Source organism: Hibiscus syriacus, unplaced genomic scaffold, assembly GCF_006381635.1.
Source record: "Hibiscus syriacus cultivar Baekdansim isolate YM2019G1 unplaced genomic scaffold, ASM638163v2 tig00110303_pilon, whole genome shotgun sequence".
NCBI lineage: Eukaryota > Viridiplantae > Streptophyta > Magnoliopsida > Malvales > Malvaceae > Hibiscus > Hibiscus syriacus.
In genome coordinates this window covers 2297365-2369453 of record NW_024062672.1, presented here as the reverse complement: position 1 = coordinate 2369453, position 72089 = coordinate 2297365, and the positions used below count along the sequence as shown (strand labels likewise).

Below are 72089 nucleotides of genomic sequence, written 5' to 3'. Positions count from 1 at the left end.
CCAGAATGAATGGCAAACAGGGTGCAACCATAAAGTGTCGATCCATATATAAAAAGTGTCGATCCATAAACATCGAAACCCAAAAGTATAATGTAATATGTAATTTTTCAATCTAACCGGTACAAGTATACCGGTTTTATGAGAGAATAGGTCTAAATAATGTGTCGACACTTTTGTAGTTTGTGTCGATATTTTTGGTACAGAATGAATGGCAAACAGGGTGCAACAATAAAGTGTCGATCCATATATAAAAAGTGTTGATCCCATAAACATCGAAACCCATAACTATAATGTAATAGGTAATTTTTCAATCTAACCGGTACAAGTATACCGGTTTTATGAGAGAATAGGTCTAAATAATGTGTCGACACTTTTTTTAGTTTGTGTCGATATTTTTGGTCCAGAATGAATGGCAAACAGGGTGCAACAATAAAGTGTCGATCCATATATAAAAAGTGTCGATCCCATAAACATCGAAACCCATAAGTATAATGTAATAGGTAATTTTTCAATCTAACCGGTACAAGTATACCGGTTTTATGAGAGAATTGGTATATAATATGTATCGACACTGTTTAATGTTTTGTAGATACTAATTTAAATATCAAGTGTTTTTCCACCGTTCATTATATATAGTACTCTAAATCGAAAAACCCTAAACATAAAGGCAAGCAGGCAGAAGATAACTCTTCCTCTCCGAAGAATACTAGCGTTATCATAACAGTGACGATCAGATATTAAGGTAAATTTATCGATATTTTATGGGTTTGATTGATTTCTATATTGGAGTTTTTTTCATGAATGTGTTTGTGTTCCATTGTAATAGCATCCAACCAAAATGGCTCCAAAACGTCAGCGTCAGAAGCGCGGTCTTTCTCAAAGCTCTTCTCAACCCAGTTCTTCTCAACCACAACCTCCTTCTGAAATAAACGATTCTTCTGAGGAAATCATGTCCTTCGAAAATCTGAACTTTAGATCCGATATGGAGAAACAAAGATGGCAGACGAGTTTTAAAGTAAGGAAGATTTGTCCCGAACGTGTCATTGACCTGGGTTTCTTGTTTGATGATAAATATGTATTTAGTTTTAAATCCACATTTACATCTTGGGGTTGGCTTGAATTCCTTGGTGTAGAACCAAGATATTATCCCAACCTAGTTAGAGTCTTCTACAACAATGATTCCTTACAGCACGAGCCTAATAAGACTAATATAATAGGAATTAATGCACATGTCATGGGGAAGGATATATATATATCTCCGGAAACTATTGCGGAGGGTTTAGGTGTAGCGAATAAAGGGGATTCAGATGAAAATGGTGTAGATTGGTCTACAATTAAACGGGTTACTAGAAATAGCCCAATTCACCTCGATGTAGAGTCGAGAGTGTTTCACAAAATGCTCACATGGTATATCCGGCCTAGTGGGGGAAAACATTCAACGCTTCAAGACAGCGATTATTGGTGGATAACAAAGTATAAATACAAATCCAAAACGGCTCCAAACATTGCAAAACTCATATTTAATACAATTGTATATATGGTCACAAAGGGAGCAACAATTTCAACTACACTACCATATGGATGTGTCATCACTCATCTGTTGAAGAAGAAGGAAGTTGATTTTTCGCATGACGCCCCTGTTCGATTAACCCGCAAGATTGACATGGTATTTATTAAAAAAGCAGGATATGATTTTGTTGAAAAACTCGGTTGAAAGCGTGTCAAGGAGGTCGGATTAGATCAAGAGAAGGAGGAAATGGACCCCGTTGGCCATGAAGAAGAGCAACCAAGTGGAGACGCAATGATGGAAGAAGCTCCAGTTGCAGAGGATGTCACAATTAAGACCGTGATGGAATACATGGTCAATTTTCGGGAGCATATTGATTCCCTTGTGAGTGGAATGCGATCCGATATTTCATCATTGCAACATGAAGTCTCCATATTGCGTGACGAATTACGTCAACGACATCAAACGAGTTAGGTAATTCATTATTTATGTTTCTAAACATTTACACGTTCTGAACTGTATTTTATTTTCTTTTAACAGATGTGGACAACCAAGCGGTCAATGAAGATGAAGCTGACGATGAAGATGACAATGATGATGACGATGATGATGATGATCCAAACAAGTATATCGTGTCTGCAACGCCGCCTTCAAGAAAACTTTTAATTTTTGATCTCAATGGTGTCTTTTCCTACATCCCAAGACTGCCTGCAGGTTTTAATTCTATTCTTTTGTATCCATTATTTTAACATATAAGCGTAGAACTTTAATCTCATTTTCTTCATGTTGTAGATGTTGTCCTCAGAACAGGATTATTTGAATTTATGCAATTTTGTGTCGACAATTTTGTTGTTGCCCTTTGGTCTTCAAAGATGAGGTTAGAACATGTTTGGAGCAATTGAATTACTGTAGTCAAAATCGTTAATATGCATTTGAATGTTAACATTCAAACTTGATTACAATCTCAGGCATAACGTCGACCGTGTACTTGAGAAACTACCTTTATTTTCTGAGCATTTTCTATTCGTGTGGGTAAGATGAATGTCATTACAGTTTGCTGACTTTTCATTGTCTATGATTCCTACATATTTATGTTCGACTGTTTGTGAACAGGATCAAGAAAAATGCAAAACATACAATACTGTTACCTACTGTAAAGATCTCAATGATGTTTGGAACGCGTGTCCAGATTTTAACGAGCTAAATACACTTTTCGTCGATGATTCAGTGGAAAAATGATTTATAATCCGGCAAGTTGCATTTATGCAATATGTTTTTCCAGTTGAACAGGTGTTCAGACATTGATTATTTTAACAACTTATGTGTTTATATAGAAATACAATTACATATGTCCACATACCTTTGACACTGCTTCCCATTCGAACGACAATGCTCTAGGTATGACACAAATTTATTCATGCTTATGCGAATTTAGTTTATTGTTAGTAAAATTGCACCTCATTAGTTTGATAATTGAAATTATTTATGTATGTCCTCAGAAAAAGGTGGAAACATACGAGAGTATTTGGAAAATTTGTTGAAGGCCTCTAATGTTCCGGACTTCGTTAGAAATAACCCTTTTTCATCGGATTAATTTCGTTTGCCGGTACATTAGTTGAACATTCTTGTGTATGTATATTTTGGAGTGATTATATTGTGTGTATATTTTCATTAATTATTCCATATTTGCTTCTCTGTATACATATACATTTGAGGATTGTTATCAATACTAGTTATTAATGTATTTTACATCTGCTTGCAAATGTATCGAAACACATTACTATATCATTGTTTTCCATGATATCCACAACAAAGTTTTTACACTTTTTAATATTGTATCGGTACTTTATGTCCAGAATGGAAGAAAAATGTGTCGATACCTTGTCAAAAAGTGTCGACATTTACACATCGGAACCCAGAATTATAATATAATAGATAATTTTGTAATATAACCGGTATAAATATACCGGTTTTATGATCGAATAGGTCTATAACATATATCAACACTTTTTAATATTGTGTCGGTACTTTATGTCCAGATTGGAAGAAAAATGTGTCGATACCTTGTCAAAAAGTGTTGACATTTACACATCGGAACCTAGAATTATAATGTAATAGATAATTTTGTAATATAACCGGTATAAATATACCGGTTTTATGAGCGAATAGGTCTACAACCTATATCGACACTTTTTAATATTGTGTCGGTACTTTATGTCTAGATTGGAAGAAAAATGTGTCGATACCTTGTCAAAAAGTGTCGACATTTACACATCGGAAGCCAGAATTATAATGTAATAGATAATTTTGTAATATAACCGGTATAAATATATCGATTTTATGAGCGAATAGGTCTACAACCTATATCGACACTTTTTTAATATTGTGTGGCTACTTTATGTCCAGATTGGAAGAAAAATATGTCGATACATTGTCAAAAAGTGTTGACATTTACACATCGGAACCTAGAATTATAATGTAATAGATAATTTTGTAATATAACCGGTATAAATATACCGATTTTATGAGCGAATAGGTCTACAACCTATATCGACACTTTTTAATATTGTGTCGGTACTTTATGTCCAGATTGGAAGAAAAATGTGTCGATACCTTGTCAAAAAGTGTCGACATTTACACATCGGAACCCAGAATTATAATGTAATAGATAATTTTATAATATAACAGGTGTAAATATAACGGTTTTATGAGCGAATAAGTCTACAACCTATATCGACACTTTTTAATATTGTGTCGGTACTTTATGTCCATATTGGAAGAAAAATGTGTCGATACCTTGTCAAAAAGTGTCGACATTTACACATCGGAACCCAAAATTATAATGTAATAGATAATTTTGTAATATAACCGGTATAAATATACCGGTTTTATGAGCGAATAGGTCTACAACCTATATCGACACTTTTTAATATTGTGTCGGTACTTTATGTCCAGATTGGAAGAAAAATGTGTCGATACCTTGTCAAAAAGTGTCGAAATTTACACATCGGAACCCATAATTATAATGTAATAGATAATTTTGTAATATAACCGGTATAAATATACCGGTTTTATGAGCGAATAGGTCTACAACCTATATCGACACTTTTTAATATTGTGTCGGTACTTTATGTCCAGATTAGAAGAAAAATGTGTCTATACCTTGTCAAAAAGTGTCGACATTTACACATCGGAACCCAGAATTATAATGTAATAGATAATTTTGTAATATAACCGGTATAAATATACCGGTTTTATGAGCGAATAGGTCTACAACCTATATCGACACTTTTTAATATTGTGTCGGTAATTTTAAGTAACGCGGGTTTTCTTCCTTCATTCAAAATATTTATATGTACATACAATAGGAGTCATGTATATACTTACGATATATGGAGATCGTTGTCATTCCATTCCGTCTTCGAAAAAATCAGTTGATGTAGGTTGTGTGCTTGTACTCAAACTGAGCTTGACTTGAGGACATGTTAGTTTGTTATGTCCCTCACCGTTGCAGTACCCACATCGCCTAATTTTCTTCTCGACCTTGTTCTTCGGCACTTCTTTTCGCTTGTGTTGTTTTCGTTGAGGGTCACAAACGTTGTTTACTACAATGCTCTGGTTGACTGAATCATTCAAACCAAACGAGTTTTCTAATTCTTCTATTAGTTTTTTCATCTCATCTCTTACGGTTTTGAAAGACTCGTCTGTCTTTGATGCAATGTAGCATAACCTACTTGACATTGAACGTAGAGCAGCGAACCTTGCCATTTGCATCACTTCTGGAGACACATTCAAATCAACATAACTGGGTGCAGAAGCCTTCGCATCATTAGTCCACCTACTTTGAATCAAAGTCCCGGGCAAATATGTGTAGTCCAAGTGCTTCAAAATGTGAAGTTGATAGCGACACGGAAGTCCAACGGTCACGAATTTTTTGCAGGAGCAAATTAGAGTTTTCGTACGAGAATCAAAACTAATTTCAAATTTCCTATTTTTTTCTGCGTACTTTGAAAAAAATATAATGTTGAAATTCATATGATAAGGACTTAATCTCTGCCTCAATCCGGTACAATGTCTCCCGTATAAGTTCATCTTGGAACACACGAAAAGATTCGCGGGTAAAAATCGCAGCGGCATGACTTTCAAGGTCGACCAGTTTTTTGATCTGGAAGGGCTTCGTATGGGAACTTAAGTAATCCGCTTTCAACTCGTTCATACGCATTCTACTAATTCCATCTTCAATTGCACGAACAACATCTAAATATGTCTTCTTGTGTTTCAGTGCAATAGCTAGTGAAGCATTCATAGACTCGCACCTTTGTGTTGAGCGAATATTGGAAAAGAAATGACCGGTTAGATATGCTTGTGCCCATAAGTGTCGTGTATTTCCCTTCTCAATCATCCATGGGTGCTTTTGGACGTTGAATTCTGAAACAACCGAACGTCATTGAATATCAAATTCCTTGGTTGTCCACCAGGAAGCCATGTATTTTGAGAATGCTGCTGTAAACTTTGGGTCACCAATGTTAGCTTGTGCATTGCGAGAAAGATGCCAAGAACATAATCTGTGCTTAGCATAAGGGATAACAGATTTGATAGCCCTCTGCCCTATCCCCATCGGTGACAACTGAAATAGGTGATTTATTCATCATGGCTTCTAAAAAATTATGTAGCACGCACTCTAAAGATTGAGACGTCTCGTCAGCGATTATGGCAGTGGCAAACACAATTGTGTTATGGTGATGATTGACACCAACAATAGGCATAATTGGTCGACCATACAAATTATCTTTGTACGTTGTGTCGACCGCAATTACATCACCGAAGCATGTGTAATCCGATCTCGATGTAGAATCCGACCAAATAAGATTATACAATGCCCCCGATTCGTCTACCGAGTATGTCATAAAAAACCCGGGATCATCATGTTTCTTATAATCAAAGTAGGCAATAAGCGCATTCACATCCCCATCGATGATTTCATTTGCTTTACCTATTTGAAGTGCATTGTAGAGGTCTTTATGTGTAAATCCAACATTATGATAGCCCCCTGCCTGCTGCGTTAAATAGTTCATTACTTGTGACGTTCCAACACCGACCTCTTTCAATGTTGTTGCCTCATCGATATCAGCCTTACTTACAGCTCTATTAGAACGCATAAATGGTGTCATAGCAGGTGTGCACAATGCATGATTATGTTTCTGATCAGAGTTACTTATAACCCACTGATCGTTTGTATTTGTTGCTGTAACTACGACTCTAGCCTTACATCCTATTCTTGTGACTGGCATATGAGCACGTTGACGATCAACAGTATTGACTTTTGATACTCGAAACCCTTCTTTGGAACAATAAAATTCTTGTGTCTTCACATTCCCTTCCACGTCAAGCCGTGTTGTTCCCTTACGTGCACTAAACCCATGTTCCCGTGCGAATCCCTTGTAAAAGTACCAAGCTTGATCACGTGAACAGAAGAGCTGACCAACCAATCTGTCAGATTCATCAACATTACGTACTTCATGGCATTCCTCGGTTGGCTTAACATTGTCTACATCAGTATTATCCATGGAAAAAATTTTGTTGTGCAAGTTCAGTGGTCCAGGAGTTGATGGAGATGTAAGCAAAGGTTCATTTTGAACATGTTTCAGTCGTGCTGCTTTCAATAGGATGTGGTATTGGTGGTGGTAGTTAAAGGGTGGATACAACATTAAATTCGCAGTACATATTTAGGTATGTACAATAACTACAAGTATATATTATCATTAAATTTAGGTATGTACAATAATTACATATTTAGGTATGTACAATAACTACATATTTAGGTATGTACATCTTTTGAGTGAGTTTTAAGATATTAATTTAGTAATTATAGGCGTCTAATGATTTATTTTTTACGTTACGGTATATATTATTATTAAATTAAAAATAATAAACATATATATTACATATTTATTATTATCTTTGGTTAATATTGTTAAATTTAAATACTAAATAATATTTTATAAAATATCAAAACAATCAAATAATTTTTTGTGTAAATGAAATTATTAAATTAATATTGTAGGTGGAAAACATGAAACACTATTAAAAAAATTGAAACATAAATTACATAACTTTAAAAAAAGTATCGATCCTTTTTATAAAAAGTATGAACACTTTCAATATAATAGGTAAAAATATGATGTAATAGGTAACGCTTATATAATGTAATAGGTTGTGTTTATATAATGTAATAGGTAGTGCTTATATTGTAAAGTATCTATCCTTTTTATAAAAGTGTCCATACTTTTTTCACTGTGGAAAACATTAATTTAAGGTTATCTTTTGAGTGAGTTTTAAGATATCAATTTAGTAATTATATGTATCTAATGATTTGTTTTTTACGTTACGATATATATTATTATTAAATTAAAAACAATAAACATATATATTACATATTTATTATTATCTTTGGTTAATATTGTTAAATTTAAATTCTAAATATTATTTTATAAAATATCAAAACAATCAAATAATTTTTTGTGCAAATGAAATTATTAAATTAATATTGTAGGTGGAAAACATGAAACACTATTAAAAAAATTGAAACATAAATTACATAACTTTAAAAAAAGTATCGATCCTTTTTATAAAAAGTATGTACACTTTCAATATAATAGGTAAAAATATGATGTAATAGGTAGCGCTTATATAATGTAATAGGTAGCGTTTATATAATGTAATAGGTAGTGCTTATATTGTAAAGTATCTATCTTTTTTATAAAAGTGTCCATACTATTTTCACTGTGGAAAACATTAATTTAAGGTTATCTTTTGAGTGAGTTTTAAGATATTAATTTAGTAATTATAGGCGTCTAATGATTTGTTTTTTACGTTACGATATATATTATTATTAAATTAAAAACAATAAACATATATATTACATATTTATTATTATCTTTGGTTAATATTGTTAAATTTAAATTCTAAATATTATTTTATAAAATATCAAAACAATCAAATAATTTTTTGTGCAAATGAAATTATTAAATTAATATTGAAAGTGGAAAACATGAAACACTATTAAAAAAAATTGAAACATAAATTACATAACTTTAAAAAAAGTATCGATCTTTTTTATAAAAAGTATGAACACTTTCAATATAATAGGTAAAAATATGATGTAATAGGTAGCGCTTATATAATGTAATAGATAGCGTTTATATAATGTAATAGGTAGTGCTTATATCGTAAAATATCTATCCTTTTTATAAAAGTGTCCATACTTATTTCACTGTGGAAAACATTAATTTAAGGTTATCTTTTGAGTGAGTTTTAAGATATCAATTTAGTAATTATATGTATCTAATGATTTATTTTTTATGTTACGGTATATATTATCATTAAATTAAAAACAATAAACATATTTATTACATATTTATTATTATCTTTGGTTAATATTATTAAATTTAAATTCTAAATATTATTTTATAAAATATCAAAACAATCAAATAATTTTTTGTGCAAATGAAATTATTAAATTAATATTGTAGGTGGAAAACATGAAACAATATTAAAAAATTGAAACATAAATTACATAACTTTAAAAAAAGTATCGATCTTTTTTATAAAAAAGTATAGACACTTTCAACATATTATAATGTAATAGGTAAATTTGCAATGCTATCGGTATAAATATACCAGTTTACTTATAAAATAGGTCAATATAAGCGCTACCTATTACATTATATAAGCGCTACCTAGTATGTTATTGTACTTTATAATATTTCCGGTTAAATAATATAACATAACCGGTCTAAATTTTAACCGGTCACTTGTTTAACCGGTCACGCCGTATATTAGCCGTTTTTTAGGCGTCGCACCGCAGAACTACCCCATTTTTCATCTTCTTTAATTTTCTTTCTATCTGACACATGGCATGATATGATTCAATTATTAAATTTATTTTAATTTATTAAAATTGAGATTAAATTAATAAAATATGTAAGTAATAGTGATCAAATGTGTAATTATACTAATTTTATTAACTATCATTTCACCTCTCCCATTAAATGTTAACGTCATGTGGCCTGATTGAATGCATTTAAATAGTTGGGTGACTTTATTTAAAAAATTCAAAAATAATAATCAAAATGAAAATGATCTATAATTAGGTGGTCAATGCTATAGTTTACCCTAAAATAAATTGCTATAAAGGAGATGGTAAATGTTGAGCGTCACAGACAGGCGACATATGCAAAACTCAATCCCCACCGACACCCTATAGCGTGCCACGTTTCATCACATGATTCATACATGAACATTTACACCCACCTTTCATTTTGATTTTGATTTTTAACAGTTGAAGTCATTGGCCCCAACCCCAAATGCACATGTAGCATTTTAATAATAAAAAAAACATATTTACATGCTGATTAGTTTCAATAAGATTTTGTAAAGTATTTAAATGGTTAAGATAAAAATTAATTTTAAATTTTAAAATCTTATACCCATCATAAGGATCAATATGTATTTAGATGTGTTATTATTGAACTTGTCGAATTAAAGTATTTAATTTAAATTTAAAATTTAGATTAATTTTATAAATAATATATTGGTTAAAATAAAGATATAAACATATACCAAGATGTACACATCATGAATTATTGAGGAAAGAAAATGAAGAAAATTCAAGGTGTTTTTACCCGAAAATTACCTAAATATTATAATATTACTTGTCAAGAATCATTTTTTCAAATTTTATCGATCTAGCACCTTTATAATAAGGCGCATTACATGAAATACACCTTTACTTAGGTGGACCAAAGAATTATTTAAAACACATATTCTAAGAGAAATGTTGACATGACACTAATAGAAAAGAAGGGCGCGCCTTCTAAGATTTTATTGCCACATTGATCCCTTAAAAACATTTTAAAAAAAATATGCTTTAAAAATTGAAAAATAAAATTATAGAAACTAACATCATAATTTAATACATATCAGTTACACGAGTTAAATAGCTTAATAGGGTTAGTTAATATATACATATTGGAGTGTTTAGGTTATGTTTCTTGACAATGTGAGATAAAAACTAAAATGCGTATTCCTTAACTTTTTTATCTCTATATCTAATAAATCTACTTATACACTATTGTTAAATCACATTAGGTTAATATTTATTATTAAAGTTTATATTAATTAATATTATATATTTTTTATATGTATTAAATACTATTGTCAATCCATATAATTTAAAAATATCAATTTTGCTTTTAAAATTACAAACAAATTATATCACACTTACATAATCTCAGTATGAGTCTATAAAATTACATAATTATATTAGTCTTGTGTAGGATCAAATCATAGATGAATTTTCATTTCTCTTACATCTTAAATTATATAAACCTCACGTCTTACATGTTCATGGCACCAAACAATATTTTTTTAATATTTTTATATTAGATTCAACTTAAATTATAGATCTAATTAATTATATTCAATAAATAATACATTTATATGTCAATGAAATATTTTTAATTTGTGTTACATAAAATTTTTGAAATCATAATTAAAAATAAATATTTAAATATATTAACATATAAAAATATATAATCTTAATTATTAATAATAAATATTAACATATTTAACAATAGTGTATAAGTAGATTCATTACATATAGAGATAAAAAAGTTAGGAATACACCTTTTAGCTTTTATCTCACATTGTCAATAAACATAATCTAAACACTCTAATATGCCTATATAAACTAACCTCGTTATGCTTTTCAACTCATGGAACTAATATGTATTAAATTACGATGTTAGTTCTTGTAGTTTTATTTTTTAATTTTTTTAAAACATATTTTTTTAATATGCTTTTAGTGAATCTTACGTAGCAAAAAAAGATTGGAAGGTGAATCCCTTGAAATGTGTCTTTTCATGTGATGCATGTTAACATTTTCAATGTATCTTTTCATGTGATGCATGTTAACATTTTCAATAAAAGGCGTGCTTCGTGATTTCGGTCTAAGTAAAAGCGTGTTTTACATAATATGCCTTATTATAAAGGGGCTAAATTGATAAAATTTAAGAAAACAGTGTGTAACAATAAATATTATAATATTTGGGTAAAATCGCCCAAATTCAATAAGGCCTTATTTTTCTTTTATTTGACAGTGACATTTTAAGATACAGTGTGCAAATGCTAGCTGTAAAATTTGTTCATTGGTCCCCAAATATTATAGAATATAAAAAGAAGGGATATCTTTCTTTGAAATTCTGGCACAAACTTTTACACTATTAAAATGGTAAGTTAACCTTGGATCTTTGATCAAGGAGTAATAAGGATCAGCAAGAAAACCATATGTTATTAAATGATTAATTCAATCAAGTGATTAACCAAAAAGATGGGATGAGATATATTGTAAACCAAAGAATGTTATTGGCCTGCAAAACATTACAATACATGATCATGGTAATCCATGTCACATCGGAATCGATCTTAATACTAATCGGAACGGGAAAAACGGAGCAAAAGTGGTAATCCAGGCATCCTATAACAACGAAATGATTTTCAGGCAGAGTTGAAGAGGGATTGCTAGGAAGAATGCATTGAGAAGAACTTAAATCACTTGTTTTAAGTGCATGATGCTCTAGAACAAATCAACTTCCTTCTTCTTAGAGTCTTGCTTCCACTTTGGCAATTTGTAAAATGCTTCTCTTGTCATCCCGAATATCGTCTCGAACTCCTCGTCCGCCAAATAAATCTGATGAATCAAAGATAAAGGAGTAAGAACACTGATATGATTTGAAAAAGGATAAGAGTGAGCTTAAAAACATCGATGGTGGGACGAACCTCTCGACGTTTGAGGTCAATTCCAGGAGCAGGATTTTCGGACTTGGACTTCAGTTGATCGTAACTATATGTACGCTTTTCACCCCCATCCCCAGCATCACCTGTCTCTTGGTTGTTTTCGCCTGTCTCGGCTTCGGCTGTCTCCTGAGAATCATGTGCTTCGGAAGGATCCAGTTCTCCCTTTGCATCAGCTGCACAATCTCATCAAATACAGTTTGAGAATAATACAGAAAAACGTACATTGATTTTACGTATCGGAAATTGCACCGAGATCAGACGTATTGGTCTTATGCAAAGAGTACGAGGATACCTACAAGGAGGGCTGCTAGTGGATTTTCTAGGGGATCCATCAGGTGATTTCTTCTTTTCAGCAGTAAGAACCCCGGAGAGAGCAGCTACAGCGGCTTTTCGCTGCGATCCCTGACCAGCGGCGGAAGGCTTCGGAGCTGAGGTTTTGGTGTCTGATGATGGATTAAATGCAGATGTCAAGGCAGCTAAAGCTTCAGCTCTTTGCCTAGGTCCTTGACCTCCATCAGATTTATCCTGCTGCTGTAATAAGCAATCTAACTGAATGTTTTGAATTCTCAAAATACACAACACTTCGGTAATGATCATTATACACGAAAACAAAGCTGAACTAATCTTCGAAACAATCAAAATGAAGGGAAACAAATGCATTATCAGGCTGAAGCTAACTGAAAGCAGATGGGGAAAACAAATAATTTTCCGAAATGAAAGCCCCTGTTTCTCATTGAACTTTCGATTCGACTTTTACGATCTAAATGTCTCTGTATACTAGACAGAAACTTAATATACTGTAAAGAAATTACCTCTGCATGGGTAACCCCAAAGAGCAACGCCACCTTCTTCTGGAACGAGTTTCCGAGCACCTGTGTTCGACAGATAACTTCAAAAGCATAAATATCAAACAGATGCAGTGGAAGCAATACATATGAAAGCAAGGATGAACCATGCCATACAAAGAGCTGTAAGGCTTAGAGAAAACAACAGGGCATTTCATAAAATTTTCGGAGCATGCGTACTATTAACAGGGTAATGGATGTCTCATACAAGATACAAGATGCCCTCAATAAGATAGTCCTCAGAGTCTAATTTTTGGAAGAATTAAACAGTACTTTCTTTAAAACAAGTGTGCTATGCTAATCAATTCTCTGAGCCATATAACATTACTATACTACTTTTGACCCTTTTAGGTGCAGACAAGAAATTGGTGAAACCGAAGTTACAGGTATAGTTATCTCATAGAGACTCTCTATGCATGCAACCATTTCTATATCTAGAAAACAATGACATTCATTAAAAGCGTTTCAATTGCATTTTATCAATTTTCACCCCAGTTTATGTTGATAAACCGAGAGTATAACTTCAATTTGTTGCTGATGAAAACGAAAGCGATATAACATTAATCTAGTCAAGGAAACACATACAATAGCTCGATGAGAATCCCATGAAAAGAATGCAGTGAAGAAGCAGGGCTCGTTTCCTTCAATAACTTTGAAAAGTGCAACCTTTGGAGACAAACCCTCTAGATATACAGCCCTGTCTATGAATTTCTGCATGGAATTTTCTAAAATGAATGACGGCCAAACGAAAAGGATATTACTATGGAAAAACTTCAAATTTTTGTATTACCTGACCGATTTCGAAAGCACTTTGTTTTTCTTTGGTGTCTACACACTGACCAACCCAAACAAACACTTCAGCATGCGTGTCGAGTACCAAAATATCTTCAGTCAAGAGATCGTCTTGTGAGAAATTGTAAACTTCCTCAACCTGCACAATGGAATGTAAACTTACATATAGGACTTTGGATATGTATCTTGCATATATTAAGAACAAGTTTTAAATTACAGAAGGAAAAAATCACCTCAAACTTTCCTGAGGCATCCATGTCCGAAAAGATAAAACCATGGAAAAACAGTTAGAATGGTAATAAGCTTCTTCATTAATAACTGAGGCAAAGCAAATCACGTTTTTGGTTGAGAAATACACCTTTATTAAGAGAGATACTGAACAAATGGGGATCCCTGACAGTCTCATCAGGTTCTTTTTTGGTGTAGGAATAACTGTCTTTCCCACCAAGTGGAGACCAGAAGGCAGAAACCTCTGCTCCTTCTTTACAATGTTTCCGAGTAACTCCCGGCTGAATGCAAAAGATTATTAGATGATCGATCGACATGGGGGGAGACAATTTTAAACTGTAACTATATCAAGTTATTACCAGGCTTCTCAATAAAACCTATGTGCTTTGTCCGTTTGGCGTGGCTTTCTAAAAGTATTTTTAGTAAAAATTCTGCTTTGATAGTAAATTTAATGATAAACGTGGTAAAAATAAAAAAAGAAAATTACGGTAAAAACGATGGTTTCAAATCAACCGTAAAAGTTAAGATTTATAGTTTTTTCATTTTCAGTTTTGCATTTGGAAGAAAATTAAAATTGTATCCTTACTAATTTAAATTCTATATTTTTAATTTACAATATAATGTCTATAATGAACATTTTATCTTTTCAAACTCACTTTTTAATAACAATACAAACAATTAAATTTTAAACTACACTTTTAAATAACACTTTTTTTAAAAAAAAATCTACGGTATTTTTAGAATTCACTTTTAAAAAACCCTGACCAAATTGACCCTTAATCTTGTGTCACAAGAAGAGCCAAAAAGTAAATAACTTTTTGTAGAGTATACCTTAAAAAATTCAACAACTTTCGTAGCCAAATCCTGCTGTTCTTTGGAGCTTTGATTACCAAACCAAGTGAAACTTGTCGAAGGTCCAGTTTGCAGGACGAAACACTCAGTCGAGTTCAATGATTTTGCCACCTAAACAATGATTAGAAATCCAAGAATAGGGATATCCAGCATTATACATGTTAGGTTACAAGAGGAATAGGCAGTCGTACAACACACATCATAAAAAAAAACCCATCAGGAATACAGCCATCACAACACATTTGATGTCCAATAAAAGTAGCTCGTACCTCACTACCACTAAAATAATGAAGAGATTATGAAAATAGCAAATCGGATAAGGTGTTAAATCAAATAAGATTGTACAGTCAACGGCGGCAACAGAAAATGTTAGGGTCTTAAACTACTGGGATGCAATACAAAATTAAACTACTTGTTTGCATGATGTTTTTTGGAAAAACCAAACCAACCAAATAAAATTTAAAAAGGAAAAGGTGACAAGAGAAAACCAACTAACGCATACCGCAGCAACTTGCAGTACTTTACTATCGAGTGGAGAAGTTCCTGCAATCTGAAACAGAGCAACGGAATCTGCTGTGTATGTTCCATCAGTCAAGCCTTTGTCTTGTATACTCTTTTTGTAACCAGCGCTTAGGCCACCCTAAATGGGAATCGGTCATGCTAAAATTGCTAACTTTCGATTTCAAGCCAAAAAAATCCCCACGCAATGGTACATTGAAAGTAAGATTCTAAAAGTAAGGTCAAAATGAATACCATGAGGAGTACCATAGGTTGAAAAAGTGCAATGAATTGGGGTGGCTCTTTACCTTCAAATATACGACCCTGCAAGAAGCATCTATTAGAAACACAAGCATTATATTAACAGTACTCAGCCAAAGGTAATATAGTACCTGAACAGGCCTCCCCTTAAGTGAGTTAAATGTTGAATTAGCCAACTTGACCGCCGTCTTTTGGTCCTCCTGAATTAAGAAACATGTATACTTTTAGAAAATGAACTTTATCCTATAACACATTAAGGTGGAAGCTATGAACGCGAAAATAATGAAAAGAAGGGATTTAGATTCAATGCAGCGAACAAGTCGTATGAAGTAGATACAGTGTCGCCAGTAAACGAGCTAGAAAGCAATTCTTAAAAATCAACATTGACGACTAAAGTGCAGCTTAAAAATAAAAAATGGCAGTCCAAGTTGACGTGCACAAATTGTAGAAGGCAACTTATTGCAGACACTTAAAAATCAACAAGAATTATATATATTGGGCATATTATTTAAATTATTCAATACTAACTATGAGCAATGCAAATTACCTCAACGCTATCCTTTCCAATCCACCAGCACAGAAGGAAATCTTCTTTCCTCTCACCTGAGTGGTATGTGTAAAGCACAATATAGCAGTCTCCACTATAGAATTTACCAATATCCTCTTTTTCCAACGGCGTCTTCGCACCCTCATTGATGCACCATACCTGAAAAACAAGCAACGCCATAGTCATATAAATATTTTGTGTCTATCAGTCAAATATCAATAACTAACTAAAACTGTTAACTTGACCTCCAACTTTCCGCCTCCTTCAAGCAAAGCAACTTCTTGTACAGCAGCAGGAGCAGGTTTGGTCACCCCCTTGACAGCAACTTTTTGTTGCTTCAACAAAGCTGGCAGTAAAATAGTGGTATTCAAATAATGTTAACCACACAATATAATAGTATCAATTGTAGACTCTTAAGTGATCCGTACCGGCTACTTTTCCCTTTCCATCATCACCCCCAGTAGCTGTAGATTGAGCCGCCAAGAGTCGAAGTGGGACTTGAATGAACTGGTTTCATAACCTTGGGTGAGACGGGTTAGGCGTGTTGATTTTGGTCTATTGTTGCTAGCAATAAAGGCCTGGAGATAAAAGGTAGGGAATGAGAATTCATATTCTTGATGTACATAAAGAAACCAGTACCACGCCTCTATCGCTACCTCAGTGGCTTGATTGGCGGCTTTTCTCTCCTCTAATTGTGTCACCTTTCCAACCCAAACAAAAACCTCGAAACCACAGTCTAGTAGATAACATTTGTTGTTTTCCAAGAGGCTTTTCAATAGTTTGCCTTCGATGGGTGTCACCTTGCCATCAGTTATGCTATAGGAATCAGTGATTCCAAATCATTAGTTAACAAAAAACATTTTCTCCTTTCATTTCTTTACAAGGAAAAAGAAGCAATTGATGTCGGGTACATTTAAATGATTTCAGGCCTTAATCTATAATTTCTGCCTCATGATAACACATTAAAGAATTCGATTTCCGATTTCTAGCTCGTAAAGATAATCGATTTATCTTTGTGACCTCTAAATGATTTCTAAGCACATTTGCTTAATTTATATGGTGATTTCCTTAGAAGTTGAGCCTACAGGCCTCTAGTAACCTGGTTACAATCACAACAAAACTGAAGAATCATCACCAACATACAAATAGGATGCATGGTAATAGTGTTTAGCAAAGTTTTAGAAGATACAATTACCTATAAAGTTTAGCCGGGGTAGACTCGGGAATAACGTCATCTTCATGGCTAACCTTCTTGCCTATTGGAGCAAAACCACCAAACAGGACCCAGAACTCGCCAGAGTCAGATTCGGTGTCCAATTTTCCATCATCTGTCAGGACGATTACCGTTAAAAAAGTTGCGGCTTTAGATAGAGTAAGATAAAGTAAACCTTGTACAGAATTCAATTAATACTTGCAGAGGAAGTAGAAAATCTGGAAAAACATCATCATCAATCGATACTGTAAATGCATCATCCTTACCAACAATTGCAACGCCGCACACTCCATCATGATACTTTTCCTTTAAAAACTGGATAACTTCTAATGCCTTAGCCCTTTCTTGAATATTAGAGTTTGCACCATTGAACTGATAAATCTTTTTCTCAGAGTCCAGGATGAATACATCATCGTGATTCAGCGAAGACCGAGCAAAAGGAACCTGCAAGAGCATAATCCAAAATGGTATTTCAGGTAACTCTTTTTTATCTTTCTTTCTTCTTTGTATCCATGCTCATCAAGCTTATGTAAAGATCATCGGATACCTGCTTCAATTTGACAACTCGTTTTCCTCTGCAGACATACAACCGTGTTTCAAACACTTCTTCCTCTGGTTTTTTGAATCCGGAAGCAATACCACCCTCCAATGGTACAATGCAAGGCTTAAAGTATGACAAAAATTTGTCAGATTCATGGCCTTGAAGTTCCCTGTGCTGCACAGCTCGGCCTCCTAGTGCTGCATCTAGCTCAACGGTTTTGATGGCAGCGGTTCCAGATTCATCCTGCATACGGAAACATTATCTCAAAATGTTTTTTTAGTTCATTTGAAGGAACATTTAAATCCTTAACAAAATAAGATAAGAAGATGTAGGAAAAGCACACCTGAGTGGTATCTTTCCCAATCCAGAAGTGTATGTCATACATATAGGAACCAAACTTGCCCTGTGCCGTCTACGAAAATACATGCAAAAAAATCGAAAGGAAATGGTTCACATAGAAATGTATGTCATATGGATGGTAAACGAGAGACAAGTAGATTATATACATGTAAAACAATGTAAGAATCCCCCATGTAGAATTTTCCATAGTCAGACTTTGGCAACGGAACCGGCTGAAAATTCTCAATACGCCAGATTTCAATCCCACTACAAGATGTTAAGTCCAACAGCCTTTATGCAAACAAAATATCAGGAGACATACTGAACATTAGCACAAACCTCAACAAGAAGAAAAAAGAATGTCATTTTTGTTTACTTTTTTTCACGTTGGTAATTGGGAAAAAACTAGAATTTGATTTCAGTTCTCTTATGATTAAAAGACCAAAAAATACCCATATAATCGTATAAAAGAATGAAAGACATATATACATATATAAATCCTTTGTTTTAAGGATACGGTTTCTGACCAACTCCCTGAAATGCAGGATCCACAACTTTTGCAGCGCTAGCCATTTCTAGGAATTCTTCTGTATCACTGAGATTAAGAATCCAACCTTTAGCTGTCTGTAAGTTACAAAAAACTTACTGGGGAAAATACAGGAATCAAATGATGCAAGGAAAATTAAGTTACATTCAAAATAATAACAATATAACTCGGGGAAAAAGCTCAAATCAGTTTAGCTTTCTATAACAGCGCGGTTTTTCAGTCTTTAGCAATAAGCCATTGTAAGCAACAGTTACATTCCATCCTGCTCTATCAATAAAGGGATCAATAAGCAAAATGTAATTGAATTGGATTGTTGGGAAATAAACAGAGTACAACTAATTTCCCTATAACCAGATTAGTTAGAATGCGAAATAAAAGCGAAAAAATAATACCCGAAATTGATAACGGAGTTCAGCCAATTATGCCTATGTCTCCGGACTGCTGCAGATCTTTTACTAAGAGAGAAAATTTACTGGTGTTTACAAAACACTCACTACTCACAAGAAAGTTCTCTAGTATTGGGAGAAAGAAAATGATTTGGGATTTTGGGATGATTTTGAAGCTAAATGGGCTAGGGTATTTATAGTTGAAGCATAGGGACTAATCTTGTAAATACCCTAAAAATTGCAATGACTAAAGTTGCAATTACCCCAAAAAAATTCAACACATTTATTGCACCGAATTCGGTGGCCTCCCTTAGTTGAAAATGCATCTCCCTTTGTTTAATTCTTTAGCCCCTTTGTTTGACTTTTCCAACAATCTCCCACTTGATTTTAATCTGTCTTCACACCTCGATCAATGCAGCAACATTTCTGGTCTTGTTACTCTAGTATGCCAACTGAAGTTGAACACAACTTCAGTTTGTTTGTGGTCACCATCTTTGTCAACATGTCTGCCGGATTTTGAGCTCCACTAATATTTTCAAGTTTCAAAATATCATCTTCCAGAAGAGACCGGATAAAATGATATCTCAATTGTATATGCATCGTATCTCCTTGTTGCCTATCACAATACAAGACATTGTTTTCTTGTTTCTTGCCTAACTCTTCCAAGAAACTTTGGAGCCAAACCATCTCCTTGTTGGCTTCCGTAACAGCGACATATTCTGCTTCAGTTGTGGAGAGAGCAACTATCTTCTGTAGTTGAGAAACCCAACTCACTGCAGTACCTCCTAGAGTATAGACATACCCTGTAGTGCTCTTTCTGATGTCAACATTTCCGGCTAAGTCAACATCTACATAGCCTATCAGTATCGTATCTCCACCTTTGAAACAAAGTGTTTTGTTTGTAGTACCCCGCAGATATCTGAGGATCTATTTGACAGCTTCCCAGTGTACCTTGCCTTGATTATTCATGTACCTGCTAACAGCTCCTACTGCATGAGCAATATATGGTCTGGTATAAACCATGACATACATCAGACTTCCAATTGCTGAGGCATATAGTACATTCACCATGCGTGCACGTTCTTCCTCCGTCTTTGGTGATTGTTCTTTGGAGAGTCTAAAATGAACACTTAAAGGTGTACTTACTGGTTTAGCATCTTGCATGTTGAACCTGGAGAGTACTTTGTTGATGTACTCAGCCTGTGATAACATCAAAGCCCCCGACTTTGTGTCTCTTTTGATCCTCATCCAAGAATCTGCTTTGCAGCGCCCAGATCCTTCATAGCAAATTGCTTCGACAATTCTTGCTTCAAGTGTAAAATCTCTTGCATGTCTGAGCCTGCAACGAGCATGTCATCAACGTACAACAATAAAATAATGAAGCTGTTGTCGAACCTCTTGATGTAGCAACAATGATCTGCTTGGCATCTGGTAAAACCACTGTCTAGGAGCTTGTTTTAAACCATACAAGCTCTTCTTCAACCTGCATACCTGGTTTTTCTTGCCTGCCTCTATAAAGCCTTCTGGCTGCCTCATATAGATTTCTTCCTCCAAATCCCCATGAAGGAAAGCTGTCTTTACATCTAACTGCTCAAGATGTAAATTCTATGCAGCTACAATTTTCAACACCAGTTTGATTGTAGATAGTTTTACGACTGGAGAGAAAATTTCATTGTAGTCAATACCTTCTTTTTGCTGAAAACCTTTAACAACCAATCTTACTTTGTAGTGTTTACTTTCATCGTGCTCTTCTTTGATCTTGTAAATCCACTTGTTATGGAGCGCTTTCTTGCCTGATGGTAATTCAGCTAATTCCCACGTCTGATTTGACATAAGCGAGTCCATCTCATCTTTCATGAAAGACTCCCACTTGACTGAATCCTCCACTTGCTTTGCTTCATCATAGTACTCTGGTTCACCATTCTCAGTTAGCAACAAGTAGTGCAAAGAAGGAGAATATCGTTGGGTTGGTTTAAGAATTCTGGAGGAGCGTCTCAGTTTTGGTGTGCCTGGTTCTTCTTGAACTGCTTCATAATTGATCTGAACATCATTTTTAGAAATCTCCTCGAACTCAGCAAATTCCTTTGTTTTAGCTTTGGTATTGGAGCTTCTTGGTTCTACAGTTGACCTCTCTTTGTACATCACATTCTCATTGAAAATGACATCTCTGCTTCTGATGATCTTTCGATTTTCGGAATCCCAAAATCGGCAACCGAACTCATCACCACCATAACCAACAAAGGTGCATTTGTTGGACTTGACATCAAGTTTACTTCTTTCAGTAGAATCTATGTGTACATAAGAAATACAACCAAACACTCTTAAGTGTGAAAGGTTTATTTCTTTCTTGCTCCAAACTTCCTCTGGTATTCTGCCATCCAAAGGAACTGAGGGCCCACGGTTGATCAGGTAAGCTGCAGTGTTGATAGCTTCAGCCCATAGAAATTTGGGTAATCCGACATGTATCCTCATGCTTCTAGCACATTCATTCAGATTTCTGTTCATGCGCTCTGCTACGCCATTCTGCTGCGGTGTCATGGGAACTATTGTCTCCATCTTGATCCCATTGTTTGCGTAGAAATCTCTGAATCTACGATTTCTGTACTCTCCTCCATTGTCAGATCTCAACCGCTTGACTTTCATACCAGTCTCATTTTCCACCATGGCCTTCCATTTTCTGAAGGTATCAAAGACTTCTGATTTCTTCTTCATAAAATAAACCCACACCTTCCTTGTAGAATCATCGATGAATGTGACATAATATAATGAGCCTGCAAGAGATGAAACTGGAGATGGTCCTCATACATCAGTATGAACCAACTCTAACTTTTCAGCCTTGGGTGTCTTACCAATCTTTGCAAAGCTGGCTTTCTTTTGTTTTCCAAAGATGTAATCCTCGCATAGTCTGACATCTACACTCTTTAGATTCGGTAGTTTCCCTTTTGATAAAAGTGTCTTCATCCCTTTCTCGCTCATATGGCCAAGTCTTTGGTGTCATAGGTTTGATTTTCCATCAGCATCTACTACTGCAATGATATTCTCTAAATTTGAGGTTACATATAGAGTACCAGTCTTCTTACCACGAGCTATGACGAGTGCTCCTTTGGTAATCTTCCATTCACAGCCTGAAAATGTTGTGTTATATCATTCTCCATCAAGCTGTCCTACAGAAATAAAATTTATTTTGAGGCCATGGATATATCTCACTCCTTTCAGCGTCCAAGTGGTCTGGTTTGGCAACTTTAATCGGATGTCTCATTTTTCGACAATCTTCAAGGTTTCATCATCAGCTAGATGAACATTCCCAAAATCACCACTGATATAGTTCTCCATGATTTCTCGGCATAGGGTAAAGTGAAAAGATGCCCCTAAATCCAAGATCAATGATTCAATCAGACTATTGACGCTTAAAATCATGGCATCACATGTCTCCTCTGTCATGTTGGCAGATCCTTGTGCGCCAGTATCTTTCTTCAGTGCTCGGCAATCTCTTTTAAAGTGACTTTTCTTGCCACAATTATAACAAGTATAATCTTTCTTTCCCATTCTTGATTTTCCCCTTCTGGATTTGGATCTGTCATGATTTGAATTTCTTTCTGAAGTTCTCCCTCTAGACTCCGTGTGCAAGGCTGAGGAGGTTGATGCTTCACCCGATTCTCTCCGTCAAATTTCTTCACTCAGTACCAGGTCCTGAACATCATCGAATTTCAATTTAATGTTTCCCAGCGAGCTACTAATTGCTATAACAGTAGTATTCCAACTGTCTGGTAGAGATGATAAGAGAATTAAAGCTCGAACTTCATCATCAAATTCAATTTCCACGGAACTCAACTGGGTTGTAATTGTGTTGAGTTCATTTAGGTGTTGAGCCACTGATACCCCTTCCGCTATCCGCAAATTGAATAATCGCCTCATCAAATGAATTTTGTTTGAGGCCGATGGCTTTTCATACATACTGGAGAGAGCCGCCATAAGATCCGCCGTGGTCTTTTCCTTTGCTATGTTGAAAGCAACATTGCGAGATAACGTCAGTCGGATAACTCCGAGGGCTTTTTCATCGAGAAGAGCCCAGTCTTCATTCTTCATGCCCTCTGGTTGCTTTCCTGAAAGAGGTTGATATAGATTTTTCTGGTATAAAAAATCTTCAATCTGCATCGTCTAAAAGTCAAAGTCCGCACCATCGAACTTTTCAATTTTCACATTCCCTTCGTCTGCAGCCACCGCTCCCACTCGAATCTGGCTTCGTTTGGATCGTTTCTGACAATTCTTGCGAACCACCGTGTATTAGAACACCTCCGTCGACAAATTCGTATCGCCGATAAAATTTCACTATTCACGAAATTTACTATTCACGTGAATAGTAATGAATAGTAACCTCGCAAAAAATTGACAAAATTCACAACCAAAAGTTCTGATACCAGTTGTTGGGAAATAAACAGAGTACGAGTAATTTCCCTATAACCAGATTAGTGAGAATGTGAAATAAAAGCGGAAAAATAATACCCGAAATTGATAACGGAGTTCAGCCAATTGTGCCTACGTCTCCGGACTGCTGCAGATCTTTTACTAAGAGAGAAAATTTATTGGTGTTTATAAAACACTCACTACTCACAAGAAAGCTCTCTAGTATTGGGAGAAAGAAAATGATTTGGGATTTTGGGATGATTTTGAAGCTAAATGGGCTAGAGTATTTATAATTAAAGCATATGGACTAATATTATAAATACTCTAAAAATTGCAATTACTGAAATTGTAATTACCCAAAAAAATTCAACACATATATTGTACCGAATTCGGTGCACAATTCCACCGAATTCTGTGGCCTCCCTTAGTTGAAAATGCATCTCCCTTTATTTAATTTTCTAGCACCTTTGTTTGACTTTTCCACCATGGATGAGCCAAACAATCGCTCAAAACTTGAATAAAATCTAAGGTCTTCTTTAATCTCCAATGCTCAGTGGTAACAAGTTACAAATAAAATCACATACATAGCTGATGATATTAAAAGCTTCCTACACTTAGCAAACGAGAGTTTAAAGACAATATCAAGCAGAAAATTGGATATCAACATCATGCACACGAAGATAAAAAAAAAGACCAGTAAAACTGAGACAGTATCAAGCGTACCCATATCAACAAACATCAAACGAAACACGAAAAAATGGATGTCGATAACCCCCAAAGGAAATGATCAAGGCAATGGCGTTGCCCTTGATTATAGCAGAGAAAAGCAAAAACAGACGATGATCGAAGAAGAAGACGAGAACGCTACCTTTAGCGAGAGATATCTCTACGAGTTCAAGGAAGAGAAGGGAAAGAGATATGAAGAACTGGCAACTCAAAAGAAAGATGAATGTGATATATGCCTCTTTGGTTGGATTTGAAAGCGAATGGGAAATGATAATGGAGAGCTTGTGCCAGATAAAGTAGTCGTTGATCGTTATAGAAAAGATCCGGGGACAATGGAAACGGCGCCATGTTGATATTGCTTCTTCTTCCTCTTTTGCTTCCATGTTTTATTTTTACTAATTTTATCTTTCTTAAATTAAACCTCTAATTTTAGATTTAAACTTCCCCACAAGTTAAGCAACCGCTCAATTATGTAAATCAAATTACATTTGAACATATGTTTTCATTTCCGTGGAAGTTAAATGTTTCTTTAAATAAACTATTGATGCATAATTATCTTAACAACCACGACCGCTGTTAGATATCCATTCTTCACTTTGATTTTTACTAATTATTTATAATATTCTCTATATTTTAAATGTAAAAAATATAGTATAATTCTTCTCAAAAAAGAATATTTTTATGATTATAATATTTTTAACGTAAATTGAAGGCAAAGCCGTTACAACTTAGGAAGCATCCCGAGGGATGCTGCTAATATCACCGAGTAAAATATTCTGGAGAAAAGGCGGGTATGAACCAAGGAAGGAATGAACAACATCTTGCCGGAGGGAGAACTAGGCAAGGGCATCAACCGCGGAGTTGGCTTCACGACGAACGAGTTTGTAATCCACAAATCAATCCCGATCATGGAAAGAGTTGACAGGTGATAAAGGACTAGAGTTTGCATTTGGAGATGAGACCATGGAGTAAATATCATATATAATTATCAAGCTGGCACTAAATCTTTTCAAAACCTTGTGACCAAGCAAAATTTAGCCCCTCAAACAAGCCCCGGAGTTCTGCTTGAATGACGGTTGTTGATCCAAAAGGCTTTGAGAAGCCACCTAGCCAAGCCGAGTGAGGACGAGGTGGACACAACTCCATCACCAGTTAAGCGCAATCCAACTAGGTGAAGGAGCGTGCCAGACATGATCATCCGAGGGAAAGCAAGAAGGGCTATCATGGCAGGAGTTGGGATCCTCATAAAGTTTAGCCCAGTGGAGACTCAAACTTAACAGATTGCTATTGGAAAGGTTAGTGCCGGAGAAAATAAAAGCATTACGCCTTTTCCAAAGCTGCCAAGTTATTGACGAGTAAAAATTGTTCCATGGAATACTCGATCCTCCTTCGTTGTCACCTCGATGAAAAATTGTAAAATTATATTCATTAAAGGTCATAAGTGTTCATAAGTCTTAATTTGACCCCGAGATGTTTATATAAGTTCAAAAAGGTCTAGAAATTGATTTGTTAATTAATATTAGGTTTTAACTTGAACTTTGATGAGACTTGTTTTGTCACACTTAAGTGTATTTAATTACATAATAATGAAGGTGTCAATTTCATGTTTGTTGGTTGTAAATAACTTTAAATTTGTTTACATTTTAGTCCCTAGAAAAGCATGTTCAATTAGATCCTTGTCTATGTCCGATAGATTTGAAAATTTGCATGTCACCTATTAAGGATTAGAATTGAATGTTTGCAAACTTAATTTGGTATTTTACTTCCGAGACATTTGGCTATGCAAAAGGACTGATTTACCCCCGACTGATTAGCTGCAATTATCATGCTTTGTTTCGATTGTTGCGAGATTTAAAATTACTCGTTATTGTACGCCGCTACGTGTTGTATGATGCATGATTAAAATGTGTATGCTTTTGCATAGTATACGTGCTTTAGGGTTTTTGTTATGTCTAACAAATTTGAATTCTAATGTACACTTAAGTATCTGGGTATTTCTTCGTGACTGGGTATGGGGTGTTACAATTACCACCTGGTAAGGTCCATATGTTGAAAATGGGTTTATCGGTTTAAATACAAGGCTGATAGATCTGTTGAGTGTTTTAAGGTTCGCCTTGTTGCCAAAGGCTACAACCAAATTGAGGGTATAGAATATGTTAGCACATTATCTCCCGTAGCCAAGCCTATCACTGTTAGGTTAGTTCTTACTCTTGCTGCCATGTCTCAGTGGCCTCTCTCGCAAATGGATGACCACAATGCATTCCTTCGTAGTGATATTTTTGAAGAAATATACATGACATTGCCATAAGGAAATTGCAGTTAGAGGAAAATATGGTATGTAGGCTGCAAAAGTCCTCATATGAGTTAAAACAAGCTTCAAGGTAGTGGAACTTCAAGTTGACTGAAGCTTTGACTGCAGAAGGCTATCAGCAGAGTAAATTGAATTATTCTTTATTCACAAAGAAAGTTGGGAATAAACTTGTAATTATACTCATTTATGTGGATGCTTTGCTAATAATATGAGCTGATTTTGGGTTAATAAATGGGCATCTTGAATCAAAACTTCAAGATAAAAGACCTAGAAGAGTTGAAATATTACATAGGGTTGGAAAACTTGAGGACTAAGGAGGGAATTTTACCAAGTCAAAGAAAATATATATTGGAATTGATTGAATGCTCATGTTTAGGGGGAGCTAAACCAGCAGCAACTCCCTTACAGCAGAATGTAAAATTTACAACAACAAAATTTGATAGACATGTGGGTAGTCAACAACAAGAAGATAGTGAACCAGAGGACAAGACTGTTTTCCAAAGGTTGATTGGAAAAATTATTTATCTAACCCATACAAGGCCAGATATCACGTATGTGGCAGCCAATTCACATATGGAATCAACACCTAGAATTGTGAGATATCTAAAGAATGATCCAATTAAAGGAATCTTATCGATGGGAGGGAATAAATGGCAACTTGAGGCTTTCTGTGATTCTGACTGGGTGTCTTTCCCTGTGTGAAATTAGGAGATTCATTGATTTCTTAGAAGTCTAAGAAGCAAAATACAGTTGTCAGGCCATTTACTGAAGCAGAATATAAAAGTATGGTTATCACTGCAACAGGGATAGTCTGTTAATGGGAATGTTGGAAGAACTAGGAGTAATGTTGAAACAATCGGTAATTTTGTACAGTGACAGCAAAGCAACCCTTCAAATTTCAGCAAATCCGATTTTTCATAAGAGAACCAAACATATTGAAATAGACTGCCATTTCATAAGAGAAAAGATTCAAGAAAAAAACTGATCTAGACAGAGTATGTGAAGACAACTGAGCAACTGGCAGATGTGTTGATAAAAGTTTTTGGAGTTCAACGACATGAATACTTTATTTCCAAGTTGGGGATGAAATGTATCTTTCAACCTCCAACATGACGGGGAGTGTTGGAATTTAGAGAATTGTAAATGATAGTTTAATTTTTTACATTCAGTTAGTTAGAAAGTAGTTCATTTTTGTAGATACGTTATATAAGCATGTTGATATTTTAAATAATTTAGAGATTGAATAAAAAGCAATATTCTACCCACGTTTATTTTTTCTTGCATATAATTTAAATACATATTTTTAATTAGATCAATATAAAAAAACATAATATTTTTTCAAAGGGTGGTCTGTGTCTGTAGGTGGCCTTTTCTGGTTTTAAATAATGTCTAAGCTTGTTTGAACTATAGCTATATGTTTTGTTTTCGGACTTTAATGGGTTGTTGGTGTGTTGGCTGCTTCAGCTTAAAATCTGGAACTTTTTTGAATTTGTTGGCCCTAATGGCTTACTGCTATTAGATCTATAATAACGAGTTTGCTTTGTTTGTTTGTGGATGTTTCTTGATGATCTCTGCCGAATCGATTTGGAACTTTCGGCTGCCAGTTTCTTTATGCACATGACTTCCTCGTGAAATGAATCTTAACTTTATCCATTCTAGATGCAGAAGCATCCTCATCCTGCAAAACTTGCACATTGCATTTGTTTCTTAACTAGTAAAAGTATAACAATGCAATAATGCCATTAAGCTTAAACCAAAGTCATCCATGATAAGATGCATGTGAATTAAAGGAACACCCTTAATTATTTACATTTTTATAATTTTTTTAGTAATTTTTATTAGAAATTGAACTTTTATATAACAGAAGTACGGTTATCTTGTACGAAATAAAAGTTGATTTGGAGAGGTTCAATTTTATTGTATAATGTTGATAGAACATGGACGAATTTCAACAAATTTTGAGACTGACACTCTGATCTGGATCTCATCTTCAACTCTTTTTTGGATTGTCTGTGGTCTATTCACACGTCTGATGGGCTTCTCTGTTTGGATTTTTCTCCTTTTGTTTCGGTTATGAGCACATAGTTCCGTTTTCAGGGTTACAGGAACTCTGGTAACAGGTTTGAATGATCAGTGTTTGAGGCACCACCTAGGTTGAGGTAACCAAGCCGATATTTGCATCGATCGATCGAAACACTGATTGTAGTGCTAGCAGTGATCGCCACCCTAGCCGTTATGGCAGGGCAAGTCGGTCGGCTATCTGGCGGTAACGGGGAGAACGACAGAGAAGGATGGATAGAAAACAAGAGCAGAAGTTGCACTGCTGAAGACCTAATGCCAACAACTTGAGAGGAAAGATTGGAGATTCATACATGGACTAAATGGAGTTTTACGTAAATGCAAGTGATCATCAGTTGGCTTAAGATGCTGCAATGGAGTTTTACTGTATTCTTTACCATGGAAACTAATATTGCAATGCGTTCAATTTTATTGAAGAAAAAAGTGCCTACAACACAGTACAGTACCCAACTACATTACCCCATGACAATGGTACATTTTCAATATGCTGATGCTAATGACCGGAACCTAACTTAAGACTTGAATTTCTACAAGCCATCTGTACATCTCCTCCGATGGAACCGGCAGAGTCAGTGTTACCAATCCAGTGGCCGAGTCATAGTCGAAGCAAGTCTCAACATTGTCCACGCTGCACTTCAATGGACGTTGGGATGAGTAAGCACCGAACCTCCCACAACCCCTGACTTTGAGGCTGATCGTCGTGGTTGGACACCAGTTGTTGCTGAAAGATGATGTTAACTCTGAGGAAACCTCGCCATCAAAGAACTGGGATTTCTCGCCAGATGTTTGTGCTTCATACTGCTCCACGGCACCGCTGCTGTTGAACATGTCGAGCAGGCCGATTGGTGCAAATGAAACATTGTTGGTAATATGCTGCACCATAGGAAAATGCATTCGAGCCACCATAGTCTAATTACCAGAAGTAGCCTAAACGGAAGGGAAGAAACTAACCTTGACCGGACAGAAGTGGAACAGCTCATACTCGAGAACCTTGAGTGTTACCGGCTGCGAAGCACCTTTAGGTAACCTTACCACCTCTCCTGAAAGTCGAAAGGCATTTTTTTTTAACATTATACGTCATAAATGCATAAATCAACCTCGGTGCAAGGAAACCACTGCTAGGACAACTAGAGGCAGAAAGAGTTACCTGATCTATGAGCAAAAACCACAGCCTCCCCGTTCCAGTCTACACCAGCAACCTGGGTGATCGAATCAACATCGTTGGCACAAACAGAACCAGTAAGTGTACCGGGTGATGCATCATGAATGCGGGTTTTCTTGGAGATCTTGCACCAACCAGCACCTTGGCAGTTAAAAACGCCCACCACACCGGAACACTTGTTAACATTCCATATCTTGAGCAAGCTGAAAATTAGAATTCTGTGTTGGTAACTACGGTAAAAGACTCGCGACGTGCAATAAGCAACGAGAAAGAATGCTACAGACCTGATCCCGTCTCTAGCCGGATCAGCAAACAGACAGTCAACAGTTGGCCTGCCCGGCAGTTGGGCACGGAGAACCGATCCATCAGGAAGGACCAATTTCTTCAAGGGCTCGAAGTTGTGGTTTCCAGGCTTATCGCTGCATAGAACAACACCAACACAAAATGCACATTAGAAATTTGTCAGCGAGTCATTAGGATTAGTAAAAAAATAGAAATCGACTTTAGCATGACATACCTGACATAGATGGCACATCCACCGATAGCACGAGAAGCAGCATGATATTCCGCAGCTGGGTGTAAGCTCTGCAAACCAGCTATGTTTCATGAGTGCCAAATGAACCCTCTTGTTTTTATAATTTTTTTAGTTAACTTAAATTAACATTGGAAATAAAGAGAACTTCACTTATACTGTCTTACGTGGAACATATCCCAATCAGGTTGCATAAATTCTCCGAGAAAAAGAGTGTTGTAGGCCACTGACGAAATGTGGATAGTGTGTGAAGCAGGGTCGCGAGGATAAAAGTCATCAGAAGCTCTAACAACAGCTGTCTGCTTGGTGCTGTAGATTCCATCAGTGTTATGACACATGCATGCTATGCATCCATTGTCAGGAAAGTTTCGGGCGATTGAGGCTTCAAGGGCCTGTACATAACTGCGGGTAAGAGATACCCTACCACCGTGTCCAGCACCAAGGGTCTCTATAATGTTTTGCACATCAACCTTCACTCCATCAACTCCACATGAAGCCAGATAGGCATGAAGCTCGTTGTAGAAATCGAAAGCCTTCTTTGGATGCACCAAACCCAGGCCATGAACAGCAAGGCTGTCCATGACTATGTCTGGCTGGTTGCCCAACACACCAGGGGACTGAACAGGATATGCCAATGCCGTATCATAATGGTCCATACCAGCAGCTGCTGGTTTGACTCCGCCCCAATAGCCTGCCAAAGCATGCCACACATATACATTCCTATGCACAAATTAAGCCAAAATGTTACTTGTAATAAAAATCAACAAAATTTAGAGAGAAATTGAAGGGGATGGGCTAAAAATAATTAAGTAGACTTTCTCTACTCAAATATACTAGTAGCCGACACATGCTCTTTTTATTCAAGATCAATATAGGATTAATGACCAAGTGGCAGTTATCATTTTCATGACTATGATGAACAAGTCGAATTTGTATTTCTTTTTCTAGTCGAGAGTGCTACATGGTGGATTTGCAAGGTGGACTCTTAAACCCGCATAGATTCACTTGTCATCGCAGCTCCAGAATGAACCAAAACAAGCTTAGAGCTGCAGGGCTTGTTGTATGATCATTTAAAGTTTTCTAAAAGTAGATATCTAGAAATTGATCAATTACTCATCATGTAACTGAAAGAGCTAATTAATTTTTCTTATAAGAAAACACTCCTTTTAGAGGAATACATCTGCATAGCATGTATAGTAGTCCTTTTGCTTTCATGAGAGTATTCATAGTAGAATGCACCAGAATCAACTGATAAACAATAAAAACCAGAATAATTTGGACCACTTACTTTACATTATGATGCTGCTTGGCTTCATCTACAACAACTTTCAGGCCAGAGACGTGTTCATTGTTTTGGTCATTCTTTTGGAACTTTGCATTCTCTTTAATCCCAGTCAACCTGCTTGCGAACCTACAAGAAGCAATTGAACACCATAAATCCAACTTTAGAGATGAATTGCTAAATGTGTAAGACCTTCGTCCAAAAAAAGAAAAAACATTTATAATTAATTGAAGGTGGAAGAGCTTAAAATGTGATGGAAAAAGAAGACAACATGTTATCGACAGAGTTGGTCTCAGTCCGTGTGATTCACACATGCAATGAAGTACTAGGATTGTGCTAAAACCCAAGAGCAAGAACTGAACTAGGACCCCGCAAGTAAAAACAGAACATGATCAAAGGGATATTTACCACCAACAAGGATTCACCTGAGTATTATAATTATATGTGATATAGAGGCAATATAAAAGGCAAACCCTCAGTCATGCATGTGTGTGTGAGACAGAGAGAATCTTACTGTGCCCCTTCTTGTACAGCGCAATCACTCTCATTGTGTTTATTTTCAATCTGCTGCCAACCATCATCTATGATCAAAAATCGAGGTGGAGTCCCTCCTTCTGATAGACTGCAATTAAAAGACATAATTCAGGGATGGCCATCTTAATTACCATCGCAGCAGTTTCTATCCATCTGAAACTACTCAACTGCTACAATTTTCTACTACCTTTTGAGGCCTTCCTTAACACCCTCTGCAGTGACATCGGTGTAGAAAGCATCCCATGTGCACCAGCCAAACCAATCGAGAAATGAGGGAAGCTATTCACAAACAACAGAAAAATATCAGAAAAATATTTGAAAAGACAATCTTAACTTTGTCACAAACCAATAATAAAAAATTATATAAATGACGGGAGGTAAACATCAATGCAAGTAATTATACCTTCTTCTTCTCTCGGTGATGGAAAGTTTGCATGTGTTTCTCCATAGCCCTGATTGGTTCATGGAAGAACTAATTAATAAACAATAAGAAACACAATATATTTAGGAAATCAAACAAAAATCTTGATATATGATCGCAAGTAATCCACAATTTCCAGAGAGAAAACACAGACAACTTTTGTTTCTGTAAGGATAAAAGAATGTGAAAAAAACGCGTGAAGAAGCAAATCTACTCACTTCACAGCCTGGTTGATAACTTCAAATGGATTGGTCCCACCATGCATGTAGACAAGGTAAAGGCCTCGGCTTGTTGCGACAGTGTTATCACCTGCAAAACCAAATCACACCAAAAAGAACAAGTCGTTTTGGTTCTTTGGAACTCCAACCTTTCAACCTATTCTCTTCACAAAAATGCTATGTATGTCATTTATCGTGATGTATTGGGACAGCCATTAATCCTTTCTCCACCATGGTTGTTCACACTAATGAGAAATGACAACTCCACCCATGATTGATGGTTTCACATGGTTTGCTTCCTTCATTTATGGCCGATAAGGAGATAACTAAAGGTTCGCCTCATGCAATTACATGATAGATATGACGTATATAGCAAATGCCACGAGTGCCATATGCTACTCACCACTCTCAAGGCATATCTCGATCTCATTCTTGTCATTGCCTTGAAGGACAGCACGGAACTGCCCTTCAAGGAGTGGGAGGAAAATAGTGTAGATTGTTGAAGCATTAGGATCATCTTCTTCCTTGCTCTCTAGAAGCATGAATTGAGTCTCCAAAGGGACATCTTTACCACACGTTCCCATTCTCTGAGTCATCCACCATAGTTTGAATCGGAAAAGGCACATGAATCGGAGACCCCTGTGACAGGAAAAAATAACATAAGAACAAGTCATGACTTTGGGATACTCATCCACACCATAATCCTCCAGAACTTACAGGTTTTATAATCCTCAAGTATCATATTTCAAACAATACGAAACTCTAGATTCCAATTTATTGCATTACCAAATCACGAACAGGAAATTACTAAAAGAAGGTCATTTTCAACTAATAAAAAGTGGCTATGAATGTCAAAACCGGAGGATAATAGAGTTTGAAAAAAAAAGGAGAAATTGTGCTTACTCTAAAATACCAATAGGAAAGACATGAAGGCTTTTGCTATCCGAAGCAGTAGCACCAATGAAAGCACCAGCAACAAGGCCGACACCGGATCCTGGGGTCAGAACGATGTTGTCTGGCACACCGGTGAGGATGGTCTTCCCGTGAACCACAAGGTTCCCAGCGTTGATTGAAATTCTTTGTCTGACGGTCATCGTTGATGATGAGCACCTGATAACTGCAGAATACTACAAATATTAAATTTAAACAATATATTTATATTTAAATAAGTTAAAAAAAATTAACATCTAATAATATAAAATTCAAAGAATTTCATGACAAAAATACTCCAAATCTTTAAATAAAAACTCGAACACTTTATTCCTTCTGCTTTCTTTGTAGAGCACTATTGCTCTAATTTAGCCACCACCACACTTTCTGTTGCTCGGTATATTTGTTTTCATTGTTTATTGGGATAAAATATTCTCTCCGTGGAGAAATATGATATCTAAGTTGATAAGGCACGAAGCAAAAAGAAAGCAATTATTTATTTATTTTCATGTGGGGTGTTTAATCTCCACTCTCCAGTTCGTCGCGAAATTAATAAAATAATGGAGAAAAAAACAAAAATTCGGAAGAGGAAAGGACACCGGTGGACCACAGTGATCTTTTCCGACTCCAATAAAGCTCCTCTTTTTTAGAAAAATGAAAATCAAACTCCTAATTTTTGCACTTTAAAGTAATGATTTTTTTAATAAAATAAAGGGAAAAATGATTGCTGAGAGTTACATAGAAAAGACCAAGTTTGGACCGATCCACGAGAAAAACAGCCCCGATGATTAATACAGAAGAAGAAAAAAGAGATGATAATTTATATTATAAAGTTAGCAAAATATCAAAGGGTGATGAATTTTGAATTAAACAGAGATTTTAAAAAATTAGATCAAAATCCTATCTAGGCATCGTAGGAGCAAGATCATAATTCATAATCAAGCAATTCTAGCGATATCGATTGCTAGAATTCATAACTCCTTACTCCATAGTCATAAACTCATCATTGCTCAGTTTTCCTCCATGGAGCAAAGCAAAAAAAACTTAGAAAATTCTTCAAAATCTCAAAAAAAAAAGAAGCAGATCATAAAATCCAAATCAAGTCTCATTTCACGATCATGATCAACACGGAACCGGCAACAAAGTCACCAAAGAGGGGAAAACAATCCACTGTAAGCTACATTAACAAACAAAAATCAGATCACATAAACTCCAAAATCCAAATCACATCTCGTTTCATGATCAGCACGGAAGCAGCAACAAAGTCACCAAAGAGTGGGAAAATGAACAGTTTACTCAAAAGAAAGAATCCACATGTAAAACTAGAATCGAATTTCACAATTGACGACTCGGAACTCCAAACGAACTCACCGGTAGCCGGCTAAGCTTAGCTTAGGTCTTTATGCCGTCAACAGTGCTGAAAGGCTTGAAACTCTTGTTTACTTCAAAGCTAAGAAAACTCAGCAGAACCGCGCTCCAACTAAGGGAATGCTTCCTTATACCGATGGCTTGATATTCTCTCAAATACAAAGAATGCGAGTGGTGACTAGTGGTGACTGATGGTGAAGGAGGTGCGTTTATATAGCAACAATCTCTGGAGTTAAAAATCGAGCAGCTTCCATTTATTGGACCGTCTGTATATCGCCACGTGGGATTTCCAATTTTTCTTTAAATAACGGAGTAAATGAAAATTGAGATATTTCCTCGAGTGTTGAGCAATCAGTGATTTCAGTAAGGCATGCATTGTACTGTATACGAGTGATCTAAAAATTATTAAAAAATGATGTCACATGTTAAATAAGTAATAGATTAAAATTTAAATTAATTATGTTATATCATTTAATCAGAAATATTATCAAGTACAATAATATATTAGGTAGCGTTTATATAATGTAATAAGTAGCGTTTATATTGACCTATTTTCTAATTAAACATGTATATTTAAACCAGTAACATTGTAAATTTACCTATTACATTATAATTATCGGTTTTAATGTTTTTGGGATTGATACAACTTTATCCTATGGAGATAATAAGAGTATATCATAAGTTTGCGTTAAGATATGTCTGTTTCTGGGTTTTTGTTATTTGAGAAACTGATAACATGGTGAGTTTTCCAATGTTATTCTTTTGTTACTGTAAAGTTTTTATTTTTTTTACTGGGTTTTGTTTAAAATATTCAACTTTTTGTATTAAAAAATAAAAATTTTGAAATAAAAATACCACACAAGCACACTTTTTTCACTATCGATTTTGTCATTTCGAGATCGATTTTGTCATATTTTTACCTGTTATATTGTTATAGATTGATACATTTTTATAAAGTATCGACACTTTATTGGCGCTATAACTTCTTTTCTTTTAAATTCCAAAAGTAACGATACTTATAATAAAGTATCGACACTATCAACATATCCGGTAGCTCTTTACCGATTTTATCATTTCGAGACCGATTTTATCATATTTTTACCTGTTATATTGTTATAGATCGATACATTTTTATAAAGTATCGACACTTTATTAACGCTATAACTTTTTCTCTTTTAAATTCCAAAAGTGTCGATACTTATAATAAAATATCGACACTATCAACATATCCGGTAGCGCTTTATCTGTTTAGTCATTTATAGACCGGTTTTGTCATTTTTTTACCTATTATATTGTTATGGATCGATACATTTTTATAAAGTATCGACACTTTCAATATATCTGGTAGCGCTTTATTTGTTTTGTCATTTATATACCGATTTTGTCATTTTTTTACTTATTATATTGTTATAGATCAATATATTTTTATAAAATATCGGCACAAACCGACAATCTAAGTTTGCCGGTTGTCAAATTTATTAATATTTCTTCATGATTCTCATCTATTACATTATTATTACTTAATATTTTCGATAGTGCTAAATCACATTTATCAAATATCTTTTAATGTATCTGCTAACGCTATATATTAACCTGTCTTTTCGGAGACAATCCCCTGTATACGTGAGAGACGTTATCCAGCCTTTCGAATTGTGAAGAAGAGCATTGGAACTTGAAAATAATTGATGATTCTCCGGCAAGCCGCCCTCTGTTTTGTTAACGATATATACATATTTAGATATTTAGGAATTAGGTTAGAAAAAAAGGACTCAAAATGTCATCTATAATTGTTTTAAATTAAAATTTTGCAATTTTAAAAGAGACTAAAATAATATTTTTACTTTATTTTTTAATAATTTAAGATAATTAAAATGTAGTATTTATTTATAATTTTCTTATTTTATTGATTAGGAGTGAGAAAAACTCGATTAGACTCAAAAAATCTATTTTTTCACATTTAAATTATTTGAGTCAATTCGAACTATCAAATCGATTTTTGAGTTCGAGTCAAGTTGAAATTTAAAAATTTCGAGTTAAAATTGAGTAAGTATTTTGATAGTTTTGCTATTTACCTTATTATTTCCTTACTCCTTCAATTCCTTATTTATTTTAAGTCATTTTTAACAAATTTATATAGTATATTCCTAAACCATAGTATAATACCTATGTACTTTCAATGACTCTTTTTGATAACAAGTTTTCTATTCTTTAATAGAGTCCTTCAATTTTTCATGATTTACTTATTATTTTGTAGAATTTATCCTTCATTTTAAGTTTGTTTTTGACCAAATTTAAATCACATGCTCCTATACCACTATAAAATACATATTTAACTTCAATTACTATTTTTTTTACTAAAAGTATACTCTTTTTTAATTTAATCTCTTAACTTTGCATTTTATTGAATTTAGCCTTTTGATTGCAATTTTTTTTCTCATCATCTCATTAACTCCATTATATTTAATACTTTACCTTCAAAATACATTATTTAAAATATAATATTTAAACATATTTTATACTTTTAGATTGTATTTGATATATTAAATAATGTTATAATGGGAACAAATGTGAATAAATAGTGTGTATATATGGTTAGAGAAAAATGAAAAATTAGAACAAATAATATCATAATATTATAAATAATTACAATTAATTTTGTATTGAAACTCGAATAACTCGTATAATTTTCAAGTTAAGTTTTAGTCATAAGATATGACTCGTCAACTCGAATAACTTGAATTTTTTTACTCGACTCGATTGAATGTTCACGTATACTCTTGATAATACATATACAACATGCAAAATTAGTTGTTCAAATTTGATATTTTGAAGGGGACAACACTCTCTTTTACCATTAAAGTCATTAATAATTTTATATATATATAAAATAATTTGTTTCTTTTAAACTCGGAAGGATTAAAATATATTTATAAATTATGTAGGAATGAATAAATGCATAATGGTAAGTTTTTTAAAGAGTTAAAAAGTATAAATATAAATATTATATATGGTAATATCGCATAATTTAAATTAACTATTAAATATTTAATTAGATTTAAAATAGAATACAATAAAAGAAATTTCATGTATAAGCGTCAATAAACCAAAATCATATCGTACATAATTTACATATGGTCACTACAATAAAACTGTACATTTGCGGTGTTTTTTATACCTATAGCGGCGTTTTTAAGCGCCGCAACAAACACATGCGGCGCTATAACAAACGCCGCAAAAAGCACCGTTGTAAATAGCGTCGCTAAAGTTCGCGGCGTTTGGTAACAAAAAACGCCGCAATAGGTAACGATATATAGCGGCGTTTGTCCAACAAACGCCGCAATAGGTGTTGATATTTGGTGGTTTTTTCCAACAAACGCTGCAATATGTATTGATATTTAGCGGCGTTTTTCCAACAAACGCCGCAATATGTGTTGAGATTTAGCGGCGTTTTTTCCACAAACGCCGCAATAGGTGTTGATATTTAGCGGCGTTTTGTCCACAAATGACGCAATAGGTCTTGATATTTAGCGGCGTTTTTCCCACAAACACCGCAAAAGATCTGGTATATAGCGGCGTTTTAAGATACAAACGCCGCTAATTACCTCTCTATAGCTAAAAGAAATTGATTTTGCAAATTAAAACTAATTTGTCAAATGTTGTTTTCTACTCTTTTATTACCCAAATTTAACCTGTAGCATTTTCCAATAAACTTGACATCGATAACAACAAACTTAAAATCCATAACAAGAAAAATGAAATCCATAATAATAAATCAAAGTTTACATTAACGTAAAATATAATGTAGTTCAACATTATTAACTATAATAAACAATAATATCTAAGATATTTTGTTTCTAATCTTACACATTCTTCAAAACTCTTCGTCACAATGAGGCGCTTAAATTCAAAGAGATAAATCCAGTTTATATGGGAAAACAATGATGCAGAGCTAGTATCGTCCTGTCATTTCTTGCACAGATATTTTGCTTCATGAGGTCTTACTCCAATTGGCATGCCACTTGAAAAGGCCCCATCCATGGCAATGCAAACCCGATCTCTAGTTTCATATCCAAATAAATCATCAGTTTATATGAAAATCCATTATATCTTACGTTAAAAAGTTAACAACACATTTCTGCATGGTCAGTCCCAGCAGTCAACAACACGAAGTATTTGCAGGCATGTGGAGAGATGCAAGAAATGAGAACTTGAATAAATGTATTTGTTCAATCCAAGCAACAAATCATACAAGTAGCATAGTTTCAAACATTTAGGAACCATGAAAACTAGTCCTTCCAATTGACCTAGATATTTGAAACAACATAAACAGCCGAACATGTAATTCACACAATGAATTGAAATTTATGTAAATGGTTAACCTACCAGGGGAAATAAAATTGCAAGAAAGGGCGATCTGTATGGCAGTATTCTGCTTGTCTCCGGTCAGCATCCAAAAATTTATTCCTGCTTTCCTGAGTGTTTCAATTGTTTCAGGTACACCATCCTAAAACAATTAAAAATAAAATAAAGGGACAAATGTTAACATCCAAAATACATTCCATGGATATAATGTATATTTGACTTAAATATAAATGAAAAAGGTTTTATATGCAAGTTGGATTTAATAGCTCAACTTTACCTGTAGACAGTCTTCTATTGCAGTGACTCCAAGAACCTCAAACTCATGTTCTAATCTTTGGCAAACCTCAGCAATCCTCCACTGCAGAATGTGTTGATAAGAGGAACTGAGTCACTCATCACCAAACTTGACCAAAAGTGTGCAATAAGGTAAAACATAAACAAATGGAGAACACAAAAAGATCATTAGATAGTACTTCACCTCCCTGTCAACTAATGTGCTACTAGCCTCTTTGAACATCAAAGACCACTCTTGATACTCATCTTCTTTCAATTCACGCCAAGCTAAGCATAAAGTACGTAGCCCCAATTGAGCATATTGTTCTACCACTTCAATAAATGTTCTTGTTTGTTGCCCTGGAAAGGTAATGATTATATCATATAGAAAACCAACCGATTCAGTCACTAATATCTATTGTCCTTTTAAAAATTACCTTTTCTAACATGCAATAACAAGAACTTATATCGGTGAATCTCAATACATTACAAGCCCCACAAAAACTTTCCAATCATTAAAAAATATAAATATATTAGCAAGCCAGCATGATGAGGGGTAAGGCAAGTTTATGATTCTTGATGCATGATCCAGAATTATATACAAAAGCGGGGGAAATCAACTAGGAAAACAGTCAAAGTCCCATAAATGTATAAAGTAATAGCCCAACAGCATCAAGACCCATAATGGAGATAACCTGTGATAAAGACAGAAACAACAGAAGCCACCATAAGAAACCTTTTTAGCTTCTAAAATTTAGTAAGTACTTCTCTGATTAGAATGAGGTCCCAAAAAGGATATTAAAGAAATTCCAAACCTAAAAAATATAAGTTCATGAAAATGAAATGACAAGAATGAGACTTGAAGTTGAAACAAATATATAGGTTAACATGGACTTAACTACAAGATCCAAACCTCCAACACCCCATCCTCGAATCGATGCACATGGTCATTGTTCAAGGCAGGATAGCAACAGTTATTTATGCCAGTAAGCCAAAGATATTCCTCAAAGAAAAAAGGCGATCCGTGCACATAGGTGCAACAATCATCAAAAAATTAAATCATGCAGACAAACAAGAATCTAACTGCCAATGAAATCAACCATCAAACAAATAGATTGAAGTTAAAAATAATAACATGATGAGCAAAAGATTGAAAAAAAAAACATTACCATCATAAGCATAAGGGAGAATTGCTTCATCTGCACCTTTTGACAAAAGTAAAATTTTTCCGTTCTGGCAATCTTTAACAACCACTGACATTCTTTTCCTATCAGAAGTGAACTCCAAAATTTCCAATAGTTCATACTTAATTATTGAACCATTGAACCTGATCTCTGTACGGTATTTAATACAGGAAACCATAAATAATCATCCTAGCGATCAACTTCTTTACATAAAAAAGGGACGGATTTTTACCTAGAATATTTGCATTCTTATTGGCATAAACCATATGCAATTGAGCAGCAGCATTAACAAGAGCATCTTCATCATGAGATTGTGCCTTGTACAAGATGGCTCCGATTTTGCTACAGATGATAAAAACAGGTCAGGATGATATGTATTAGCAAATGTATGCAACAGAATTTTTGAAATTAAGAACAAAGTTATGACACTGTTATGATCTATCTCTAAATTGCAGCTAAAAGATTCTACCAAGATAGAAGATAGAATCACCTCTTTATAGGAATAACAATATTACATATAGCCATAACTGTGACAAATTGAATAACGTCAAGAGAGCTACCAGCAACAGCATTAAGCAGCTTATCATCTGTGCACCCGTGGCAAAATCAGTCATAATCATAGTTTACATGAAAATGTCTTCAATATTTGGAAACCAAAAGAAACTCTAACTGATTTAAAGATCCTCCGAATGAATTTCAAACTATTTCTAGCAAAATAAGAATCATAAAATATTAAGAATACTGAGCTCATTTATCTAAAAGCATGCAATTTGCTTCAAGTCATTATGTTATTTCCAAGAATAAAAACTAAAACCATAAAAATTAACTTATTAAAGACTATTTGAAATGATAAATCAGAATTTACAAGAGCTATGAACTTGAAGCAAAATAAGGATGTTAAAGATGAAATTTGTATTCTCATCTTAAACATAGAATTTACGGCCCACGGGCAAAATAACTTATTAAACTCCATTCCCAATTTTGGACCCCCCTCAATTATAAAATATCAGCTTTCATTTGCAAGATATAAAAAGTCAAATTGTCCCTGATTATTTCAAGCAAGACAATTTCATTCAACAGAAATGAAAACCTAAAAAATGGATTCAATGAGAATATGAACCTAAAAATGGATTCAATGAGAAAAGATTAGGTAATGAGCAAGAAGGTGAAAAATAGATAACGAACCTTTCAGCGCATCACCACTCTCATTTCCATAGAAAACGCCATTAATGCAGCATCTTCTAAAGATCATTCTATTTTCAGTTAGTGTTCCAGTTTTGTCAGTCATTATGTACTCAACTTGTCCAAGGTCCTCACTTATTGCTGTGCTGCCACATAAAAACAAACCAATTTTATCAAATATATACATTCACTAAAATCTATGGCAGAATCCAACCATGTAGCTAAATAATTGCATATAATTCTTTTCAAAAACAACTCCTATATAACAAAGTTTTAGTTGTAAAAATAAACTTAATAATATAGTAAGGAAAAAAAGAGAGAGGTAAGAGTTGTGAAAAGTAAAAACAAAAGGGAGAAAGATAAACAAAAGGAGAGTTAAGTGTGCCAAGTCATACAAGACTCAAACATTTGAACAGATAATGTTCAGTTTGAGTGACATCAACTTAGCTACCAGCTTTGTATACTAAGAAGGGCACTCCAACTAATTGATTTCTTGGAAAAAATACTTACTTCGTTGCATGTGAAGGAATACCAGTCTCATAATCTATCATCTCAGAATCCCAATCAATAAACTTTGCATATAAACTTTTCACAAGATCCAGAGAGACCTGCAAAAAAAGGCTTGATGGTTAACAAGATAAAATATCTGAGAAAGAACTCAAATATGGAAATAAAATCAAAAATTGAAGCAAATAAACAAGATTAGAAGCAAAAATTAAAAGGATATTTAAGATGAAGCTTATATTCTCATCTATTCGAAACCTTACTTCAAGTAAAGAAACCAATCATCTCCCAACCACCGAACCTAAGAGTATTAGAAAATAACCCATTAATCCAAGAGATTTTAACTTGGACCATCAGTACAAGGACATGTGTCTACAATAAATTTAAACTAGAACTAGTTTCTGACACCCACTTGGATTTCTATTAACAATCAAATGATTGAACAAAACATTCTACACTTGTCCTACTAGTCCTAGTACAATCAAATGAAACTAAAACATTTCTACATTGGTAAAGTTGTAATGCATTCCTAATCATATTATAATCATGCCATAATTATTATTATTATTTTAAACTCAAAACTCACATCACTGTTGCTGATATTATAATCGTAGACTATCAAAACCAGAAGTAAATAAACTCAAGAAATACGAAATAAACGGTTTCTGAAGGAATTTAAAAGCCGAATTTTACCATAGAGCTGCAGAAATTTGGAAGCCATTGTTGCGCCTTGTGCCTGCAGAGAGAAATGGAAGAGAGAGATGTCTAAAAGCAATGAAAGAGGGGAATGAAAAGAATGGAGATATCTGGGTTGAATGTAAGGGGAAGATGGATCGAACAATGGAGGTCGAAGGATCAAAGGATGATAGTGGATGCGAAGAGATAAAAGGGAGGGGAGATATATTTCGATGCCCAGACTGAATCTATGAAATTAGGGTTTTGTTTCGATATGTTAAAGTAGTTTTCAGTAGCAACATTTTTTTACGTAAACGCCACTAGGTTATATGACAATTGCGGTGTTTGGTATTAAAACGCCACTAAAGTACGAGTCTATAGCGGCGTTTGTTATTAAAACGCCACAAAAGTACGTGTCTATAGCGGCGTTTGTGTAAAAACGCCACTAAAGTACGAATCTATAGCGGTATTTGGTATTAAAACGCCACAAAAGTACTTGTCTATAGCGGCGTTTGTGTAAAAATGCCACTAAAGTATGAGTCTATAGCGTCGTTTGGTATTAAAATGCCACAAAAGTACGTGTCTATAGCAGCGTTTGTATAAAAACGCCACTAAAATACTAGTTTATAGCGGCGTTTGTATAAAAATGCCACTACATTACGATTCTTTAGCGGCGTTTTTATACAAACGCCACTAAAGTATAATATTTTGCGGCGTTTGTTCAAAACGCCGCTATATGTAAACAATTACCGGCGTTTGCAGTAAAAACGCCGGTACATCCGCCGCTAAAAACTATTTTTGCTGTAGTGGGTGAAAATTATACAAAAAGCTAAAGAAATTGAGAAATTAGGCGTTATCAGAGATTCACGTTGGGTTAAATGGTCCAAGCCTCCTAAGAGATATTGGCTTCTCGATACAGATGGAGCATGCAGCCACTCCTACAGAATAGCTGCGGCAGGGGACTCATCAGGGATGACAAAAGCAACCGGTGTATAAACTGTTTGTCCACATGACTCTCCAGATGGAAGAAGAAGAAGAATACTATTTGACTGAATTGTCGTCTCCTTCACGAATGAAAATGAAACCCTAAGATTTTAAGAATAATTACTATTTGCCTGTTTTAGAAAAGAATGTTAAAGATTTATTTACCTGCTGAAGGCAAGTTATATTCGTCATTATTAAACTCATGGGATGGCAATGATTGATGTTTCTTGCTGAAGGCAACAGCCAAGTGACAGGTAAGCATGTTCATACTTTTATGGAACGACCTAAGACAATCTAGACAAAGGTTGGAGTTGCCCTTAACAGTGAGTCGAAGGGACCTTTTAACCCATCGGTTCACCTCACACGATCTAGACAAAGCTTGGAGTTTGCATTTAAGTACCCATTGATTAAGACGAATCCTCTTTTTAAAATTTAAAATTACTAAATATCTTTATTTTTTTATATTTTTTTATAAATTTAATTTTATTCTTTTAAAATTTTATAAATATAATCTTTTTAAAAAATTTAAAATTTATTTTCTAATATAAAATTTTATGTTTGTATTCACATTTAAAATTAGTTATTCGATAATAATTAGTCTCGGTAAAAAACTAAATATATTTTCATTTCTTCCTAATTCGCTCAACCCTTTCTCCGATTTACCAGGGTTGTACTTGGACTCATAGTCTTGGTTTCTTTGAGATCCAAGTAAATTGAATAACTAGAAACGAGTGAAGTTCTACAGTGTGGTAAACTTAAAAACGGTTAAAATAAGGTGTTATCGATTTTATTATTGTTTAAATAATAAAATCGGTAAAAAGTATCTAAATTTTTTCTGGTAATTACCTAAAATATTATGTTAATCCGGTCATTTTTTAAGCCTAATAATGTTTCCGGTATTTTTTTTTCGAAAATCCGGTAAAAACACCCAATAATAACAAAATCAATAGCGCTTAATAATGTTTCTGGTAATTTTTACCGGTTTTATTATTTAACACAATAACAAAACCGATAACGCCTTATTTTAACCGTTTTTTAGTCTACCGCAAACTATTAGAATATAATATTATTTAATATATTATTGAAAATGACATTCTGTCGTAACCGATTTCCGGCGATACGACGAGTCTCGACTCATTTCGTGAAAACCCGATTTTGTAAAAGAAATGTTTCGGAGTCGCCATCGACCTTTTGGGTTAGGTAGGCCGAATACCCAAAAATCTTCTTTTAAAAGAGTTTTTTTTTAAGAAAAAAACCTCATTTTAAAAGATGCATCGATCCACGTATAACCAGAAATTCACTTTTAATAAAAAAAAAGTTCGGGGGTCGATTACGTGTGGGGAAGGATTAGCACCCCCACAACGCCCAAAATTGATACCCATCGATTATATATTGTCTCTAAATAGTAGAAATCTAAGAATTCGAATATATATTTAGATCGCGATTCCATTATTCCTAATTCAACCATACAAATATTATAGAACAAAAATTCTAAGGAAAAATATAAATATTCTCTTATTTCCAATTGAAGAGAAAATACTCCCTAAAATACTTTAGGACGAATATTTCTCTTCCCAACTGAAATAAAAAGAATATAATAATTTTTCCTAAGGATTCCATATAAAAAAAATTATTCTACCAAAGAAAGAAATTTAATTTATTAATCCGAATATTATTAGAAAAGATAAGGGATACTCAATAATTTAAAAACACCGAGACTTAATCTCTAATAAAATTAGCAAATTGTCTTGATAAGTTTAAAATAATGAATATTTCCTTTTCCCCTCAAAACTAATTAATTTTAAGTACAATCAATTTTTTAGCTTTTTCTAGTGGGATATTTATTTATTTTAAAATATCGAAAAAAGGACATATAGTTGTTTTAAGACTGTCCCTTCTTAATATTTTAATACACATAAATACTACCCTTAATCCAATTATGTAATCGGTTAAGTTATGCTAATGAGACTTTTAAACAAAATAAAATATGATACATTGAAGCACTTAGAGAAAAAATATAAACACGTGTATTAAAAGAACCATTTTAAATTTATTTTTAACTTTATATTACTTTATAAATATATACATATTTTCTAAATATTATTAAACATAACACATGATATTTATTCTAAAATATAATAAAAATATAAAATAAAATTTTTCTATCATGCTATAATATTATATACAAAGTAATATATAATAATACAAACAAAATAAATATATAAAACATAAAACATACTTTAATGGTAAAATAAATAATATACATATGAATCTACTTACTATATGGTGACAAAAAAATATATATAATAACCTTAGGATATTAAACATTAATAAACAAAAATCATGGCATGAAACAAGAACATAACCAAAACAGAAGCACTATAATCATAATAAAACCATAACTATAGGATTAAAATGGAATATCATAAATATCAGCACCAAATTTCGAAAAAAAAACATACAACAGAGGACTAAATTAAAATAATACAAAACCATGCATCTAATTCGTAAATCTTAGAAAATAAAAGGAAATGGTGACTAAATTGCAAAAAAATCTAAAACTAGGAGGACCTGTGACACGATTAAACCTGAAACTAATAACTAAGCATGAAACACACTAAAATTGGGGACTTAAAGCATGATTTACCCCAAAAACTAAAAATAAAAACATCTCCCCTTTCCAGAATAATATTTGCACGATGGTTTTCTTCCCCCACTTTCATTTCCCTTTCCTCTTCTCCTTCAACTCATGGTGGCTACTCACCAAAGAAACAAAACGCCCACCATCCCGGCCACCCTACATGGGTGGTCCTTCTCTCGTCGAAACCCATCGCCTCGTCGAAACCCAATGCCCATAAACCCCGATGAAAACCCATCCGAGCCTCTTCGTCCATCATTTGGTCGAGAGGTCCGAAACTAAAAAACCACCACCATATACGGCGGCGCCGATGCCCGAACTTGACTAACCCGACTCCTATCACCTCCCCTACGACCCTATTCACAGAGGAGCACCACAAACTCAAGGTACTCTTGCTCTTACTCTTCTACTTCTAATTTATTTTTTGTTTTGTTTTGTTTCTATTATCTTTTAAACAACAAAGAGAAAACGATTAGGAAAAAAAAACTACCTTCAAAAGGGCTCTTGTATTTCTGCTTGAAAAAAAACCGAGAGGAAGAAGACCCTTGATATATTTTTTTTTCTATTTTTCGGTCTGAATAACCGAGAGCCAGATCCCCCCTCTTGTTACATGCTTTTGGTTCTTATAACCAATTTTACATAGCTAAAAACGATAAAAATAATCCTAGCTATATTGTGGATCCACTGTGTTAATAATGAAGTGTTTTTAATGCTCCGGATATTCCGGGGTTTGTTGATATCTCTGCAGGAGGCTTGAAAAATGGCGGTGACGGTTGAAGGCATGAGGCTGCTGTTTGGTGGTAGGGGTGAGGCAGTAGCAGGGCATAGCCTACTGTAAGTTTGGTAAAATATTGATGCGTACAGCTGCCCCTCTTTGCTCGTTGCTGTGGAACAGGAATAGAGCAAAGACATAAAGCACCAATTTTTCTTCTGATCGGACCGTCAAACACTCGAGCTCCAAGTTCTTCTTATCGGGTGAGTTCTTCTCATTATGAACTCTTCGCTGGGGACGTCAATCCAACTATCTTCTTCGATGGTTGACTCAAGGTGATGTTGATCCAAATCCTTATGTGATGGATTTAAGTGAAATGAAAATGTTGATCCACCTCATTCTGTGATGAACAAAATGTTGGTGTTGTTCCAACTCCATATGCGATGGAAACAAGTTAAGGTTGAACAAGTTCTTCTCATTACGAACTTCTTTCCTCTCATCGGATAAGTTCTTCTCATTATGAACTCTCCACTGAAAATGTTGATCCTTCAAGCGAGGTATTGTTGATTCGAAGTGTTGTGAATCGAGCAATAGGTCGAACAAGCTCTTCTCATTATGAACTTCTTCTCCCTCTGTCAGATGAGTTCTTCTCATTATGAACTCTCCATATGAAATGTCATTCCCTCAAGCGAGGCGTCACTGATTCAAAATATAATGAATCAAGTGATAGGTCGAACAAGCTCTTCTCATTATGAACTTCTTCTCCCTTTATCGGATGAGTTCTTCTCATTATGAACTCTCCATTTGAAGTGTTGATCCCTCAAGTGAGGTGTTGTTGATTCAACTCCATATGCGATGAATCGAGCTAAGGTTGAACAAGTTCTTCTCATTATGAACTTCTTCTCTTTTTTTTGGATGAGTTCTTCTCATTATGAACTCTTCTGGAAATGTTGATTCACCTCCTTCTGGTGTGAATTTGAAAGGAACAAGTTCTTCTCATTACAAACCTTCTCCTTTAGGACGAGTTCTTCTCATTATGAACTCTTCTGGAAATGTCGGTTCACCTCCTTCTGGGTGAATTTGAAAGGAACAGGCTCTTCTCATTACGAACCTTCTCCTTTAGGATGAGTTCTTCTCATTATGAACTCTTCTGGAAATGTTGGGTCACCTCCTTCTGTGGTGGATTTGAAAGGAACATGCTCTTCTCATTACGAACCTTCTCCTTTAGGACGAGTTCTTCTCATTATGAACTCTTCTGGAAATGTTGGTTCACCTCCTTCTGCAGTGGATTTGAGTTGTTGTTAATATCCCTGCATTTCTGTCAAAGCATTTCAATGAACATGAATGTGTGAGTATGCTCCTATTTATAGATGCCTACTGATGTATGCATGATGTTGTTTTAATATGGTGAGCTCTGTTGTCATGCAAATATTCAATTCAAATGCGTCATGTGATCCTTCATTTGCGTTCCACACTTTGCTTGGGCTACTTTATACAAGTTCTCATTTTTCTCGTTCCCATACAAATCCTTTTTCGCTTCCATTTGAACTGCTCATCTCTGTCAGGTAAATAATTTATTGACAAGATTCAGTCTTAGCACACACCAAAATATCATTGTTTTCAATGTGCTTTTCGAGATTTCAGCTCACTTGCATTTTCCTTGGCCATGTTTTACCCTACACTCTTCGACTATATACACGAGTAATAGGGTCCTGACTTATTTTAGACTCTATGTAGTGGAAATATTAGTTCAAAGTAATACCAAGAAATCTTTTATTTTCTTTTTAGTGCCATGTCAATCTACTTACAAGATGTTTATGTGTATGTACAGAACGAATAGAATTGGGCTTGAAATAACAAACTTCGAATTTACTGACAAGGAATTGATTTTACAAAGTGATGGCAATCATATAAATAGTGGAAATTTAGAACTACAAGTCAGATGTCCCTATAAGTCACTAGCACGAGTATTCCTGAACCAATCCACTTGATATAACTCGGAGCATTGAATTGAGCTTCTGTCTGGAGGACTTCAAGGGTTGCCAGAATGTCTGTAGACGTGAAGCTTCTCTCAAAATATCAGACTGTCGAGAGGGTTTATCTGCCTGATGTCTAATCTCAAAATACCTTTGAGCCGCATTTTCAGGTTTTCAACTCAAAGCCTTCCTTTGGTTTCAAGATGTCCTTTGTGGATTTTCATCTCGAACCCTCCTTTTTCTTTTTTCCTTTTCCTTTTTTCATTTTTTTCATTTTTTTTCTTATTTTTTTCTTTTTCACTTTTTCATTTTTCCATTCATTTTTTTTCAAGCATAGTACTTCTTGACAGAATCTGAGTTTACCGGATTTCTCAGTTTTTTTCCATCCATCTCTGCCAAAATCAACGCTCCCCCAGAAAAGGCCTTATTGACAACATATGGACCTTCCCAATTAGGCATCCATTTCCCTCGGAAATCTTTATGAATTGGCAGGATCTTTTTTAGCACCAGATCACCCTCTCGAAATTCTCTTGGATGAATCTTCTTATCATGAGCTCTCATCATCCGTTTCTGATACATCTGACCGTGGCAAATAGCTTTTAATCTCTTTTCTTCAAAGAGATTCAACTGGTCAAACCGAGCCTGAACCCATTCAGCTTCATCCAACTTCACCTCTTTCAAAATTCGAAGTGATGGGATTTCCACTTCCACTGGCAAGACTGCCTCCACCCCATAGACTAAAGAGAAAGGTGTTGTCCCTATCGAAGTTCGCACTGTAGTTCGATATGCATACAAAGCAAAGGGTAATTTGTCGTGCCAATCTCTATAAGTATCAGTGGTCTTTGTAATGATCCTCTTAATATTTTTATTTGCTGCTTCCACTACTCCATTCATCTTTGGACGGTAAGTCACTGAATTAGAATGTTTTATCTTGAACTGAGCACAAAGTTCTACCATCATTGTGTTATTCAGATTGGTGGCGTTATCTGTGATGATTCTTTCTGGCAGCCCATACCGACAAATTATCTCTTTCTTTATGAATTTGAAAACTGTAGATCTCGTGATATTGGCATATGAGACGGCCTCAACCCACTTAGTGAAGTAATCAATTGCCACAAGTATGAAGCGATGTCCATTCGAAGCCTTTGGTGTAATTGCCCCAATGACATCCATACCCCACATAGAAAACGGCCATGGTGCAGTCATCACGTGCAAAGGTGACGGAGGTGTATGGATCTTATCTCCATAGATTTGACATTTGTGACATCTTCTTGCGTAATCAACACAGTCTGAATGCATAGTGGCCCAATAGTATCCGTATCTCATGATCTTCTTGGCCATAGAAAGCCCATTTGCATGTGTTCCACATATCCCTTCATGCACCTCTTCAAGTATACTTCTTGCTTCTCGGGCATCCACGCATCTCATCAAAACTTGATCACTACCCTTTCTGTACAAAACTTCCCCATCCAAGATATATCCAACAGCCATTCTCCTTATTGTCTTTTTATCAATCTCAGACGCCTGTTGTGGGTAAGTTTGATGCTTGATGTATTGCAAGATGTCATAATACCATGGACGACCATCTACCTCTTCTTCTAGGATATAACAGTGTGCCGGGGTTTTATATATTTGCATTTTAATTGGTGTCATGTCAGTTTTTCTATTTGCTTGAAATATTGCAGCCAGTGTGGCCAAAGCATCTGCCATTTGATTATCTTCTCTAGGGAGATAATTGAAAGTGACATCTTCAAATTCTTTTACCAATTCAAGGATCAATCTTTTGTATTCCACTAACTTCGGATCTCTTGTTTCCCATTCTACACGCAATTGGTACACCACCAGTGAGGAATCTCCATATACTTTGAGCTCTTTAATTTTCCTTTCCATGGCCGCTCTTAACCCCATGGCACAAGCCTCATATTCTGACATATTATTGGTGCACAAGAACTCCAATATGCTTGTAAAAGGATAGTATACATCTTCCGGGGAAATTAGTACAGCTCCAATTCCTCGTCCTAAAGCATTGGATGCCCCATCAAAATATAACCTCCAAGACTTATCATTTGAAACTGTTTCATCCTCGATTGTGACGCACATCAGATCTTCGTCAGGAAAATTAAAGTTTAAGGACTCATAATCATCCGAGGCACGACTTGCAAGAAAATCTGCTATGACACTCCCTTTGACCGCTTTTTTGTTTACATACACAATGTCAAATTCTGATAACAACATCTGCCACCTAGCCAATCTACCAGCTAGAGCCGGTGATTCCATCAAATATTTCAATGGGTCAAGTTTGGATATCAACCAGGTAGTATGGTACAACATGTATTGCCTGAGCCTTCTGGTAGCCCATACCAAAGCACAACATAACTTTTGAATTGGCGGATATCGGATCTCATAATCTGTGAACTTTTTGCTCAAATAATAGATGGCTCTCTCTTTCCTTCCAGATTCATCGTGCTGCCCTAACACACACCCCATCGAATTCTCAAAGACCGTTAGGTAAAGGATTAATGGTTTACCAGGGACTGGTGATACCAGAATTGGAGCATTGGACAAATATTTCTTGATTATCTCTAAAGTATTTTGGCACTCGTCATTCCAAACTTCGGGGTTGTTCTTTCGAAGCAACTTGAAAACTGGGTCGCATTTCTCAGTTAATTGCGAAATGAATCGAGATATATAATTTAACCTTCCCAGAAAACCTCGAACTTCTTTTTGTGTACGAGGTGGTGGAAGATCTTGAATGGCCTTTACTTTGTCCGGATCGATCTCAATTCCTCTTTGACTAACCACGAAGCCTAAGAGTTTCCCTGACATTACCCCGAAGGTACATTTAGTTGGATTGAGTTTCAATTGATATTTTCTCAATCTTTGGAAAAGTTTCTTCAAGTTTTGAATGTGTTCTTCTTCAGTCTTGGATTTGGCAATCATGTCATCTACGTACACTTCAATCTCTTTGTGCATCATATCGTGGAAAAGAGTCACCATAGCTCTTTGGTAAGTTGCCCCAGCATTTTTCAAACCAAATGGCATCACTTTATAGCAAAATGTGCCCCACATAGTCACAAATGTGGTTTTTTCCATGTCTTCAGTGTTCATTTTGATTTGGTTATAGCCAGAGAAGCCATCCATAAAAGAAAACCACGAATGCCCAGCAATGTTATCCACTAGAGTATCTATATGAGGCAACGGAAAATTGTCTTTTGGGCTTGCTCTGTTGAGATCTCTATAATCCACACACATGCGAACTTTTCCATTTTTCTTTGGCACGGGGACTATGTTAGCGACCCATTCCGGATATTTTGCTGCCTAAAGAAACCCTGCATCAATCTGTTTCATCACTTCCTCTTTAATTTTTAACAGCATTTCTGGCCTCATTCTTCTGAGCTTTTGTTGAACTGGCTTACACTCAGGCTTTATTGGAAGCTTGTGCACCACTATGTTTGTACTCAACCCTGGCATATCTTGGTAAGACTACGCAAAGATGTCTTTGAATTCTCGGAGCATATCTATTAGGTCTCGTCTTATTTTAACTGAAAGTGCACTGCCAATTTTTACTTCTCTCTTTTCATCATCAGTTCCCAAGTTTATAATCTCAGTCTCCTCCTGGTGAGATAAGATCTGTTTTCCTCATTTTCCACCAGTCTTACTAGTTCGTTAGGAACATCACATTCTACCTCATCCTGACACTCATTGAGTTCTTCCAAACATATGGGTCGCTCAAAGTTTATCTCAGGATTAAATTTAGAAACATTCATGCTATTGATATTGTGACACCTGCAAAGGGAAAAAATTGAATCGAATATATATTTGGGAGGAGAGACAAAATTTATGAAATGAATGTAAAGGATGAAGAACAAAGAATGAAAATGTAAATAATGATGGCCATTTGAGAAACAAAAATATGTCTTTCATTGAAAGCAAGTAGAGTTAACATAGCTGCCCTTACAAAAAGATTCCTTAATACTCGCGGGCACAAGTATAAGGATTAGTTTTGGGTATTACTCTGAATTAATCTTAACAACTACAGGGAGATCCTCTGCAGTCCAATTTTTCAGCGTTTCTCCTGAGAAGCAAGGACGAATTCTAGCCAAATATTTTCCCGCTTTATCGTCCCCAGTTATCATGTTGATGACCAAACCCTCCATGGCTTCGTCAAACAAGTCTTTGTCTTTCATCTACTTTCCTTCATCAGTTGCTCTGGCTAACTGTTGCTCCATATCGTTCACTCCTCCAAACTTGAATGAGCTCTTTAAGGGAGGGAAAAACATACGATCCCACGGAATGTCCTCTCTTTTCAGTCTAGCTCTTCTTACTTCACATCTCCTCTTTAATTCTTTCTTTCTTTGCTGAGAATCAGGCTCAAACCCAAGCCCAAATCAGTCGCTCTTCATCATAACAAATTTGGTATGTAAAGTCCCCTGCAAGCATCTACCGAGACCCTTTCCAATTTTAGCTCCTTTTCCTAGAGTCTCTCGCACAGTCATCTTAGTGCACTCATATAAATGCGGGTGAGGAATCTTGTTTCCTTCAGCAATGAAAGTAGCGTTGACAAATTCTAAGGCTCTGAAGGAACACTCTAGGGCATTCTCATTGGTCTCAATGTAAGGGGTGTCAGTCGTCACGGAAGCAATGATCTCTTCCTCTGCCCCAATACTGATTAACTGGCCATCTGTCACAAATTTCAATTTCTGATGCAATGACGAAGGGACTGCCCCTGCAGAATGAATCCATGGTCTCCCAAGCAAGCAGTTATATGATGGGTTGATATCCATTACCACAAAATCAATATTGTAAACAGTTGGTCCAATCAATAATGGTACCTCCATCTTTCCAAGGACATCCCGCTGGGTTCCATCAAAGGCTCTAACAACATTTTGGTAGGCCCTCATATGTGAGTTGTCCACTGGTAATCTTCGTAATGTGGCCATAGGCATAACATTGAGTGCCGACCCATTGTCAATCAAAACACCTGGTAAAACATGACCATGGCAGTGGGTTGTGATATTGAGGGCTTTTACCGATCCCATTCCACCATCAGGAATTTCATCATCAGTGAATGTTATGTAATTGTCTGCAGCTATATGCCCCACAATTCGATCCAACTTGTTCACTGTTATATCCTCAGGCACAAATGTTTGATTGAGCACTCTAAGTAGAGCATTCCGATGTACTTCTAAATTCATTAACAGATCCAGAATTAAAATTCGTGCTTGTTGCTTATGTAGCTGCTCTACTACACTATACTCACTATGTTTTAAGAATTTCAAGAATTCTTGTGCTTGTGCTTCAGTTACCGACTCATTGATTAGTGGTAGGGGCTCATCATTAAATATCCTTTGCGGTACCACTGCAGCTTTTCCTTTCAATTTCCCATTGTCTGCTTCTTTTGATGTTTCAGGAGAGTAACACCTTCCACTTTTTGTAAAGTGCCCTACTTCACTCACTATTTCATTCTTCAAGCTGCTTCCTGGTGTTTTATCATTTTCTTCAGCTACTTTTGTTTCCTCTAGCGAACCAGGTCCCCTTATCATTGAAACACTGGCAGTGTAGTTCCAAGGTACCTTGTGGGTATCTTTAAACGGAAATGGTGAAGGGGCCGTGATAACAACTTTTGGCTTCACTGACGTGGAATTCATCGCAGATGGTCTCACAGTGATGACCACATGCTTATTTGTTTTATGCATTGGCTTGGAATTTTCGGTTGTGCAGACATCTTCTCCTCTTTTTTCCTCATCTTTCTCAAAGAATTCTATTTCCTTGTTGTCGATCAACTTTTGTAGTAACCCCCTAAATTCAGGGCAAAGTTGAATTTTGTGTCCTTCTTCTTGGTGATATTCACAATAATTTTCGCATTCATTGGGTTTTGGTTTAGGATCTTGTTGAACCATGCCGACATGATAAAGTTGTTGGAACACCCAAATGAAGGGAGATTTGATTTCATCAACATCTGTCTTCGTTTTTTTCCTATTCTCCTCATGGACTGCGTTTACACCTTTACCTCCATGATTCGGTAGTGGGTGTGTTGATACATCAGGTGAATCAAATTGCAATCCCCCAGTATTAATCAGATTTTGCACAACTTTTTTGAAGGCCAAACAGTTCTCAATAGAGTGACCAGTAATTCCATCGTGGTAATCACAATGTGCATTTACGTCATACCAATGAGGGTACGGTGGTTGCAGAGGAGTCAAACGATAAGGGCGCACCACATCCGCCTTTAACAACGAGGCGTATATCTCAGAGTAGGGTACTGGTAGTGGTGTGAAGGACATTCTCTCATTCTCCTTGCGAGGTCCCTTGGAATCATTTCTGGCGGTGCTCGTGTCATTCCTTTCATCTCTTGGTTGGGTTATTGTGACACTTTTTGAAGTATTCTTGTTGTATACATTTGCATTATTAACTTCGTTTTCTTTTTTCCGGTATACTGGTTTTTTTGAACTGGACCCATCAACTGCCTCGATCTTGCCACTCTTTATAGCGTTCTCGATGAGCTCCCCTGAGATAACTAGATCAGCAAAGTTTTTAGTGGCATTTCCAAGTAAATGCCCTAAGTACGGAGCCTTCAAGGTATTGACAAAAATTACAGTAGCTTCTTTTTCAAGTAAAGGGGGTTGGACCTGTGCGGCTACGTCACGCCACCTCTGGGCATATTGTCGGAAAGTCTCATTATTTCTCTTTTCCATATTCTGAAGAGTCCACCGATCAGGAACCATATCTGTGACATGGCGATACTGTTCTAGGAATGCCTTTGCCAAGTCTCTCCATGATTTAATGTGAGCCCTAGTTAATTGGTTGTACCATTTGGCGGCAGATCCTTTCAGACTGTCTTGAAAACAGTGAATCAGTAGCTTTTCGTCTTGTACATGGCCGGCCATCCTTCGGCAAAACATGGTGATATGAGATGAAGGGCATGTGGTACCATCGTATTTTTCAAATTCGAGAACCTTGAACTTCATAGGGATGATCAAGTCTGGTACCAAACTCAGCTCTCTAGCGTCAAACCCATAGAATGATTCAACCACTTCTACCGATTTTACCCTTTCTTCCAAATTCTTCAACTGTTGAGTTATTTCTTCATTGGCTTTCTCCTTTTCGGCTAACTCATTTAGATCTGGGATTAGGTGCTCAGTACTAAATTCTCCTAGCCTTATTCCTGGAACAGACTGATAGCTATTTGGGAATGTGGATCCCATTTATTGTTGTTGATTATCATTGCTGACATATGCATGAGATCGAGCTTCTTGAGGTATCGAAGAACGAGCAGAGATGTGTATAGGTGTGAAACCAAGAGGAGGACCAGATTCTGTTGTGATCCCTGGAGGGGGTATGGAATCTTGGTTAGAGGAGGCGGGATTTCCAGCATGACTCTTTTCAGCATGTTTCTTGAAAAGGTCCTCTAATTTCTGTAGCATATTCAGTTGTGAACTGGCAATGTCGGTCTCAATCTTTTCAAATTTACTTCTCATTTCTGCCTGCATGACTTTCTGCTCTTGCTCGAGACGGTCCAATTTGTCGTCCATCTTCTTACTCACTTTCCTGGTATAGTAAGAATGTTGCGTTTCTTTGTTGCTAACAGGGGCCAGGGTAGCTGCGATTGGAAACCTTATCGTATTATTTTGGTGCTTTTAATTAATGAATGCATGTCTTAATGCGAAATATTTAAAATTCATACATAAATAAATACAAATGAAGAATGAATGTATGCAAGAGGTATTGATCCAAAAAAGTTAATTGTCATAGAACAACTTCCATTATAACAAAAAGTTTTCATTACATAATAGTTCACTTCTACAGATACGGCTTAGTTTAACATCCATTGCAACAAAAAGTTTCATTACATAATAGTTCACAGATACGGCCTAGCTCTTCTATTAAGCTCAGCAATTTCACTAATCATCCACAACATCTTCTTCCCACACTTAGAAATCGGATTGATGTGGTGCTCGATGACCTTTGCTTCGACAGCTAGTTCTCCAATGTATCTGGCAACTTCACTCATCTGTATTATGGCCTCGGCTACCATGTTGCTTCTGGCTGCATTTTGTTCTTCATAGAAATCATTTGATTTTTGCCACTGTTCAGTAGTTCCTTGAAAATTTTGCTCTAGCTCATTAATTCGTACATTACAACTCTGCAGTGCACTTTCCAGATGTTGAATTTGCTTTCGCAGCAAGGCATTCTCTTCAAGACTTTCCTGAAGATCACTCGGTCCCTGAAGAATATTTTCTTGGAACAAGGATTCTTCGAGTTGTAGGATGTAATCACTGAATTCTGTGTTTTTAGCCCGACACTGAGCCAGATCCTCTTCAAGTCTTGTATGTCTTTCCTGCATCCTTCGATTGAGACTTCGTACTTCTGTATTTTTGTCTCCACACCTTTTTATCCAACCGTTGGTTGTCTCTTGCCTTGCTTCAAGCGTAGTATTGAAGTGTTGCTTTTCCAATTCCCATCTATTCCTTTCAGTATCTAATTCTTCGATTCTTTATCCTCTATCATCAAGTTCGACAAGCATGTTATTCATTTCGGCTTCAAATCCTCTGAACATGATGGTCTTCTCAGCCTCGAACCCCTCAAGAATGCTATTCTTTTCGTCTTCCAGTTCTTTGACACGATCTTTCTCCCTTTTTAATTCTTTCATAGCTTCGCGATTCTCAGCTTTATATTTTATGATCCGCTCCCTCTTAACAAGCTCAAGCTCTTCTACTTTTTGCTTCCCTTTCTCTAAGCTCTTGAGTAGACGATCGTTTCTTGCCTTCATACTTTTGACTCGATGTTTCTCTTCGTTTAACTCTTTGGTTAATTGTGCTGACGTTCTGCTTGACCCAACTGTGGACCTAGATTTTTGCAGCTTGTAGTAATCCTTCTTCAGATCTTTTAAATCCGATTCTATTTTTTCTTTTCTCACTTTTAGCATTGCAAATTGTGCAGCATGAAAGTCAGCATCGATACTCAACATGTATTTGTCTTGTCGCATCTGTTCCAATTCTTTTGACCAACCTTCTTTCTCTGCCTCGAACTCCGTTCTCAAGATCTCTACCTCTGATGGGACTATCTGAATTCTTTCTTCCATAGAGATATCCTCATTTTGGTAAGGTAGAGGAATATTTTCATTCTTTCTAGCATATCTCCACTCCTCATAATCTGGGGTCAACATCACTTTAGCTGCCCCAGCTCTAGTACGGAAAGTCCTTTTCCATGCTCTAACTGCCTGAAGGATGTTTTTCTTATAATTGTTTCCGTGAAACACGAATTCAGATGAGTGCAATCCAGCAGTGACTGGGACAAATTGACGGCCATCATATTGCCTCAAAACCAAAAGGGGTACGTACCCAATTCCTCCCCACAAACCAAGCAACATCACCCAATTGTAGTCACCACATTTATAGAGGAGTTCACTTTGTATTTGCCAAGGGGCGCGCCAAACAATGTCTTTGTCTCGTATATTTCTAAAGGCATCTATCCACATGTCTTTAGTGACTCCTTTTGGCCAATCTTGCTCGAGGAATTCTCTCAAAGGCGAGTAGCTGGTACTAAAACGATGATATGAAATCTTTTCAATTTTCCAAAAATGACTACGTATCCAGACATATAGTAGTTGTGCGCACCCTGAAAATCGACCACCTCCAAGTCTTCGACAAGCATTCAAGGATCGGAAGGTCTCTGCTAAAATCACAGGAGCAGGGTTGATTTTTTTTGGCAATTGTTCAAATAAATCCACAACTGCAGCTTCAATATATCCCAAGGCCTTCGGGAAGATGACTAAGCCATAAATACCCAGTGCAAAAAGATCAAATCGAATTTTCTCGTCAGGATGACTTTGAATAATTTCTTTAATAGCACTCCAAGAAATACCTTCGCTTTCGCCTTTTTGTTTGGTACGAGCAACCACCCATTCCTCGCGCACTCCCGCAATTTTTGCTAATTTGATTTTGAAGGGTTGAGTTTTGATGGACTTGGAATAAATCCGATTCTCTTGAGCCTCTTCTATGTGCAACAAAGCAATATATTCTTCGATGGTAGGAACCATATCTTCTTGATTGAAAGTAAAGCAGTTGTAACCTGGATTCCAAAATTGAATCAAGGCTCGGAGCAGCTCATCCTCTATGTCAACATACAACAGATAGGAAATGTCCCCATAACACTGGTAAAACTGCAGTTTCTTACTTGATTCCCATTTTTCCCAAATGTCTCGTAAGTCTTGGACGTCATTTCTTTTAAGAGAAATAGGAGCATAACCCAATAATTCTGACACATGATCGGCTTGCAAACTGTCCCCTTCTTGTCTTTGTAGTGCTTCAGACCACTGTCGTACCTCGGAGTTTTGAACAATTTGACTCGAATACTTTTCGTCCATTACTGAAAGCTTTCCAATTTGATGATTAACTAAAGATCAACACCCTCAATCTTGAATGCTGCAATGCAAATATAAAAAATGAAAGGAAACAAGAAAATGAAACGAGTTAGTACATGTAATGAGTTAATAAAATTTTGAAAAAAGAAAAAAAAACCCTACCCATCATGATAGCTACCCAAACATACTTTTTAATAAATAACAATCCTACCCAATCATGCTTTCTAACCCATATACTTAAAATAATAAGATAAACCTTAAACCGCATAATTTTCTAATTCACATGCATTTATAAAAATAAATTTAAAAAAAGGTTAGAGTTCATTTCTCCTTTGTGTACACTTATTTGGGTACCTATGGACAGAGTTTCGGCTTGGTCTTAAATCGGGTGGGTTTCTATGGTTTATTATATGCAGTGTTTCGGTTCTAAGAGTAAAGGTACTCGAATTGTCCTTGTTGGTGCCCCCTTGGGCGAGCCAGACCCTCAATCCTCACCCATTATAGGCTTAAGCGGATCGAGTTCAATTCGAGGGGGCACATTTCCCTATGCTTGACACGGAGAATAAATTCTCACGAAGACATAGGATATATGTACCCCGGAAGCTAATTGCTAGGTTTGACACGGAGAATAAATTCTCACGAAGACGTCGCTTTCACTCCCACTTAAAAGGAAGAGCTCATGTATATAGCTTATGTTATGCAATGCAAGTGTTGTGTGTGAGGAGAAATTATCAAACCTTTGACAAACAACGACACAAAATGAACTAAAGCGAATCTGAGACTTTAACATCTAAAAATTAATCAAATACACTCATTAGTATACAAAGATATTAAATAACAATTGAAAGGAATCAAAGGAATCGTAAATTAAATATAACCGAATTCTCAATTTCTAACTATAGACACCATATATAATCGATTTAAGGCTTGAGCCTCTAATGTCCCCAGCGGAGTCGCCAAGCTTTCGTAACCGATTTCCGGCGATACGACGAGTCTCAACTCATTTCGTGAAAACCCGATTTTGTAAAAGAAATGTTTCGGAGTCGCCATCGACCTTTTGGGTTAGGTAGGCCGAATACCCAAAAATCTTCTTTTAAAAGAGTTTTTTTTAAAGAAAAAAACCTCATTTTAAAAGATGCATCGATCCACGTATAACCAGAAATTCACTTTTAATAAAAAAAAAGTTCGGGGGTCGATTACGTGTGGGGAAGGATTAGCACCCCCACAACGCCCAAAATTGGTACCCATCGATTATATATTGTCTCTAAATAGTAGAAATCTAAGAATTCGAATATATATTTAGATCGCGATTCCATTATTCCTAATTCAACCATACAAATATTATAGAACAAAAATTCTAAGGAAAAATATAAATATTCTCTTATTTCCAATTGAAGATAAAATACTCCCTAAAATACTTTAGGACGAATATTTCTCTTCTCAACTGAAATAAAAAGAATATAATAATTTTTCCTAAGGATTCCATATAAAAAAAATTATTCTACCAAAGAAAGAAATTTAATTTATTAATCCGAATATTATTAGAAAAGATAAGGGATACTCAATAATTTAAAAACACCGAGACTTAATCTCTAATAAAATTAGCAAATTGTCTTGATAAGTTTAAAATAATGAATATTTCCTTTTCCCCTCAAAACTAATTAATTTTAAGTACAATCAATTTTTTAGCTTTTTCTAGTGGGATATTTATTTATTTTAAAATATCGAAAAAGGACATCTAGTTGTTTTAAGACTGTCCCTTCTTAATATTTTAATACACATAAATACTACCCTTAATCCAATTATGCAATCAGTTAAGTTATGCTAATGAGACTTTTAAACAAAATAAAATATGATACATTGAAGCACTTAGAGAAAAAATATAAACACGTGTATTAAAAGAACCATTTTAAATTTATTTTTAACTTTATATTACTTTATAAATATATACATATTTTCTAAATATTATTAAACATAACACATGATATTTATTCTAAAATATAATAAAAATATAAAATAAAATTTTTCTATCATGCTATAATATTATATACAAAGTAATATATAATAATACAAACAAAATAAATATATAAAACATAAAACATACTTTAATGGTAAAATAAATAATATACATATGAATCTACTTACTATATGGTGACAAAAAAATATATATAATAACCTTAGGATATTAAACATTAATAAACAAAAATCATGGCATGAAACAAGAAAATAACCAAAACAGAAGCACTATAATCATAATAAAACCATAACTATAGGATTAAAATGGAATATCATAAATATCAGCACCAAATTTCGGAAAAAAAAACATACAACAGAGGACTAAATTAAAATAATACAAAACCATGCATCTAATTCGTAAATCTTAGAAAATAAAAGGAAATGGTGACTAAATTGCAAAAAAATCTAAAACTAGGAGGACCTGTGACACGATTAAACCTGAAACTAATAACTAAGCATGAAACACACTAAAATGGGGGACTTAAAGCATGATTTACCCCAAAAACTAAAAATAAAAACATCTCCCCTTTCCAGAATCATATTTGCACGATGGTTTTCTTCCCCCACTTTCATTTCCCTTTCCTCTTCTCCTTCAACTCATGGTGGCTACTCACCAAAGAAACAAAACGCCCACCATCCCGGCCACCCTACATGGGTGGTCCTTCTCTCGTCGAAACCCATCGCCTCGTCGAAACCCAATGCCCATAAACCCCGATGAAAACCCATCCGAGCCTCTTCGTCCATCATTTGGTCGAGAGGTTCGAAACTAAAAAACCACCACCATATACGGCGGCGTCGATGCCCGAACTTGACTAACCCGACTCCTATCACCTCCCCTACGACCCTATTCACAGAGGAGCACCACAAACTCAAGGTACTCTTGCTCTTACTCTTCTACTTCTAATTTATTTTTTTTGGTTTTGTTTCTATTATCTTTTAAACAACAAAGAGAAAACGATTAGGAAAAAAAACTACCTTCAAAAAGGCTCTTGTATTTCTGCTTGAAAAAAAACCGAGAGGAAGAAGACCCTTGATATATTTTTTTTTCTATTTTTCGGTCTGAATAATCGAGAGCCAGATCCCCCCTCTTGTTACATGCTTTTGGTTCTTATAACCAATTTTACATAGCTAAAAACGATAAAAATAATCCTAGCTATATTGTGGATCCACTGTGTTAATAATGAAGTGTTTTTAATGCTCCGGATATTCCGGGGTTTGTTGATATCTCTGCAGGAGGCTTGAAAAATGGCGGTGACGGTTGAAGGCATGAGGCTGCTGTTTGGTGGTAGGGGTGAGGCAGCAGCAGGGCATAGCCTACTGTAAGTTTGGTAAAATATTGGTGCGTACACATTCTTACACGAAATATATTTTATTTTTAACAAATTAAAATTTTAATATAAAAGTAAAAATATTTATAAACAAATTTACAAAAATATGCATTTTATTATTTTTAATTTATATATATATATAGTTTTTGAATAAATTATTTAATATATATTTTTATTTCTTTTATTTTTTAAAAATACATATTCTTAGGTCAATATAAGTATGTGTCCATTTCTATGTACTGAGATATTAAGAGATATATATACTTTCATTGATGTAGATATGTATTTGTTTCTACATTTTTTCTTGTTTTATTTTTATTATATGTATGAGTTATACAACAAAATATCATATCAAATTATTTGACAAAATTTATGAAATTTATTGTTCTTAATATAAAATTTTACACATAACTGCTTATCATGCATCTAAACAGCATCATCTGCACTTATGTTATATCCTCTTTCGTCTTTAAGTCTATGACATATTGTTTAAATTGACATAAAGTTTTAGGTTATATTTTTCTTTTTGAATAATATTATTATAACATAGTATATTTTAAAATATTTGTTTAGTAATTCACAACGCACATACACTTACAAATTTAAATGTTTGAGAATTAATTTTTTTCTTTAATTTTAAGTAATTCGAGTCGATTTGGTTTTTAAGTTTGAGTCAAGATGACATTTGAAAATTTTAAGTTACTCTAAAAAATAAAAAAAGTTGACAATTTTGATATTTTTGCGATTTAGTCTTTGATTTTCATATTCATTCAATTCCTCCTTCATTTTAAGTCAATTTTTACCAAATTTGAATCACATGCTTCTAAATCATCCTATAATACTTTTGTGTTTCAATTCCTTTTTTTATAATAGTTTTTTTATTTAGTCCCTCAACTTTTCATGATTATCTTATTTCTTCAATTTATTCAATTTATTCTTCATTTTAAGTCTATTTTTTTACCAAATTTGAATCATATGCTCCTATAGGGATGACAATTTAATATGAGATTGACGAGTTCTGACCTGGCCTGATTCAATAGGTTTGGATTTTTTTGTTTTAAAAAAATCAAGTTCAAGTTGAGTTAGATTTTTTAAGGGAGTGAGGTCGGCTCAAGTTGAGTTCAAGTGGAGGGTGAAAAAACTCTAACCCAACATGAAAATAATAATGTAATTTTCTTAAGAATATTATTTTATTAATTAATTCATTATTTTATATTGCGTCAGATTAGATCGAATTTATACTATAAAAATTTGGATCGACCGAAGTCAAGTCAGAGTTGAGTGAATGATATATAAATTTTGGGTCGGATTCGGGTGGATGATACTATTTTTCTGGTCGGACCAGGTTGACCAAAAACCCGACACAACCTGACTCATTGCCATTTCTACTCCTATATCATTATAGAATACCTATATAATTTCAATTTTTTTTTACTAAAAATATCATCTCTCTTAACTTTGTATTTTATTAAAACTGACATTTTACTTGATATTGTTTATAACTTTTTTCTTCCTATCAATTCATTAACTATTTAATACTCTTATCAATACTTTATCATCGAAAATTTATTATTTAAAATAAAATATTATATATATATTATATATATATTTTTTAATTTTAGATTGTATTATATATATTAAATAACATTATAATATAAAAAGAATATAAAAATATATATTATGGTTAGAAAAAATACAAAAATAAAAGTCAATTATTACTATAATACTATAAATAATTATCATAAATATTATATAGAAACTTAAATAACTAAAGTCAAACTTTTTAAATCAGACTAATAAACTCAAATAATTAATTTTTTTTATCTCGATTCGATTAAATATTACTCAAAATTCATCATTGATTTAGGGGTTTGTGCAAATTATTAATAATTTGCATATTTGCCCAGAAGATTGAGTTGGGCAGGTGGGTCCCACCCAAGAAGAACTACTTAAAGAAGCGCGAAAGAAGAGAGAGAAAAATGAACAATGGGGAGTGGGCCTAAAATCATTTTGCCAAACCTCCTGCACATTACTCACTTGTCCTTTACTGATGATCTCTTATTTTTTTGTAAAGGTACTGTTGAATCGATTATTGGGTGATTAGTGTTTTGGACTCTTTCTATAAAATGTCGGGACTTAAGATAAATGCTTCAAAAAGTGAATTCTTTGTTGTTGGTATGCCCACTGCTATTATTGAGAACATTAAGCAAATCACTGGGTTTAAACTTGGTTCTCTTCCTGTGCGATATTTAGGCATTCCTTTGCTCACAAGGAAAATATCTGAGAAGGATTGTGTGACCCTTATCGATAATATTAAATCAGGGTTGCATTACTGGTCTAATAAAATGCTAAGTTATGCAGACAGGTTGGAGCTCATTAGAACAATACTTTCTTCTATTGCAAATTTCTGGTGCACACAACTTTTTCTTTCCAACTTTCTACTGAGGAAAATTGAACAACTATGTTCTCGTTTCTTCTAGAAAGGGTATGACAAAGCATCAACAGGAGCCAGGGTGAGCTGGAATAACATCTGGCTTTTAAAATCTAAAGGAGGTCTCGGTATTAAAGACATGAAATCCTGGAATAAATCTTGCATGGTCTTGTTAATTAAAAGCATCCTCGCATGCGAAGGTTCCCTCTGGGTTGCATGGCTCAACAATTACGTATTCAAGGGCAAAGATTTATGGACTGTTGGAATTAATACCTCTGTCAGCTGGAGCATAAAAAAGCTTCTGAAATTGAGACCAGAAGTGCAACATCTCTTATCTTCAGGCAACGTCAAAGCTAGTTCTATATGGGATTCTATTCGGGTGAAAATGCCTAAAGTCTCTTAGCAGAAATTAATCTGGTTTCCCCTCCATATCCCCAAGCATAGTTTGATAACCTGGATGGTTTTACTTGATAAACTCCCTACCAAGGAAAGGCTTCACCGAATGGGACTTATTAATGATTATTTATGTGTATTTTGCAATGCCGAATTGGAAACTAGAGAGCATTTCTTCCTAAAATGCCCTACTGCTGCTCTGCTGTGGAATTCTGCATTTGCTTTCTCTAGTCTGTAGTTTGCATACTGTTCTTGGGACGTATTTGTGGCTAGGGCTTGTTCAACATGAAGGGGCAAGTCAATGATAACAACAATCATGAAGCTGCTTCTTAACGCACTGGTTTACCAACTCTGGGAGGAACGAAACAAACGACTGTTCCAAGGTCGTTCGAGGTCTGATAGTGATTTATTCAAGGATGTCAAATAAATAGTTAGTTTACAACTAAGGGGTAGAACTTTTAACAGAGTAAATAGTGTGAATATTACTCTTTGTAATTATTGGGGTATAGTTGATCATTGATTATTTTTTGTATGTATTGTTATGTTTCAAACCCTAATTGTATTTTGTGGCTACTTTGCTATTTGGATAATAAAATTATGATTTATCCCCAAAAAAATAATGTAAATTTTTTTAAAAACAATTATTATTTTATTAATTAAGTCATTATTTTTATACTGAGTCAAATCTTATTTATACTCTAAAAATTTGAATCGATCGAAATCAAGTCAGATTCAGGTGAATGATATATAATTTTCGGGTCGAATTCGGGTGGATGATACTATTTTTCTGGTCAGAACAGGTTGACCAAAAACCCGACATAACCTGACATGTTGCCATCTCTACTCATATGCCATTATAGAATACGTATGCAACTTCAAATCCTATTTTTTTTTACTAAAACTATCCTCTCTCTTAATTTTGCATTTTACTAAATCTGACATTTTACTTGCTATTGTTTATAAATTTTTTCTTCGCGTAAATTCATTGACTATTTAATACTCTCATCAATATCTTACCCTCAAAACATAATATTATATATATTTTTTATAATTTTATATTATATTTAATATATTAAATAACATTATAATATTAAAAAAATATAAATATATATATATATATATATATATATTATGGTTAGAGAAAATACAAAAATGGGAATCAATCATTATTATAATACTATAAATAATTATCATAAAAATTATAGAGAAACTTAAATAATTAGACTCAAATTTTTTAAATATGATTCATTAGAATGAATAACTAATTTTTTTTTATCTCGATTAAATACTCATATCTAAATTCATCATTGATTTAGGGGTTTGTGCAAATTATTAATAATTTGCAGATCTGCACATAAGATTGAGTTGGGCAGATGAGCCCACCCAAGAAGAACTACCAATAGAAGCGCGAAAGAAGAGAGAGAAAAACGAAAATATAAATGATTACGTGGATAGTATTAATATATTATTAAAAAAAAAAGATGTTACTGATTTTGTTATTATTTAAATGATAAAATAAGTAAAAAATTATCAAAAATATTATTATTTATACTGATTTTATTATTATTAGACGTTTTATTGATTTTGTTAATAAAATTAGTAAAATATTACATGTTTTGTTACTTTTCTATTGATTTTATTATTGTTTAACATCTTACCGAAAATATTAAAAAATATTAATATTTTAAATAAAAATAATAATATTTTAAATAAATTTTTACTTATTTTATTATTTAAATAATAATAAAATCGATAACATTTTTTTAATTATATATAAATAAATCGCACTGTATAAATTCCTGAAAAACGAACAATGGGGAGTGGGCCTAAAATCATTTTGTCAAACCTCCTGCACATTACTCACTTGGTCTCTAATATTTTGCAAGCACTTGGATTCCGACACGTCAGCTCTGACTCATATTATTAATTTTGAAAATGTTACTCTCCATTTACATTTTAAACATTTGTAATTCTGTTATTTTAACTAAAATTACACATAAAATAATTTAATCGAAAAAAATTACACATAAAATAATTTAATCGAAAAAAATTACACATAAAATAACTAGTCGTTTTCTATTAATCTACTTTTAATTAAATTATTATTATTTGGGATGTAATTATTAAATATTTAATATATTTTATTAATATAATATTTAATGATTATAAATCTTTATTGTAATTTAAGATATTGTATATTTTAAATAAAATTAGCTGCTTCCGTTCAAAAAAAGATTTTACTTTTTATACGACGTTTAACTTGTAAGCTTATAACAATGAAGTTGATTCAAATTTATTCGAATTTAATTTGATAATAAATACATCAAAACTCAAAATTTTAAGAATATCTTATTTTTAAATCGTTGAATAACTGAAAAGCAAAATTGTTTTCGACACTTATCGGAACTCCGAACCATCTTCTAAATGTGAGTTTTCAACTCAAACATATATCTTTAGAATAACTTAAGTATCTATTTTTCAAAAAAGTTGTCGGACACATATTATGTGAACATGTTCTTAGGTATATCTAGTGATGTCTAAAGTATGGTAGCCTTAATATACGGTTAATCAAATATGTTATCGGAAATGTTAATATTTTTTTAATATTTCTGGTAAAGCATTACTTAAAATATTATTTTTTTACCGAAAATGTTAAAATTAGGCGTTACTTAAAATTTTTAACATTTTCAGTAAAGCGCTACCTAAAACACTATTTTTTCTACCGAAAATGTTAATATTGGGCGCTACCTAAAATGTTATTTTTTCTACTGAAAAATTAGGTAGCGAAATTAACATTTTCAGTAAAAAAAATATTGTTTTAGGTAACGCTGTACCGAAAATGATTAAATATATTAACATTTTTAGTAGAGTATTTTCTTAATCGTATATTAAGACTGTCATATAGCAGAACTATCTGTCTAGGGATGTCTAAGAGGCCTGAATCATTTAATGTGGTATTTATTAAAAAATATAATTTTGTTTCTGTTTTTCAAGTTTAATATGTCCGATGAAATTCCCGGTAAATCGTAGGTTGATTTCTTTGGGTTATCTTCAATCAAAGAATTTAGGTAGTTTTATGGTACGCTAATATAATTTAAGATGATTGCAATATAAAAGTTATATAATTCAATTCGGTTAAAATTTGATTAGTGCTGGAATCGAGTTGATTTAGTTTAAGTTCGAGTTCAACTCGAAACCTTAATGAATTGAGTTGAGTAAGAAAACTCAACTGGATAAATTCATTAATATTTTTATTTTCTTTTAATAGTTACCTTAAAAATTATTTCATTAAAAAAGTCTAATTAATAATTATTTATAGATAATAAGAAAATGCTAAATTACTACTAATTTTTTTTAATAACTAACAAGAAATATACTAAATTATTAATTTCTAGATTTCACGTATAATTAAAAAGGTAAAGCTGGTGAACTTAACAAGTAACTAACAACGAATAATAAAATATAATGGATTTAATCATGGGATCAGACACTGATTAGCCTTTTAGTCTAAAATTTAAAAAAATTAAAAATTAGACTGCTTATTAAACATTGATTAATTGATTGTTCTCTTATATATTTTTTTAACATTTATAATAAATCAAACACTTAAAATAATAATTAAGAAACTTTAAAAACGTACTTTAATCAAAAGAAACGTTGGACAACTAAATCAAATAATAAAATATAATTTAAATATTTATTTTTTAATTAAATCTTGAAAATTTATCATACAAGTTACACTTCACCCATGGTTGTTAAATGCTGTAGTTAGGCCCATGTACATCGGCGATACATTAATTGGGCTTGCCACTATTCATTGAACTTAAGTCAGGCTTTAAAAAGATTTTTAAAAAATATATTTTATTACTAAATAAGTGTTAAATAATTAAAAAGGTAAAATTGAAAATTTTGATATAAAAATTAATTTTAATGGAACAGAAAATGAAAAAGGTTTAGTCACAAGAAGGTACAAACAAACAGAACTGAGAATAAGGTAAAGCTACAAACGACTTTGATCTTAGACCACTAAATTAAAAAAAAAACATTAGTTCTTTTTTTTATTTTTGCTGTACAGATCCTCAACCAGACATAAAAGATTTTAATGTCTTTATGAAATTGGAAGGACGAAGGCATAGAGTGTCAAGTGTGTAGAAATTGGAATGATGTGCCATTGGTGGAGCACTGCGGTCCCCATGCGAGGAAGCTAATCGAGCCGGCCATTTGCACGTCACAAATAAGGTTGTAAATCACCAACAGCAATAAAGTTAGATGATACATTATATATATATTTTAAGTATGGTTAAATATTTGAATTTTAATAATTGTAAATGAAGAAAATTAAATTGAGAGGGTCGTATTTATCTTTGTAGTATTCGATTCAGATGATCGATTAATAGATCAAATACTGGTAATTATACAAAAAAAAGTTGTAAATCATATCAGATATAATGTAAATTATTTGACCGTGATTTAATTAAGGCAAAATAATATCAAAGGCCCTCCAACTTAAAAAAAAAACTAGCGTGGCTCATCTTTTTTTTTTCCTAAATCAATGTAGTCTTTAAACTTTGGAAAAAAAATTTAATATAATTCTTTGACCAACGGTTTCGTCTTTGACTAACGGTTTCCCAGCTTAATCTGTTTAATTTTGTTTGGGTGTTGCATATGTTTAAATGAGTTGACCTGGAAAGTAAGCAATTAAAAAAATAATAAAAGATTTTTACCTTAAAATCTAATTTAAAAACCCTAAATTTTGCTACTATCCTAAAATTCATCTAATCCTATCGTGGTTTTGAAAAGCAGCAACTCCTTTGGTCACCTTCATATGTTGGACATCATCATAAGATTTGTGTAAGTTTTTCATTTCTAATCTATTGGATTTTTAATATAAAAACACTCTTTCATCTCTAAATCTCTAATCTACTCTCCTTTCATCTTTTTCGATTTTTATTCTTTTCCTAAACTTTCCATATAATCAGTATACCCTAATGAAATATTAAATGGAACTTTTCTTTAAATGAAATATTTAAAATATTTTCAGTAGTGTTATAAACACCATGAGTAATTCGACGAGTTCGACAACTGAAAGCAGTCGTGTAATCAATGTTCATTCATCTTTCTCGTGGGAATATGATGGAAACGTTGTGTATTGTATATGTGTTTTGAAATGTTCTATGTGGACATCTTGGAAAAGGAAAATTGCAGGTAGAAGATTTTTAGCTGCTCTCAAGAATGTCGAAACGATTATTTTCAGTGGGGAAGCGAGATTTTGAAAACCGCATCATTTTTAATTATTCTTTTTATGGTTTATTTTTAATTAAAAATAATGTGATCTTAGAAAACCTCTCGTTTCGAAAATTTGGAAATTCCTTAATGATATGAAAATCATACGGTTCGAGGAGTCGCCACCAATATTTGATTAGAGTGTGATTGGGCACCCAAAACGTTTTGTCATTTTAAATAAAAAATTAATTTTAATTAAAACAACCAATTTAGGTTTGCGTTACCAAAAAATGAGTTCGAGAGTCGGTTAAGTGTGGGGAATGATTAATACCCCCACAACGCCCTAAATCGGTACCTCAACGATTAATTAATGTCTTTGCAATGAAATTTACAAATTCGAGTTTAATTTGGTTTATGATCCCCGACAAAACAACACATGAATTTTACATTATTCAAAAGCACCAA

At 34.3% G+C, this 72089-nt stretch overlaps 3 protein-coding genes and 1 pseudogene across 3 annotated transcripts; all 4 read right to left on the bottom strand.

Annotated features, from left to right (window-relative positions):
• Positions 1–12075: 12075 nt before the first annotated feature.
• Positions 12076–24643, bottom strand: LOC120116833 (annotated as a pseudogene).
• Positions 24644–29407: 4764 nt separating this feature from the next.
• LOC120116789 (probable galactinol--sucrose galactosyltransferase 2) lies at positions 29408–35494 on the bottom strand. Its single transcript, XM_039137205.1, has 14 exons — positions 35384–35494; positions 33986–34199; positions 33486–33721; positions 33083–33173; positions 32847–32895; positions 32631–32722; positions 32424–32531; positions 31916–32038; positions 30795–31347; positions 30613–30680; positions 30380–30514; positions 30081–30298; positions 29885–29973; positions 29408–29806 (listed from the first exon to the last, which is right to left on the bottom strand). The coding sequence occupies exons 2-14, from the start codon at positions 34174–34176 to the stop codon at positions 29441–29443; spliced, it is 2319 nt and encodes a 772-aa protein (XP_038993136.1). The 5' UTR covers positions 34177–34199; positions 35384–35494; the 3' UTR covers positions 29408–29440.
• A 4029-nt stretch (positions 35495–39523) lies between these two features.
• Positions 39524–51970, bottom strand: LOC120116885 (phospholipid-transporting ATPase 2-like). The gene is made up of 12 exons (XM_039137273.1): positions 51635–51970; positions 44503–44624; positions 43579–43650; positions 42892–43002; positions 42385–42527; positions 41690–41786; positions 41432–41541; positions 41185–41349; positions 40221–40375; positions 40020–40100; positions 39764–39884; positions 39524–39684 (listed from the first exon to the last, which is right to left on the bottom strand). Exons 1-12 carry the CDS (start codon positions 51968–51970, stop codon positions 39524–39526), a joined length of 1674 nt encoding a protein of 557 aa, XP_038993204.1.
• Positions 51971–58364: 6394 nt separating this feature from the next.
• Positions 58365–60236, bottom strand: LOC120116884. The gene is made up of 4 exons (XM_039137272.1): positions 60119–60236; positions 59735–59983; positions 59035–59608; positions 58365–58716 (listed from the first exon to the last, which is right to left on the bottom strand). Exons 1-4 carry the CDS (start codon positions 60234–60236, stop codon positions 58365–58367), a joined length of 1293 nt encoding a protein of 430 aa, XP_038993203.1.
• Positions 60237–72089: the final 11853 nt, after the last annotated feature.

What these genes read in the sequence shown, in the direction of transcription:
- LOC120116885 (XM_039137273.1), bottom strand. Translation starts at nt 51,970, where the DNA reads ATGTGCGTCACAATCGAGGATGAAACAGTTTCAAATGATAAGTCTTGG. An exon ending in CAAATTTCTGCAGCTCTATG is followed by an intron (nt 43,003 to 43,578) that starts GTAAAATTCGGC and finishes TTAACCATCAAG; the next exon opens with CCTTTTTTTGCAGGTCTCTC. An exon ending in TTGCAATTTTATTTCCCCTG is followed by an intron (nt 39,685 to 39,763) that starts GTAGGTTAACCA and finishes TCAAATATCTAG; the next exon opens with GTCAATTGGAAGGACTAGTT.
- LOC120116789 (XM_039137205.1), bottom strand. Translation starts at nt 34,176, where the DNA reads ATGACCGTCAGACAAAGAATTTCAATCAACGCTGGGAACCTTGTGGTT. An exon ending in CCGGCTAGAGACGGGATCAG is followed by an intron (nt 30,299 to 30,379) that starts GTCTGTAGCATT and finishes TCTAATTTTCAG; the next exon opens with CTTGCTCAAGATATGGAATG. An exon ending in GGTTTTTGCTCATAGATCAG is followed by an intron (nt 29,974 to 30,080) that starts GTAACTCTTTCT and finishes TTCGACTTTCAG; the next exon opens with GAGAGGTGGTAAGGTTACCT.
- LOC120116884 (XM_039137272.1), bottom strand. Translation starts at nt 60,236, where the DNA reads ATGGACGAAAAGTATTCGAGTCAAATTGTTCAAAACTCCGAGGTACGA. An exon ending in ACAAAAAGGCGAAAGCGAAG is followed by an intron (nt 59,609 to 59,734) that starts GTATTTCTTGGA and finishes GATATATTGAAG; the next exon opens with CTGCAGTTGTGGATTTATTT. An exon ending in GCTGGGGCAGCTAAAGTGAT is followed by an intron (nt 58,717 to 59,034) that starts GTTGACCCCAGA and finishes GCAAAAATCTAG; the next exon opens with GTCCACAGTTGGGTCAAGCA.